Source organism: Chiloscyllium punctatum, unplaced genomic scaffold (genome assembly GCF_047496795.1).
Source record: "Chiloscyllium punctatum isolate Juve2018m unplaced genomic scaffold, sChiPun1.3 scaffold_84, whole genome shotgun sequence".
NCBI classification, from domain to species: domain Eukaryota; kingdom Metazoa; phylum Chordata; class Chondrichthyes; order Orectolobiformes; family Hemiscylliidae; genus Chiloscyllium; species Chiloscyllium punctatum.
This window is the reverse complement of record NW_027309818.1, coordinates 896,544-968,632: the sequence shown is the minus strand read 5'-3', so window position 1 is coordinate 968,632 and position 72,089 is coordinate 896,544. Positions and strand designations below refer to the sequence as shown.

The 72,089-nt window shown below is 45.3% G+C and overlaps 1 long non-coding RNA gene across 3 annotated transcripts; it reads left to right on the top strand.

The window, feature by feature from the left end:
- Nucleotides 1-41,191: 41,191 nt before the first annotated feature.
- Nucleotides 41,192-71,831, top strand: LOC140471428 (uncharacterized). 3 transcript variants are annotated; one of them, XR_011957036.1, is made up of 4 exons: nucleotides 41,192-41,276; nucleotides 46,710-46,792; nucleotides 53,204-53,284; nucleotides 71,089-71,831. It is a non-coding gene; the product is annotated as an uncharacterized lncRNA (long non-coding RNA). The 3 variants fall into 3 exon arrangements; XR_011957035.1 differs by lacking the exon at nucleotides 71,089-71,831 and adding an exon at nucleotides 56,156-56,297; XR_011957037.1 differs by lacking the exons at nucleotides 53,204-53,284; nucleotides 71,089-71,831 and adding an exon at nucleotides 49,615-50,935.
- The last annotated feature ends 258 nt before the right edge of the window (nucleotides 71,832-72,089 follow it).

Here is a 72,089-nt window from a genome sequence, read left to right as displayed (position 1 = left end):
GACACGCTCGCGCACAGCGAGGGAGGGACACGCTCGCACACAGCGAGGGAGGGACACGCTCACACACAGCGAGGGAGGGACACGCTCACACACAGCGAGGGAGGGACACGCTCACACACAGCGAGGGAGGGACACGCTCACACACAGCGAGGGAGGGACACGCTCACACACAGCGAGGGAGGGACACACACACACACAGTGAGGGGGGGGACACGCTCACACACAGCGAGCGGGGGGACACGCTCACACACAGCGAGGGAGGGACACGCTCACACACACAGCGAGGGGGGGACACGCTCACACACAGCGAGGGAGGGACACACGCACACACAGCGTGGGGGGGGACACGCTCACACACAGCGAGGGGGGGACACGCACACAGCGAGGGAGGGACACACGCACACAGCGAGGGAGGGACACGCGCACACACAGCGAGGGAGGGACACGCACGCACACAGCGAGGGAGGGACACACACGCACACAGCGAGGGAGGGACACACGCACACAGCGAGGGGGGGGACACACACACACACAGCGAGGGAGGGGACACGCACACACACAGCGAGGGAGGGGACACGCTCACACACAGCGAGGGAGGGACACGCTCACACACAGCGTGGGGGGGGGGGACACACGCACACAGCGAGGGGGGGACACGCACACACACAGCGAGGGGGGGGACACGCTCACACACAGCGAGGGAGGGACACGCTCACACACAGCGAGGGAGGGACACGCTCACAGACAGCGAGGGGGGACACACGCACACAGCGAGGGGGGGACACGCTCACACACAGCGAGGGAGGGACACGCTCGCACACAGCGAGGGGGGACACACGCACACAGCGAGGGGGGGACACGCTCACACACAGCGAGGGAGGGACACGCTCGCACACAGAGAGGGGGGGACACGCTCGCACACAGCGAGGGGGGGACACGCTCGCACACAGCGAGGGGGGGACACACGCACACAGCGAGGGGGGGACACGCTCGCACACAGCGAGGGAGGGACACGCTCACACACAGCGAGGGAGGGGGACACGCTCGCACACAGCGAGGGAGGGGGACACGCTCACACAGCGAGGGAGGGACACGCTCACACACAGCGAGGGTGGGACACGCTCACACACAGCGAGGGAGGGACACTCTCACACACAGCGAGGGGGGGGGACACGCTCACACACAGCGAGGGGGGGCACACGCACACAGCGAGGGGGGGACACGCTCGCACACAGCGAGGGAGGGACACGCTCACACACAGCGAGGGGGGTGGACACGCTCACACACAGCGAGGTGGGGGACACGCTCACACACAGCGAGGGGGGGGGACACGCTCGCACACAGCGAGGGAGGGGGACACGCTCACACACTGCGAGGGAGGGACACGCTCGCACACAGTAAGGGAGGGACACGCTCACACACAGCTAGGGAGGGACACACGCACACACAGCGAGGGAGGGACACGCACACACACAGCGAGGGAGGGACACGCACACACACAGCGAGGGAGGGACACGCACACACACAGCGAGGGGGGGGGACACGCTCGCACACAGCGAGGGAGGGACACGCTCACACACAGCGAGGGAGGGACACACGCACACACATCGAGGGAGGGACACGCTCGCACACAGCGAGGGAGGGGGACACGCTCACACACAGTGAGGGGGGGGACACGCTCACACACAGTGAGGGGGGACACACGCTCACACACAGTGAGGGGGGGGACACGCTCACACACAGTGGGGGGGGGACACGCTCACACACAGTGAGGGGGGGGACACACGCACACACAGCGAGGGAGGGACACACGCACACACAGCGAGGGAGGGACACACGCACACAGCGAAGGAGGGACACGCTCACACACAGCGAGGGGGGGACACGCTCACACACAGCGAGGGAGGGACACGCTCACACACAGCGAGGGAGGGACACGCTCACACACAGCGAGGGGGCGGGACACGCTCGCACACAGCGAGGGAGGGGGACACGCTCGCACACAGCGAGGTGGGTGGACACGCTCGCACACAGCGAGGGAGGGGGACATGCTCACACACAGCGAGGGAGGGACACGCTCACACACAGCGAGGGAGGGACACGCTCACACACAGCGAGGGAGGGACACGCTCACACACAGCGAGGGAGGGACACGCTCACACACAGCGAGGGGGGGGGACACGCTCGCACACAGCGAGGGAGGGGGACACGCTCACACACAGCGAGGGGGGGGGACACGCTCGCACACAGCGAGGGAGGGGGACACGCTCACACACAGCGAGGGAGGGGGACACGCTCACACACAGCGAGGGAGGGGGACACGCTCACACACAGCGAGGGAGGGACACACTCGCACACAGCGAGGGAGGGACACGCTCGCACACAGCGAGGGAGGGACACGCTCACACACAGCGAGGGAGGGACACGCTCACACACAGCGAGGGAGGGACACGCTCACACACAGCGAGGGAGGGACACGCTCACACACAGCGAGGGGGGGACACGCACACACACAGCGAGGGAGGGACACGCACGCACGCACACAGCGACGGGGGGACACACGTACACAGCGAGGGAGGGACATGCACACACAGCGAGGGAGGGACATGCACACACAGCGAGGGAGGGACTTGCACACACAGCGAGGGAGGGACTTGCACACACAGCGAGGGAGGGACTTGCACACACAGCGAGGGAGGGACATGCACACACAGCGAGGGAGGGACATGCACACACAGCGAGGGAGGGACATGCACACACAGCGAGGGAGGGACATGCACACACACACAGCGAGGGAGGGACACACAGTGAGTGAGTAATATGCATACACACACATACAGAGTGAGGGGAGGACACCATCACACACTGCAAGAGGGGCGCGCACACACACACACACACACACACACACACACACAGCGAGGGTGGGACACGCACCCACACAGCGAGGTTGAGACACGCAGACAGAGCAAGGGTGGGACATGTGCTCAGAAAGCGAGAGGGGATACACACACACACAATACACACACACACACAAAGTGAGGGAGGGACACGCACACACACAACGAGGGAGGTACAAAACACACACAGTGAGGAGAATTACACACACACAGCATGGGAAGGGGACACACACACGCATACACACACATATACACAGAACAATGGAGGGACACTTGCACACACAGTGATGTGTCTCCTCGGACATATCATCGTCCAGCTCTCACTCCAGTCTGCTCCCTCACAGGGTCACCGTCTCTGTGACTCCCAGGTACAACTAGGCCTCGATCCTCAGTGCGGATTTATATTCTCCCAGGTGTGAGTCAGCCTCAAACTCCTGCTCCAATTTGCTCCCTCACACGGTCCCTCCCTCTGTGACTCGGTGCTGATTTCGAGCCTCCTGCTCTGCTTTTTATCCAACTCCAAGTCCCAGTCGGCCTTGACCCTTGCTGCTGATTTATATTCTCCCGTTTTGTGCTGCTCTCTCTCAGGTTCTCTCCCCTTGTGACTCCCAGGTAATGGTAGGCATCAAGCCTCAGCTGAGATTTATAACATCCCATTCCGCACTGCTCTCTTACAGGATCGCCGTTGTGCCTGGAAGACAGTGGGGAAGAGGAGGATTAGACAGAGCAGAGGGTGTTACAGTGATTGAGGGAACTGTAGGGGATGAAACAGGTTATCGGGGGAGCTAGGCAGACCTGCAGTAACTAAAGAACGTTACTGGAAGATACAGCGAGATTTTCAGACACTGAAGAAGGCAAAGGAAATAGAGAGATGGTGGATTGTTCATGACGGAGCTTTGTAGAGTCTAAAGGGCTTCAAAGTTTGGGAGAAGATCTGGAGCTCGAGTGCTCATTATTGTGGTTCTGTTCGCCGAGCTGGGAATTTGTGTTGCAGATGTTTCGTCCCCTGTCTAGGTGACATCCTCAGTGCTTGGGAGCCTCCTGTGAAGCACTTCTGTGATCTTTCCTCCGGCATTTATAGTGGTTTGTATCTGCCGCTTCCGGTTGTCATATCCAGCTGTCCGCTGCAGTGGACCGTATATTGGGTCCAGCTCAATGTGCTTATTGATTGAATCTGTGGATGAGTGCCATGCCTCCAGGAATTCCCAGGATGTTCTCTGTTTGGCTTGTCCTATAATAGTAGTGTTGTCCCAGTCGAATTCATGTTGCTTGTCATCTGCATGTGTGGCTACTAAGGAGAGCTGGTCGTGTCGTTTCGTAGCTAGTTGGTGTTCATGGATGCGGATCGTTAGCTGTCTTCCTGTTTGTCCTATGTAGTGTTTTGTGCAGTCCTTGCATGGGATTTTGTACACTACGTTGGTTTTGCTCATGTTGGGTATCGGGTCCTTCCTCCTGGTGAGTTGTCTGAGAGTGGCTGATGGTTTGTGTGCTGTTATGAGTCCTAGTGATCGCAGTAGTCTGGCTGTCAGTTCCGAAATGTTCTTGATGTATGGTAGTGTGGCTAGTCCTTTGGGTCGTGGCATGTCTTCATTCCGTTGTCTTTCCCCGAGGCATCTATGGATGAAATTGTGTGGAGTTTGACCCCACCCCACCGCTCACCAATAGGAAAAACAACACACTGAGAAACCTACAAAAAAAAAACAGACAGATAACCAGGTTTGAACTAGAGAGAATGAAAACTGAAAGCAACAACACCCCCAGATTCTATGGACTACCCAAAGTGCACAAACCAGCCATCCCACTCAGACCCATAGTATCACTACCAGGGACACCATCACACAAACTGGCTCAAGAACTACAGCCGAAACTGAAACACCTGATCAGCGGATCCAGACACTCTGTACAGTCAACACAGGAATTCTTGGACATCATCAGAAATATACACAAAGACAAGGAAGAAACTATGGTCTCATTCGATGTCATGGCACTGTTCACCTCTATCGACAAAACCCTAGCCAGAGAAACAATAGCCAACCTGCTGGACAAACAGAACAGACAACAGGACGGTGAACCTATCAACAAAGACGGCATACTCAAACTACTGGACCTGGGCCTCACAACACACTTCACATTCAACAACCAAATATATAAACAAATCAACGGCACACCCATGGGCTCACCCATCTCTGGACTCATAGCACAAGCAGTAATGCAAAGGTTAGAACAAACAGTCTTACTGCAAATTCAACCCAAACTCTGGGTCAGATATGTAGATGACACCTTTGTAATCGTTAAAAACACAGAAATAGAGAACACACACCGGATCATCAACGCCACACTCACAGGAATCCGATTCACAAGAGAGAAAGAAAAGGACATCCAACTTCCATTCCTAGACGTGATGGTACAGAGAACACCGAATGAAAAATTCACCACAAAGGTATACAGGAAAGCCACACACACAGACCAAGTCCTGAACTATGAAAGAAACCACCCCAACACACACAAAAGAAGTTGCATCAAGACACTGTTCAAAAGGGCCACAACACACTGCAGTACACCAGAACTGCAAAAAGAGGAAGAAGAACACCTATACAATGTATTCGCCAAAAACGGATACCCCCGCAATTTCATTAGGGATTGTCTGTATGGATTTGCTCGACGACTGTCCTCTGATATTGATGAGGGCAGTGCAGATGATGTGGTTTATATGGAGTTCATTAAGGTCTTTGTCAAGGTCCCACATGGAAGGCTAGTCCAAAAGGGAAGATCCCATTGGATTTAAGGTAAGTTGGCAAATTGGCTCCACAATTGGTGGAGGGTTGGTTTTGTGATTGAAAGCCTTTGCCCAGCGGGTGTACCACAGGGATCTGTGCAGGAGCCATTGCTGGCTGTTACATACATTAATCACTCGGATGTGAAAGTAGAAGGAATCATTAGTAGGTTTGCAGATAACCTGAAAGGTGAGGGTGTTGTCCACAGTGAGGGGGATGGACTCAGGCTGCAGTCTGATATCGATCAGATGATAAACTGAGCAGAGTAATGGGAGACAGAGTTTACTTCTAATCACTGTGAGGTAATGCACTGTGGGAAGTCTAATAAATGAATGATATACATCATGAAGGGTAGGTCCTCCTCGAGTACTGAGGAATACAGGGACTTTGTTGGCAAGTCGCTGGATGTCTGAAAGGTGTCAGCACCGGTAGACAGGGTGGGGAATACACCTGAACTGGGAGCAGGAGGGGGACCCACATCCTGGTGGGGAACGTTGCTGGAGCTGCTCGAGAGGATTTAAACTCGTCTGGCAGGGCTGTGTGACCCCAAAGAGTCGTAAGGCCAGAAAGAAAGTTGAGGCTGGTACAAATGTTCAAGAGAAGAATATAAGTAGACAAGGCAGGCAAGAACATAGCAGACAATTAGGGCAAACTGGTGGATTAAACTGCAGTTATTTCAATACAAAAGGCCAAACAGATAAGGCAGATGAACCCAGAGCATGGATGGGAACATGGGATTGGGAGACCATAGATATTACAGAAACACAGCTGAGGGAGCAACAGGAGCAGCAGCTCAATATTCCAGAGACAGCTGCTACAGGAAGGATAGAACAGGAGGGAAAACAGGAGGAGAGCTGGTGGGTTTGATTGGGGGGAAACATCCCAGCAGTACCTCGAGGGAGGATTCATGTAGGATCGCCCAGTTAAACGATATTAGTGGAACTGAGAAATAAAAATTGGTCATTAGTTTTCTACGGTCGGACTACAGCGATAGGCAATGGGAGATGGAGGAGCAAATATGTCAGGAGATTTCAGATATCTCTTAGAATAATAGGGTTGTAATGATAGGGGATCTTAACCGTTCCAAACCTGGACTGGGATTGTTACTAAGTTAAGCATTTGGATGGAAGGTATTTGTTAAGTGTGTTCCGAAAACTCCCAGTCATTATGTAATTGGCCCAACTGGAGAATGGGACTAAACCTGACCTCCCCTTGGGAAACAAGGCAGGGAACGGGACTGAGGTGTTAGTGGGGGAGCACTTTGGAAAGTTACCACAATTGTATTAGATTGAAAATAGCGATGGAAAAGGACAGGCCTGGTCCACAAGTTAAAGTTATTCAATGGAGCAAGATAGTATTAGACATGAATTTTTAAAGCAGATTTGGGGAGGCTATTTGCAGATAAAGGGAAGTCTGGCAAGTAGGAATATTTTAAAACCGAGATAAAAGGAGTGTTCAGCGCCAGCGTGTTCCTGTTAGTGTGGAGCTCAATGCTGACTGAATTAGGAAACACTGGCTGAGTTTCGAGGCTGTGGTCAAGAAAAAAAGGGGGCACATGTCAGATATAACTGGCTGACTCAAGGGAATCCCTTCAGGAGCATCGGGGCTGTAGGAATACACTTAGGATGGAAATCAGGAATGTAAAAAGGGGATACGAGATCGCTTTGGCAGAGAATGTTAAGGAGAATCCAAAGAGACTCTACAAGTGTATTAAGAGCAAAAGAAGAGCTCGGGACAAACCCGGTCTCCTTAATGATCAATGAAGGCAACGATGTGTGAAACTACAAGATCCAAAACAAATATTTCACTTTGGAACTTACTGTGGATAAAGACTGGGGCGCTCAGGGAACTAAACAGTGTTTGGCCAGACCACTATTGGAATAATGTGTGCAATTCTGGTCTCAATGCCATCGGAAGGATATCGTGGAACATGAAAGGGTTCAGAAGAAATGACCAAAGATGGTGCCAGGGTTGGAGGGTTTGTGCTTCAGGGAAAAGCCTGAATAGGCTGGAGCTGTGTTCACTTGAACATGGGAGGCTGAGGAGTTAACTGATAAAAGGTGTTTAAAATCATGGTGGGCATCGACAGGGTCAATAGACAAGGTCATTTCCCCAGGCAAGGGAAACTTTTCAAAGGGGTCTAAAGGACAACTGACTCCAGCAGAGTGGATGGAATAAGCTGCCAGAGCAAATAGTGGAGGCTGATAGAAATACATTTAAAAGGCATGTGGATGGGTGTATGAATAGCAAAGGGTTCAGAGGGATATTGGCAAAATTGTGGCAAATGTGACTAGAAACGTCATGCAGGAGTTGGTCCGAAGGGCCTGTTTCTGTGCTGTACATCTCTATGACTCAATGTCTTGAAATGAGTCCACATTATAGAAAAGGAGGTGCTGGAGGTTTTAAAACACAAAGGTAGAACAATCCCCAGGACCTGATCAAATGGATCTCAGGACATTGTGGGAAGCTGGTGAAGAAATTGTAGGGCCCCTAGCAGAGATACTTGTACCATCGAGAGCTATGTGTGATAGGCTGTTAGACTGGAGGGTGGCATTGTGGACAGTGAAGAAGGTTTTCTGAGATTACAAAGGGATCCTGATGAAATGTGTGAATGAATGGCTGAAAAACTGTAGATGGAGTTCAACCTGAATAAATGCAAGGTAAAGCATTTGGTACAACAAACACGGGCAGGACTTATACAATTAATGGCAAGACCTTCAGTTGTGTTGTAGAACAGAGAGACCTCAGGGTTCAGCTACATAATTCTTTAAAGTTTGTAACATGGAGAGACAGGATAGTTTTAAAAAAAGGTGCTTGCATCACTTGCTTTCATTGCTCAGTCGTTTGGATATCGGAGTTGGGATGTCGCATTGAGATTATACAGGCCATTGGTGAGTCCTCTTCTGGAATACTGTGTCCAGTTTTGGTCGCCCAGTTATAGGTAGGATATTATTAAGCTGGAAAGGGTTGGAAGGAGATTTACTGGGATGTGGCTGGGTACGAAAGGCTTCAGTATAAAGAAAGGCTGAATAGGTTGGTATTTTTCACTGAAACCTGAATGTTGACAGATGACCTCAGAAGTTTATAAAATCATGAGGGGGATCGATAGAGTTAATGGGAGTTGTCTTTTCCCATGGACAGGGGAGTTTCAAGACAAGGCACTACATTTTTAAGTTTAGAGGAGAGACATATAAAAAAAGACATGAGGCACATTGTTAAAGAGGGTGGGTTGTGTGTGAAATGAACTTCCCAAGGAAGGGGTGAACATGAGGACAATTACAATGTTTAAAAGACATTTGCATTAGTACAGGAAGAGGAAAGGTTTGAAGGGATATGATCCAGGAACAGGCAGGTGGGACAAGATCAGTTTTAGTGTATGGTTAGCGTTAACCAAACAGTGCAGTATGACTCTGACTATGATTATAATGTTGTGTCATTAATTCAGAAAGGCTGCAAGAGAAAGCCAGGGAACTACAGACTGATGAGTGAGACATCAGGGTGGGTCAGTTGTTGGAGGTCATTCTGAGAGGTAGGTCTTACATGCATTTGGAAAGATAAGGCCTGATTACAGCCAGCATGGCTTTGTGCGTGGGAAAACATGTCCCACAATCTTGACTGGAGTTTGCTCAAGATGTGACCAAAAAGATAGACGAAGGCAGAGCAACAGACGTTGTTTCTGGCTTCCGCAAACCCTTGTTCAGGGTGTAGCATGATCCATTGGTTAGTAAGGGTAGATCACAAGGGATCAGGGAGAGCTACCCAACTGGATACAAAATGGGATGACAGTGGGAGACAGAGGGTGGTGGGAGAGGGTTGTTGTTCAGACTGGAGGCCTCTGACCAGCAGTGTGCTGTAAGGACTGGTGCTGGGACCACTGTTGTGCACCATTTACATAAACAATCTGAGTGAAAATATAGGAGTCCCTGTTATTATGTTTGTGGATACCAAGATTAGTGGAAGAGTGGGCAGGGAATATAGTTATCGAAGGGGATGGTAATCAACTGGGCCAGTGGGCCAAGGCATGAAAGATGGAGTTTAATTCAGGTGTTGGATTCAGTTCAGACAAACCAGAGAGGACTAACATAGTTAATGGTTGGGCCCTGGGCAGTGTTGTAGAAAAGAGAGAGACCAAGGGGTGCAGTTACATTGTTCCTTGGATTGGCATCACAGGGCGACAGGGTGTTGAAAGCAGCAATTGGCACACTTGTCTTCATTGGTCAGAGCATTGAGTACATGAGTTGGAGATATTGGTAACATTGTTGTCAATATTTCTTATAAAGGTTTATGAAACCATGTAGGGTCTAAGTAAGGTGAATTGCCAAGGGTAGGTGAGTCCAAAGCTAGAGGCATAAACGTGAGGTGAGAGAGCAAGGATTTAAAGAGGGAGCTGAGGGGCAACATTATCCACAGACGGAATGGACTGCCAGAGGAAATGGTAAAAACAAGTACAATTACACGATGGAAAAGACACTCGGGCAGGTACATGGAGAGGAGAAGGTTTGAAGGGATATGAGCCAAACACAGGCAAACCCGACTCATTCCATTTCGGAAACCTCGGCCGAAGAGTCATGCAGCACAGAAACAGAGCCGATGTCTCCAGTTATTGGAGGAGGAGACTATTGAGACAAGGCATGTTGTAGAGACTGAAGCACGTTACAGCGATACGGATGGTCATCTGGACTGGAGGTTTCAAATATGTGAAATAATTGGTGAGAGGGGAGGAGATGACAGAGATAGGAACTGTTATAGGAGTTAGAATGATTGAAGACACTGGTCCTCAATACAAGCCATAGATAGTGTTGGAGAAGGAATAGGGAACAGAAAGATCCCAGGCAGCATTACCACCCTCTCGCGGGAGGCCTGCTTTCCCCTCAGTTGTTCTGATGCTCTCTAAGAAAGCACAGGCCTGGACTAATAACTGGGAACTCCCGATGCTGTCTCATTACAACAAAACTTGCAACAGACGTGGTGATTGAGCCTGGGGTGTATCTGTACTGTGCTCCCCCTCCAGCACTTTCTCTGTCATGTCTTGTTAGCTGATGTTTGGATCCCCCTTATTAAAGTCTGCTCTGTGCACTGGAATGATCTTACCTGGCAGCAGGATTTATTGAAGACTCCCGACCTCCCTGACTTTGTCTTTCTGGCTAACCAACCATTGTCCCAACCAGCAGTTGGCAAGTCTATTGAGTCAGGATCTCCCTGATTACCTGTAGAAGACACAGAAATAGGCAGAATGGGAAATTAGGCTGATGCTGTGAGGGTTACACATGTAGAATGGCACTGAGCCCACAGAGATCTGGAAAATCCCAGTCTCCATTCCTGACCTATGCTGCCTCATCTCTCTGGAGTGGAGAATTCTGTTGGCTCATGATCTGGAGTAGCTTCAAAAGTGAGAGACGCTGACAGAGGCAGCAATTAGACCCACACAGTGAGGGGTACCACATGGAGAGGTACTGAGTCACATCACCAGAGTGCCGGGTCAAACAATTTATTTGTTTGTGCAGGAAGAAAGGGTTTTGATTCGTGTTGCACTGGGATATACAAACTGTGAGCAGGCAAAGTGATAGCCTAGTGTCATTACTGTGTGACAATTTATCCAGAAACTCAGCAAGTGTTCTCTGGACACAGGTTCAAATCCCAACATTGCAAATGATTGAATGTGAAGTAAATGCTTCAAAAACGATGTAACTAAAAACCTGTAAGTGAGTATTAAACAATTGCTGATGTTAAGAAAAATCCATCGGGTGCATTCCTGTCTTTAGTGAAGTAATCTAAGATGGGTCTGGGATATCACAGGTATTACAGAAACAACAGCTGAGGGAGGGACAGGACAGGCAGCTCAATGTTCCAGGGGACAGATGCTGCAGGAAGGACAGAAGGGGAGCTGAGAGAGGAGGAGAGCTGCTGGTTCTGATGGGGTGAAACATCCCAGCAGGACGGAGAGAGGATATTCCTGCAGGATCGCCCAGTGAAGCTGTGTTCGTGGAATTAATCAATAACAATGGGGCTTCCCTTTCCTCTGATTGTTCGACAGACCCCGAGAGCCCCGCCCCCCTGCACCTTGACCTTCTCAAGATGGCGGCACAGAGGCCCGCGCACCCTCTTCCCTCAAACAAATGGCGGCCGTGACCCTGGGCCCCTTCCCTGATCAGAGACCGCCGCCTCCTTATCCGGGCCTGGAGGTCTTTTCCGAGTTTTTTTTAACCTGTATCCTGGACTTGTGAATTCTCTCCGCTCCTTTCTCCCGGCGAGGCTCCCACACACCGGCTCAGAGCGCCGCTCTCTGGAGCCGATCGAAGCCGCTGCCGCAGAAAACAGCTCCATGTCGCGCTCTCTCTGTGTCCTGATCAATGTGACACTGCGCATGCTCTGCATTGAAACAAAACTGCGCGTGCGTCTGAGATTATCGGTGAGTTTGTAGAGAATATTCATACCTGCACAGACTGATGGGTAAAATATTAGTCATTAACAATTGCTTTGTCGAGTATAGTCATAGAGATTTCTAGCATGTGAACAGATTGTTTGGTCCAACTCGACCATACCGGCTAGGTATGTAAATTAGTAATCGTTCTGGGAGTTTGAAAAGAAGTTTCTTACTCGAGTTGTGCAAATCCTTTGGAAATATGTATGTTATCAGATTTACATCTCAACTATTTCTTAAAATCTCACATTGATTTGTGAGAGAGGTTTAATACTCCACTATGTGGTGGGAACGATCAATCCTGCAAAACAGTTTGCTCTCTGACCAATCCTGAAGCGTTCACTCCTGGAGAATGCTTTGGCCCCGCTCCTCACTCACTCTGGTTGGCAGACCGGCCGCTGCTCGGTCCTCCACTTCCACCCATTCCTCCCAATTGCAGAGTTGATTCAGGCGTGACTCAGCAGGCTGAGGGACAAGGGAAGTTCGAGTCGATTTCTTGTGATGCGGTGAAAATATCCCAAATCTTGGATCGAGAGGCTTGAGTTCAATTCATAGCTTGTGCAGGTGTGTGCAATAAAAACTTTGAACAGGTTCATTCCGAAAAATAAGGGAAGTCCGGAACAGAGTTAAAAACATAGAAAATGCATGCAATGTGGTGGGGCTGTCATAGCCCAGAAGATTTTCACCTTTACCAAGTGTTTCAGGACCCCAGTGGGTCCTAGTACAGACTGTTGCACTCCTAGTGCACAGCCAGATACCACGGTTGTGGGGAAAAGTGTCGTGGTGGGAGACAGAGGTGCTTTTCTGGAACGCGCTCGGTTTTGGAGGTGAAATAGATGAGAAGGAGTAGGGATTTTTATGGAGGTACCAGTTCCCCTCCTGTCGCAGCATCTTATTATTGTCCTGGCTTTGCCTCGTACATGTTTGGTAGAGATCAGTGACGTTTTGTAAGCCCACAATACAACATTCATCACTGTTTAAGATAGTAGAAATCTCTTGTAGCACTTTCGTCACAGAACAATACAGTGCAGAACAGGCCCTTTGGCCCTTGATGTTGCGCCGACCTGTGAACTATTCTCAGCTCATCACCCTACACTATCCCAAAATCACCCATGTGCTTATCTAAAGGATTGTTTAAACCTCTCTAATGTGGCTGAGTTAACTACATTACCAGGTAGCACATTCCACGCCCTAACCACTGAGTGAAGAATCTGCCTCTGACATCTGTCTTAAATCCATCACACCTCAATTTGTAGTTATACCCCCTCGAACACGCTGATGTCATCATCCTCGGAAAAAGACTTTCACTGTCGAACCTATCTAATCCTCTGATCATCTTGTAAGTCTCTGGCAACTCCCCTCTTAGCCGCCGCCTTGCCCCTGAGAACAGGTTCAAGTCTCTGAACATTTCCTCAAAAGACCTTCCCTCCAGACCAGGCAACATCCTGGTAAATCTCTTCTGCACCTTTTCCAATGCTTCCCCATCCTTCCCGAATTATGGGCACCAGAACTGCACACAATATTCCAAGTATGGTCGCACCAACATTTTGTATAGTTGCAGCATGAAATTGCGGCTCCGGAACTCAATCTCTCAACGAATGAAACCTAATACACTGCATGCTGCCTTAACAGTAATATCCACCTGAGTGACAACTTTCAGGAACCTATGGACATGGACTCCAACATCCCTCTTCACACCCACACCACCAAGAATCTTTCCATTGACCCAGCACTCTGCCATCCTGTTATTCTTCCTAAAGTGCATCACCTCACATTTAGCTGCATTGATGTCCATTTGCCACCTCTCAGCCCAATTCTGCAGTTTATCCAAGTCTGCATGAGTACCTGTAAAATTCTTCCACACTGTCCACTACTCCACCGACTTTAGTGTCGTCTGCAAATTTACTGATCAATCCACCTATGCCTATGTCTAAGTAATTTATAAAAATGACAAACAGCCGTGGTCCCAAAACAGGTCCTTGTGGCACACCACTAGTAACCAGACTCCAGGTTGAATATTTTCCATCAACCACCATTCGCTGTCTTCTTTCAAAAAGCCAGTTTCTAATCCAAACTGCTAAATCACCCTCAATTCCATGTCTCTGCATTTTCTCCAATAGCCTACCATGTGGAAACTTATTAAAGGCTTTATTGAAGTCCATGTATACCACGTCAACTGCCCTACCCTTATCTATATGCTTGTCTGCCTTCTCAAAAAACTCAGAGGTTTGTAAGACATGTCCTGCCCTTGACGAAACAATGTTGACTATCTAAATCAAATTGGTGTTCGCTAGATGATTATAAATCTTATCTCTTATAATCCTTTCCAAAACCTTTCCAACAACAGAAGTAAGGTACACTGGTTTATAATTACCTGGGTCATCTCCCCTGCCCTTCTTGATCAAGGGCACAACATTTGCAATCCTCCAGTCCTCTGGTACCAAACCTGTAGACAATGATGACTCAAATATCAAAGCCAAAGACTTTGCTATCTCCTCCCTAGCTTCCCAGAGAATCCTCGGATAAATCCCATCCAGCCCAGGGGACTTGTCTACTTTCACTCCTTGAATTGATAGCACCTGTTCGTAACTAACCTCAATCATTTCTAGTCTAATATCTCGTACCACATTCTTCTCCTCTATAATATTCTCCTTTTCCTGAGTGAAAACCGATGAGAAATGTTTGTTTAGCACCTTTCCGATCTCCACAGGGTCCACATTCAACTTCCCACTTCTGACTTTGACTGGCTCTATTCCTACCCTATGCTTTTGATCCTCACATATCTATAGAAAGCTTTAGGGTTCTCCTTTATTCTATTCACTAAAGACTGCTTGTGTGCTCTCTTTGCTCTTCTTAACTCTCTCATTAAATCCTTTCTAGCTGATCTGTAACACTCCATCGCCTCATATGTACCATCTTGCCTCATCAACACAGAAGCCTTCTTCTTCTCAACAAGAGATCCAATTTCTGTAGTAAACCACGATTCCCTTTCCATATCACTTCCTTCCTGCCTGACAGGAACATATCTGTCAAGGACACGCAATGTCTGTTCCTTAAACCAGCTCCACATTTCAATATTCTGCACCCCCTGCTTTTTGCTACCCCATTCTATGCATCCTAATTCTTGCTGAATCGCATTCTAATTGCCCCCAACCCATCAATAACTCTTGACCTGTGGCATGTATCTATCCCTTTTCATCGCTAAACTAAACATAACTGAATGTTGATCACTCTCTCCAAAGTGGTCACCGCCAACTAAATCAAACACCTAGTCTGGTTTATTACCAAGAACCAGATCCAATGTGGCATCCCCTCTTGTCGGCCCTTCAACATACTGTGTCAGGAAACCCTCCTGTACACATTGGATAAAAACCGATTCATCCAATGTATTAGAGTTATAGCATTTCCAGTCAATTTTGGGGAAGCTAAAGTCCCCCATAATGACCACTCTGTTACTTTCACTCTTATCCAGAATAATTTTGCTAATCCTCTCTTGCACCTCCTTGGCATTCTGCGGAGGCCTTTAAAATAAAACTCCAAGCAGTGTGACCTCTCCTCCACTGTTTCTAACCTCACACTACCTCAGGAGACGAGTCCTCATCAAAAGTTCTCTCAGCCACCATTATACTCTCCTCGACTTACATGATATGCATGGACCCATTGCAGTGCTTCAAACTCCATGAGGCATCCATACTCTCGATGACAGTCAGACTCAGTCTGGAACCTTCTCTGTCCTTAAGACCTTATCCACTGCCTGCGCTCCTCCATTTCCCCTTTGCACGTTCCCTTTCCAACCCACCTGCATCACTCCACAATTGGAGCTGTCACGGGCCGAAGTCTGTGGAGTAGCCTCCCTAACCTTCTCTATCCTCCTTTTAAGATGTATTTTAAAATCATTCTCCTTAATCAATGTTTTGATCATTCATGAAGCACCTTAGAAGATTTGCCATTGTGAAAGTTCCATACAATGCAAGTAGTTGTTTATATTGCTGTACATTAGGAGAAACAGGAATGATGCATTCAAAATTCTAACAAGAAAGTCACTGACAGGTTAGTGTGCAGGCCAGCAAATAATAACATCACATTGGGATGGGCAATAAACAAATAAATAACTGATGCCAGTAAAAATTGTACGGCGATTATCATGGGTGATTTTAATCTACATGTAGATTGGTCAAACCAGCTCAGTCAGGGTAGCCTTGAGTTTATTAAATGTATCCATGATAGTTTTCTTGAACAGTACGACATGGAACTGACAATGGAGCAATCTATCCAAGATCAGGCCCCTGTGCAATGAGACAGGAATAATTAATGACTTCAGGGTTAGGGATCCTCTTGGAAGAAGTGATCACTGTATGGTTGAATTTAGAATACATATGGAGAGTGTGAAAATAAAATCTAATATATGGGTCCTTTGCTTCAACACAGGGAACTACAATAGAATGAGGGAGAACCTGGATAAAGTAGATCGGAAACAAAGATTTTATGGAACAGTTGATGAGCAGTGGAAGATTTTCAAAGGCACTTTACGAAGTTTTCAGCAAAGGTATATTCCAGTGAAAAGGAAGGACTGTAAGAAAAGGCATACTCTGCGATGGGTATCTAAGAAAAACGATCAAATTGAAAGAGAAGGCATGCAAAGTGGCCAAAAACAGTATGAAACAAGAACTGGGAAAACTATTAAAGGTCAACAGAAAGCAACAGAAGAGCTACAAAGAAATGTAAGATAGAACATGAGAAAAATAAATGAGCACAGACTATAAAGACAGAGAGCAAAATTTTATATTGAACAAGAAAAGAGTGGCTAAAGTAAGTGTTGGTCCTTTGGAAAATGAGAAGGAGCATAAAGTTATGAGATATCACAGTGGAGAATACTAATCTCTTGCCAATAGTTAGTAAAGAGACAAAGGTAGATGAGGATTTGGAAACTATCATTATTACGGAACAGCTAGTGTTGGACTGTTGGAGGTAATTGAGTTAATGACAGAAAAGTCTTCTGACCCTGATGGAATGCATCCCAGGGTACGAAAAGAGATGCCAGGAGAAATAGCAAATGCACTGGCAGTAATTTTCCAAAATTCACTGGAAACTGTGGCAGTCCCAGCAGATTGTAAAGCAGCAAAAGTGACGCCACTGTTTTAAAAAGGAGGTGGAAAAAAGATGGGGAATTACCCAACAGTTACCTTATTCTCTGTAGTGGGAAAGATGCTTGGGTCTATTATCAAGGAAGAAATAGCAGGGAATCTCGACAGAAATTGTCCCATTGTACAGACACAGCATGGGTTCATGAAGGGCAGGTCATGCTTCACAAATCGGTTGGAATTCTATGAAGCCATTTCGAGCAAGGTGGACAACGGGGACCCAGTGGATGCGGTGTACCCGGATTTCCAAAAGTCCTTCAACAAGGTGCTATGCAAGAGGCTGTTACATAAGAGAAGGGCGCATGGCGTTAGATGTAAGGTATTAGCATGGATAGAAAATTGGTTGACTAACAGGAAGCAAACTGTGGGGATAAATGAGTACTATTCTGGTTGACAATCAGTGACTAGTAGTGTGTCTCAGGGATCAGTGTTGGGACTGCAATTATATCCAATTGATACAGATGATTTGGAGTTGGGGACCACATGTAGGGTGTCAAAGTTTGCATATGACACTAAGATGAGAAGCAGAACAAAGTGTGCAGAGGACTGGGAAACTTTGCAGAGGAACATAGATACATTGAGTGAGTGGGCAATGGGCTGGCATTTGGAATATAATGTGCATAAATGTAAAGTCATACTGTTTGGTTGAAGTAACATTAAAGAAGAGATTATGACTTGAATTTTAAAAAGTTGCATCATTTGCTATGCAGAGGTACCTGAGGAGCATTCTACATGAGGGTTGGTCACCAGGTACAACAATCAACTCAGAAAGCAAATGGAATTTTGTCCTTCATTGCTGAAGGGATTGTGTTTAAAAGCAAAGGGTTTGTTTGAGTAGTATTTGGGTGCTGGTGAGGCCACACCTGGATTACTGCATGCAGTTTCTGCCATCTTACTTGCTCAAGGATGTACTGGCACGAGAGGGGGTGCAGAGGAGGTTAACTAGGTTGATTCCAGAGTTGAGGGGGTTGGCTTAACAGAGACTGAGTCGATTGGGATTATATCCATTGGAATTCAGAAGAACGGAAACCTATAAAATAATGAGTGGAATGGATAAAATAGAAGTAAAGAGGATGTTTCCACGAGGTAAAAACAATGACTGCAGATGCTGGAAACCAGATTCTGGATTAGTGGTGCTGGAAGAGCACAGCAGTTCAGGCAGCATCCGAGGAGCAGTAAAATCGACGTTTCAGGCAAAAGCCCTTCATCAGCAATACAGGCAGACTGCCTGAAGCATGGATAGCTAAGTGAGAGGACGATGGGGGTGGGGAGAAAGTAGCATAGAGTACAATAGGTGTGTGGGGAGGGGATGAAGGTGATAGGTCGGGGGGAAGGGTGGAGTGGATAGGTGGAAAAGAAGATAGGCAGGTAGGACAAGTCATGGGGACAGTGCTGAGCTGGAAGTTTGGAACTGGGGTGAGGTGGAGGAAGGGGAAATGAGGAAACTGTTGAAGTCCACATTGATGCCCTGGGGTTGAAGTGTTCCGAGGCGGAAGAAGAGGCGTTCTTCCTCCAGGCTTCAGGTGGTGAGGGAGCGGCGGTGAAGGAGGCCCAGGGCCTCCATGTCCTCGGCAGAGTGGGAGAAAAAGTTGAAATGTTGGGCCACAGGGTGGTGTGGTTGATTGGTGCGGGTGTCCCGGAGTTGTTCCCTAAAGCACTCTGCTCGGAGACGTCCAGTCTCCCCAATGTAGAGGAGACCGCATCCACTGGCAGGTGAAGCCAGGATAAGAGGACATCCAGTCAAGATTAGAGACAGCAAATTTAGGACTGAATTGAGAAGGAACGTCTTGACCCCGATTGAATTCATTGCCCAGAGAAGTAGTTGATGCTAGTTCAGTAAACGTTTTTAAAGCTAAGGTAGATTTTATTAAAAAGAAATAATTAATTAAGGGATACGGTGAGAACATGGGTAAATGGTTCTGCATCCACAAAATGATCAGCCATGATCTTATTGAATGGAATTGCAAGCTCAAAGGGCAGGATGGCCTTCTCCTGTTCCTAGTTCTTTGGTTCTTATATTTTGCACTCCTCCCTCACTCTTGACTTGCAGGTGCTGGTGTTGGATTAGGATGAGGGCTGAAAAATGTGTTGTTGGAGAAGTGTAGCAGATCAGGCAGCCTTCAAGGAGCAGGAGAATCGATGTTTCCTGAAGAAGGGCTTATGCCCAAAATATCGATTCTCCTGCTCCTTGGATGCTGCCTGACCTGCTGCGCTTTTCCAGCAAGACATTTTTCAGCTCTGATCTCCAGCATCTGCAGTCCTCACTTTCTTCTAAATAGACTAGGTGTTTACCCTGGGGTGGTGGAGCCAAGAACTAGAGGATATAGGCTTAGGGTGAGAGGGGAAAATTCAAAAGGAGCCTAAAGGATAACTAAAATTGTTACACTTAAAAAGCATTTGAATAGGAAGGGTTCAGAGGGACGTTTGCCAAGTGTTGGCAAATGGGAATAGATTAGATTAGAATATCTGGTTGGCATAGATGGGATGGACCGAAGAGTCTGTTTCTGTGTTAGACATCTCTGACTGTGGGATCATAAAAGTGAACACTGCTCTGATTCACCTCTGGGCTCCTTGATATCCACTTGTTCGTTATCTAGCTTCTTCAGTCTCACGTGAGTTTATCTTTGCCATGTTTAGTATTTTACTATTACGTTCACAGACCTTTTCATAAATGCATTGTCCACTGCTGCCCAACTCCTGACCATATGCTGCTCCATTATCAGGTTATTTTTTCCTCAATATTTTTGACAATCAAGAATTCTTTTTTCCAATAAGTGAATGGATTTTCCTTCCATTTCTGACAGTCAAATTCCGAACCATTTTCAATCCCTATAATTCATATTGCACTTCCTGAAACATCATCTCCTTCCACAGATACCAGTGATCATTGGCAAAGCCCTGTTGCCTGTGGAGAGGGTGATGTTTGACTTCCTTGTATTGCTGCAGTTGGTATGATGAAGGTGCTCCCACAATGTGGTTGGGTAAGAGACATTACAGATTATTCACTCAGCGATAGTGAAGAGTAGAAGATATCTGTACATGTTTTTAATTTCACAAAAATATTGTGAACTTTTGACATAAGGCCACAGATGGAGAATATTATGTCCAGTGACCAAAACCATTGCCAAATAAGCATTTTTTCAGGAATGCTTAAAGGAAGAAAGCAGATCTTAGAGGGTGGGAATTGCAGACCATGTTGCCTTGGAATCTATAGAAACAGTCACACAGCTGAACTCAAAAATAAACCCATCATTGGGAATCTAAACTAAAATGAGTTATTGAGATATGAAAGGGTGTCTGGTGCAGGAAGATAGGAATGATTACAGCCAGGAATTAAACCAAGGGTGTGAAAGTAAATTGCTGTTGCTTATAAATGGGAGCCTTTTGATGGATCAGCAAGTTCTGGTACAAGTGAGCACTTGGGCGGTAGAGTTTTCAATATTCTGGAGATTATAGGGAGGATGATTGTTGGATCCTGGCCAGGAGTGGGTTTAGATAATGAAATCTAGAGTTAACAAAAGGAATGAATGAGAGTTTCAGCAAATGAGCTGAGACTGTGGTGAGGTCCGGTGATATCACTGAAGGCGAAATAGTGGTCTTGGAGTGGGACTGGGCTGTCACCCTCACCTCGAGGATTCAGCTGTTTGTCAGTTTGTGAATCAAGTCTGTAACAAGCTCAGGAGCTGATTGGCCCTGGCAGAACCCAGTCTGGGTGTCACTGAGCAGGTTATAGCTGAGTATGTGCTTGACAGTACTATTGATGACACCTACCAACACTTCACTGCGGAGCGAGTGTGGACTGATGGAGGGGAATTGGCTGGGTTGGATGTTTCCTGTGTTTTTGTGTTGAACAACACTGGGAAATGTTCCACAATGTCGGAAGGTGCCAGTGCTGGAGCAGTAATTATCTTGGTGTGTAGCAAGTTCTGGAGCACAGCCATCAGTCTTATTGCCACAATGTTGGCAGGGCCCATAGCCTTTACACGACTTGATCTGATTTGAAATGAGTTTTCAACCAATTCGATTCACATCTGTGATGTCAGGGACCAATGGAGAAGGCTCATCCACTTGGCACTGCTGGCTGAAGATTGCTGTAAATGCTGTTGTCTTATCTGTTGCATGAATGTGTGAGGCTCCTCCATCAGTAAGGGTGGGGATATTGTGATGCTGCCTCCAGTGAGTTGTTTAATTGTCCATCACCGTTCATGACGAGGTGTGGCAGAGCTCAGATCTGATCTATTGATTGTTGGATCACATAGTTCTATTTGGTGTTGCTTGCGCTGTGTGGCAGGCACATTGGTTAGCTTCACCAGGTTGGCACCTCATTTTTAGGTATGCCTGGAATTGCTCCTGGCATGCCCTCCTGCATTCTCCATTGAGCCAGGGTTGATCCCCAGCTTGATGTTAATGGTTGAGTGGAGGATATTCCAGGCTATGAGATTTCAGATTGGGCTGGAGTACAGTTCTGTTGCTGTTGTTGACCCACAGTGAGGCGGAAGTTGCAGGTTCAAGAGGGCTGTGTTGTTGTATTTTCCAGTGCATTAGTAGATGTAATGTGCTCCATCCAGTTTCATTCCTTTGTTGAGACTGTGCAGTGATTAATACAATGAGTGATTTGATGGGCCAGTGTCAGGAATGCAACTTTTAAAAACAGGTTTGGTGATTGACACATGAAAGAAGTGAAACTATCATGGTATTCGAACAGATGAAAGACTCAACAGACAATCAAGGTATTTTTCAATGGAGAATTTCAGTTACATCACACTGTAAATTTTTGCTATAAATTCCGTGCCTTTGAATTGTGCACTGCACAATCACCTGATGAAGGAGCGGCCCTCGGAAAGCTAGTGTGCTTCCAATTAAACCTATTGGACTATAACCTGGTGTTGTGTGATTCTTAACTTAGAATATTACAGCACTACTAACAGGACTGCATGTAAACAAGCTCAGTACAGTTGATCAATACATTCGGAAGGATTTTCTCCAAGTTTGATGATACCATAATAGTCAAAATCGTCAACTTCAACCTGCAATGTTGCTCTTAACAAAAACTTCAGGCTGACACAAATCTCCCCACCCCACTGCAATGTGGTACCCGGGCCCGGCCCAGGAATTGGAACTGGGACATGTGTGGACTGTGATCTCTAAGGAAGCGAGCAAACACAATTCTGACCGATTAGTCCTCAAAGATGAGTAGCAAGTTTGAGACACGGCAGGTGGTATGCCTTTTTGCATTTAGATTAATTGCATTTCTTATTTGCAGTAATGTTTTGCAAAGTATAAAGATATGTGTTTTTTTTCCATGGTTGGGGAGTTTTATCCGAATTGATTACAGTTGCTGCCTCTTGCTCCCCAAGTCAAATCATAGGATCGATTACAAAACAATAAACTGCAGGTGCTGGAGATCTGAACCTCAGAAACAAAGTGCTGGAGAAACTCAGCAGCTCTGAGGGTATCTGTGAAGAGAAAAAATGTTACATTTGAAGTTCACTGACTCTTTGTCTGAATGGACAAAAGATCACTGGACTTGGAACTTACAACGTTTTTCCCCTCAGAGGTGCTGCTGGACCTGCGGTTCTCCAGCTCTGTGCTTTCTATAGTGAACTTTATTTACAAAATAGATCGGAAAAATACTAATCTCCAAAAGTGAAAGGTTCATTGCAAACATGAGCATAGTTTCCACACTTGCATTACACAAGCACGCCTCAGTTTAAAAACAAGATTTAACTCTGTGACATTCCATCTCAAAATTAGCCAAGTTACACCAGTAATAAAGCTCATCCACCCAATGAGGCACTTCAGCACAACATCCTGCAGTGTTTCACACAGCCACCTTCATCAAAGTATGATCACATGTCACAAAATTGAAGGCCAAGAGCATGTCTCTTTAAAGGGGCTGAAATCAAACTCTCAATTTTGGGAAGGCTTTTTGATCAAACCTGATTGAACACTTAAATCTCAGAGCATAATCTTTGTTTTTTTAAACAAAGTGTGTGGGAAACATCCCACATCTTGTTAAAGGTTCAGTTCGGTCTGATACATAGAGCCAAAGGTCAAACAAACAAAACACTTTCCATTCACTTTTAGGAAGACTTGACATCACATTTCTTCAGGATTTAAAATATTTTATAAATTGTTTGTAAAATCAATTGTCACATTAAAGAACTGGACAATAAATGTCATTGTATGCAATAGGAGTGAAGCCTGTGACAGCAGATTTAGCTTTAGAGGGCACTGTATGTGCTTTCTAAATTCTGGGAGCACTTTGGGAGACTGCTCCCAGATAGTGATAGTGAGCATACCTGGAATGCACTGTTTAGATTTGGGAGTCCTTGGGAAACAATCTGTGGTTTCACTAATACTTGGCTTGCGTTGGTGTACAGTAAGCAATTCATAAAGTTATTTATGTATTGTTGTTAACTACCTGAATGGTATTCAAATTGACCAGATTGCCTTCAACAGTGTGAATGCATCTATTGTAAATATTTGGAACATTCCAGAACTGCCCAGTGCTTGGCAAATTCAGGGGGGGACAAAAAATCACATTGAGTAATTTGAAATTAAGAATCCAAGAGGACTTGAATACTTCAGTGATTAATTCAAATAGTTAAATGGAGTGATCACATTTAAAATACCTCTTATCCATTGGAATGAATGGACCGACAAAACTGGGACCAAATGTCTAGCTGGGGACTATGAAAGGTGCTTTGATAATGTCACCTACATTTACCAACAATAATTTGGCAAGCTCGGAAATTTAAAAAAAAAACTAGCTTCATTGCTGCTCCGATCAGGTCCCAAGCTCTGTGAAAAACTAACAATGTTCAGGTTTATTGCATATGCTCCGAAACACATGTTTCTTCTACAGATCCTGCAAGTTTCCCCAACGAGTACAGTCCATCCAAATGATGTTGCTAACTTTGGCCAACTCAATTATTTCCTCACCTCTAGAGCCTGAAGAGTGACCAGAAGCAATTACTCCACATATGTGGGAACGTTACCGATGAGGATTTTTTCCTTCAGAATTGACTTCCATTTATTCAGTGCCCAGAACAGATAAAAAGCTTGTTATCTTTTATAGAACAATGAATCAGTGGGATTAAAACGCCAACCTTTTCTTGCTTAACAATCAAGCTGCCTAAATTTTAAAAATGAACACTTCTTAACAGTTCACTAGATCCTAACGAAATATTTTGTGCAAAACAAATCACATGATACATAGTTATTCAGATAACAAAACAGGTTTGGTCATTGAAGAACCCAGAGTAAAAGGTAATGAAGTAATGTGAGTTTGATATACCTCAATCATCATTTCAGGTGTATTCTCTCCATAAATTCTCCTTTTCCTCCTCGAAGTATTCAACTGCTTGAATAATTGAGAGAATGAAGTCACAGTTGTACAACACTCAATCAAACCCTTCAGTCCAACTTGCCCATGCTGACTAGATATCCTAAATTAATCTAGTCCCATTTGCCAGCATTTGTTCCAAATCCCTCTAAACCCTTTCTACTGATTATCAGTTTATTTTACTTTATCAGCACTTGAAACACTGACATTTCTTTCTCCCAACATTGGTAAAGGGAATCCTAAATTCATCCATCCAAGTTAATTTTGTGAACTTTCACAAAGAAACAAGTGAGAACAATAAATGGCTGAGTGCAAAACAAAATACTGCAGCTCCGCGATATCTGGAAGCACGGTAAAGCTCAGGCAGTATTAATCTTTCTGGACAATGACCTTGTTCTCGCTAAATATAACATACAGGCAAAGCAGAAGGAAAGTAGAATTTGGAATGATTTGGAGATGTCAGTGTTGGATTGGGGTGTACAAAGTTACAAATCCCACAACACCAGGTTATAGTCTAACAAGTTTAATTGGAAGCACACGAGCTTTCGGAGCGTCACTCCTTCATCAGGTGGTAGTGGAGGGCTCAATCCAAACACACAGAATTTATCGTAAAAATTTACAATGTGATGTAACTGAAATTATACATTGAAAATTTGATTGTCTGTTAAGCCTTTCATCTGTTAGAATATCACGATAGTTTCACTTCTTGCTTGTGTAAATCACAAAACCATTTTTAAAAAGTTCCATTCTCAGGTTAGCTGTTAACAATGGTGAGAGGTAGACAATATGTTGAAGGTGTTACACCCCTGTGTTCCCTGTCTATGCCATGATGTTTAGATTGATTCTAATCTAAAAAGTGAGATAACAGAGTTTACATGAATTCTTGCAGTTTTTGAGTAAAGTACAATGTAACCCTGCAAGGACAAATTCATCCCACAAAATACGTGTTCATGTGGGCCTTTGTCTGTCTCTCTGTGTGTGTCTGTCTGGGTTGGGGGTTTTGTGTGTGTGTGTAGAGTGTCTTAAGTCTGTGAGGGGGGGCATGTGTGAGTGTGGGAGTGTGTGTGCGTGTCTGTGTATATGTGTGTCCGTGTGCATGTGTCAATAGGAGTGCTTTGTGAGAGTGTGTGTGTGTGTAGGTGTATCTGTGTGTGTGTATAGTGCAATGGTGGTCACCTACAATGTGACATGAACCCAAGGTCCCAATTGAGGCCCTCCCTATGGGTACCGAACTTAGCTTTCAGCCTCTGCTCAGCCATTTTTCGCTGCTGCCTGTCCCGAAGTCTGCCTTGGAGGATGGTCACCCGAAGGTCCGAGGTCGAATGTCCTGGACCACTGAAGTGTTCCCCAACTGGGAGGGAACACTCTTGTCTGTTGATTGTTGTGTGGTGCCCATTCATCCGTTGTCATAGCCTTTGCTCAGTTTCCCCAATGTACCATGACTCCGGGCATCCTTTCCTGCAACGTATAAGATAGACAACGTTGGCTGAGTCACATGAGTACCTGCCATGTCGAGCAAAACATCACCCGTTCACAAAGCAATGCCATCCAGGCTCTCAAAACCAATCACAGCATTGTTCATCAAACCAGCAGATAAAGGAGGAGCCATTGTCATTCAGAATAGAACAGATTACTGCAAGGAAGTGTACCGACAACTGCACAACCAGGAACACTACAGGCAACTACCAGGTGATCCGACCAAAGAACAAGTTTGAGATTGGGGTTAGTGTATTTCAATGGACAGGGAGCTAGTTGACAGACAGGAAACAAAGAGCTGGAACAAACAGGTAATTTTCTGAGTGTCAGCCAGTAACCAGTGAGGCACTACAGAGATCAATGGTCAAACCCAGTTACTTACAATATATACGGATGATTTAGATGGGGGATCGATTACTATTTCTATTCGTGGACGACACAAAGCTGGGTGGAAGGGTGAACTGAGAGGAGGATGGACTGTGAGGATGATACAGAGATGTTTCAGTGTGATTTAGATAAGTTGAGTGATTTTTTTTGTTGCAAAAACAGAAAGGGAAATTATCTGAATATAATGGGAAAAGGGGAGGTGTAACTAAAGGTGTCTTTGTCCACCAGTCCCTGAGAGTGAGCATGTAGGTGCAGCAGGCAGTGAAGGCAAATGGTCTGTTGGCCTTCATGGTGGGGTAGGCCTGAACCAGTGGGTATCGTCTAAAGGATATAAGATTAGGGTATTCAGAAGGGAGAGAAGGAGACATTTCTTCATCCAGATAGTGGGGAACTAACAAAATAGTCTGCCACAGAATGTATTTCAGGACAAAACATTGAAGATTTTTAATGGTTAGATATAGTTCTTAGGGCTAAAGAGATCAAATGGTATGAGGTGAAAATGGGAACAAATTCTGCATTTGGATGATCAGCCATGATCATATTGATTGACAGAGCAGGCTTACTACAACACTTGCTATTTATGTTTCAAACAGGAAAAAAAGTCAAATATTTCTAAAGCATGTCAATTTCTTATCTGGATCACAAAAGAAAATCCTCATTTTTTTTTAAACAGCCTCTTTAAAGATTGATATAAACACAATCATTACAAAGTTCCACTGGTATTTAATTCACCCTGGGAGAGGGTGCTAGTTTCTATTAGTTTTCCAATATTACAGCATTCACACAACAAACATAATTCATACTTAAAATTCTGCATTATTTTTCAATAATTCCAGTAATTCTGGGTGAATTTTATTCAGAAATGTAGTACAGCCTACCATATAATCAAGGCCATTATATCGAAACTTTCACATCACACTGTATAAGACAAAGAGGTCTTCAATTAAACTGGATTATCATGAAATACCATGACATTGCTTCAAAATGACAAAGCTGTTTCCCCTCTCATGATTGATTTAATGAATAAATTTTCAGTTAAATGTAGCGTTCTAACAAGAATACTATTAAAACAGGTGAGGTTCATAGCACAGTGTCTGCAGATTGTATGCACAGCTGCACTGTAACCACAGGATATATTTACATGACTTGTTTTTATTGAAGATGGTTTCATGGAATAAGAGGGTTGCCAATGAAACCAGCATTTGATGCTCATTCCCAATTGCCCTTAAGTGGTGGTATGCTGCCCTCTTGAAGGTACACCCACAGTGCAGTCAGGATGTGGTACATGTTTGATGATGTTATTCCAATTCAAAACGTTACGGAGCTTGGAGGGGAACTGGGTGGTGGTAGCATTAGTAAGGAAGCAGTAGCTACTATTGTCTTCAGATGGCACAGATCATGGCTTTAAAAGGTGCTGTCAAAACAGCCTTGGTTAGTTGTTGTAGTGCATCGTATGTATTGTACACACTGCTGCAAATGTGTGCCATTGAGAAAGAAGTCAATGGGTGGGGTGTCAACCAAGTGGGCTGCTTTGCTCAGGACAATGTTAAGCTTTTTCCTTGCTGTTGGAGCAGTATTCATCCAAGCACATAGAGACTGTTCCATCACACTCCCAAAAAGTGCCTCTCAGGCTTTGGACAGTTATTCATTGCAGAATGTCCAGAGTGCAGCCAGAGTATTTGTGTCACTCATCCAGTTACAATCCCAGTTAAGTTATCCTTCCATCAATGCCATGTCTTTTTCTCTGAAGAGGAAGAAAATGGTAGATTAACAACCCAGTTACATATAGAAATGCCAACAGTCAACTTGCAAAAATACTACTCCCAAAGCAAAAAAGAGGGAGATGGAATTGTCTTTTCTGTGGGAATCTACAAAGAGCTTCAGAAAAGCATTAACGTAATAAACTTCATTTTGAATGCAGTTTTAAAAGAAAAGATAAAAAAAGGGGAAATTAAATAGCTCTGAATCAAGATGAAATTCAAATTAGAAATCAACACAGATTTCCTGCCATTGCTAAAATCATCCAAAATGCTTTTGAGCTTGTCCAACATGCCACTAAATGCAGCACTAAGCCCTGAATTATATTTGATATCTGTAATTTCAATTCTAAATAAAAATCTAAAACCTGAAAGGACTATTAAACTGACACATGTTAAACAAAAATTCCAAGTATTCCACACAACAATTTATATCCAACCTCCCGACACCTTCTGGCTCAACACAACTCCTTCTGCTAAGATTCGTTAACTTCAAATAGCAACAGAGCTCAGTAACGCCAACACCAGCTCCATTTCTCATTCTGACTTGGATAGGAGGAGAATCTCAAGCACAACCTTCCGAATGGTCCAACCACCCTCTGAAAAAGGGTGAGCATGTCAGCACCATTGGGATACAGAATAAAGAAACGTTCCTCGATGATACACTCACAAGCAAAGTTAAATTCTGTTTGTCTGTTGACAAATCTTTTGGAATGAGGCAAAGAAAATGGAAGAGGGTGAATTACATCAATATTCCAAATTCACACCACTGTGATTTACAATCCAATTTCACACCCAACCTCACAAACACACTAATCAGTCAGGTGAATAAGGACAGAGTACTTCATCTCCAACCAACCAGCATGTTTGACAAAGAGGGAAACATTTAGTCTTTCATCTGTATTACTGAACTTTCCTGAAATGTCCCAGAGATTCTGATCTTTGCTGATCTGGCTGCAGAGACTTGACAAGGCAGATGTAAGACTGCAGCTCACTGAGCAACCAGAGAATTGCCATCTTTCACTCTTTCAATGTTTGAACTGTGACATTCAGTTCACATAGTAAGGTTTGCATAAACATGACTCTCATTTTACAAAACTAAAACAGGGCCTGAAACGAGTGGGAGGTCATGCAATTAAAGGATACCACAGTACTTTCAAGTCTAAAAGGATTAAAAACAATGAAGAATTTGATATAAACTCCAACACAACTCAATGTCAATTATTTAAAAGATGTAGTAGGTCAGAGTTTTTCAAACCTGTTCCCACTGTGACACCATTTTAAGGCTTGTAAATTGTTAAAACTCAGACTGTCTGAGTGGTGAAGGGTTTGACCATTGCTACCTTGGAGCTCATGACACCAAAACATCATGTTGTGACCTCAAGTAGGGACTCACCCCACATTCTGTAAAGTCCTGGGGAAAATCATAACTGAAACCTTCTGATCCACTTGACACAATGGATTTCCCCGCCCCTTCATGTCATAAATTAATCTCTAATTTAAGAGAAAGTTTTATAGTAATACACCTCGAGTGTTTTCAGTTTAAGTTAACCAATTTGATTTAGGGCTTCGGATTTTTATCTTTCCATGTTAAGTACAGATCTTCAAATATCACTTGACTATCATAAATTCCCAGTTCTCAGGTGAGGAATTATAGGTGTGGTCTCAACCCTCCATTACACTCTTTCGCAGTGGGGTGTGAAACAATCAATTCAAAATCCATCACTGAATATTTTGGAAATTGATATTTAGGATTTCTAGTCTAGATTTTATAGTATCATTGCACATACACCATCTGTTAACATTTATTGTGCCAGATACAAGTTGAAAACAGATGTTTTAGGGTTAGATAAGGCAGGTTCCAGACATATGCATGTTATTTCAGCAAGGGGGCAACGCTGCAGAAATATCACAATGGTCCACTCGTTATCTAAAGGTACTTTATTTGAATTAGTAACACTGAATTTTGCCAATTATTAGTTAATTATATACTGTCTTAAATGCAACTAATTCCTGTTATGGGATTACCAGATGAGCAAAACTGCTATGGATCTGCTGGCCTTGTCCTTTGAGATCTAAGTGGTTGTAGGTTTATAAGTTGCTGCCTAAGAATTTTTGGTGAATCTCTGCAATGCATCTTTAGATCGTACATACTGCTGTTACTGAGCTTTAGCGGTGGAGGGAGTGAGTGCATGTGGATGTCATGCCAATCAAACAGCTAGCATGCTCTGGATGGTGTCAAGCTTCTTGTGTTGTTGGAACCCCACCATTCCAGCCAAGGGGTGAGCGTACCATCGCCATTTTCGCGTGTGTCTTGGAGATGGTGAACAGAGTTTGGAGGTGAGTTGCTCGCCACAGTATTCCTAGTCTCTGACCTGCTCTTGTAGCCACTCTGTGTTGGTGTGGTATGTCCTGTTGAGTTTCTGGTCAATGGTAACCCTCAGGGTTTTAATAGAGGGAAATTCAGTGATGGACATTTATGTCAAGGGATGGTTGTTAGATTGTCTCTTATTGCAGATGGTCTTTAACTGGGGTTGTACAAATATTTCTTGCCACAAACCTGTGTATTAGTCAGCCCTTGCTGCATTTAAACATAGTTTGCTTCAGTATCTGAAGAGTTCCAAATAGTGCTGAACATTGGGGATGTTCAGCAGTGAGTACACTTTCTGACTTTATAATGGAGGGAAGGTCATTGATGAAATGGCTGAAGATTAGTGGAACCAGGACAGTACCCTTTAGGAACTTCTGCAGAGATGTCCTGGAGCTGAAATGACTGACCTACTACAACCACACCCAGCTTCCTGCTTCCCAGGTATGACGCCAGAGGAGAATTTGCCCCCAATAACCAATGATTCCAATTTTGCTCAGCCTCCTTGGTGCCACAAATGCGGCTCTGAAGACAAGACATGTTACCTCACCTCCCCTCTGGAATTCAGCTCTTTTGTCTGCGTTTGAACCAAGGCTGTAATGACCTCAAGAGCTGAGTGGCCCTGGCAGAGCCCAAACTCTGCATCACTGAGCAGGTTATTGCTGAGCAGATGCTGCTTGTTAGAATTGTTGATGACCATTTCCATCACTTTAATAGGGCAGGAAATAGCCAGGTTGGATCGGTTCTGCTTTGTGTACACGACATATCTGAGCAATTTTCTGTATTGTCGGGTTGGTGCAAGAATATTGTCAGGCCCATAATCTTTGCAGTATCCAGTGCTTCTAACCGTTCCTTGGTATCGTGTGGAATGAATCAAATTAATTAAAGACTTGTATTTACAATGTTGGGGACCGCTGGAGAATGCCAAAATGGATCATCCACGCCTGACTGAAGATTTCTGCAATTGGTTCAGCCTGAATTTTTGCACTAATGTGTTGGGCTCTTCCATTACTGATGATAGGGATACATGAGAGTGTTCTCCTGCAGCAAGCGTTTTTTTAAATAAAAGATTTTCCACCATCATTTACGACTGGATGTGACAGGACTACAGAATGTAGATCTCATTCACTGGTTGTGGGATCGCTTAGCTCTGCCTATCACTTGCTGTTTATGTTGTTTGGTCCACAAGTAGTCCCGTTTGATAGCTTCACCAGGTTGGCACTTCACTTTTAGGTCCACCTGATGCTGCTTCAGGGATGCCCTCCTGCACTCTCCATTGAACCCGGGCTGGTCTCCTGGTTTGATGCTAATGGTTGAATGTGTGATATGACAAACCATGAGATTACCAATTGAGGAGTACAATTCTGCTGCTGATGATGGCCCACGGTGCCTCATTGATGCCCGGTCTCAAGTTCTTAAATTGGCTCAAACATTTGTCCCATTTTGCATCGTGACCTTTAAGTGCTATTTTTCCTGTAAGAACTGTTCACCTTAAGGGCTGTTATCATTGGTGGAGTAGCCCAAATTTCTCAATTAACAAAATCAATTCCACAATTATCTATGAAACTGACAGTTAACTCGTAGCATTTAGCTGTGAAGGCAAGTGCCATGAGTATAATACTGGAAAAGCACAGCAGGTCAGGCAGCATCTGAGGAGCAGGAGATTCGATGTTTTGTGCCTAAGCCCTTCATCAGCAATGAGGCTTGTGGGTCGAGGGGCTGAGCGATAAATGGGAGGGGCTGGGGTTGGAGTACAGTAGCTGGGAAAGCGATAGGTGGAGGAAAGTTGGGGAGAAGGTTATAAGTCAGAGGGGGAGTTATGGACCGGTCTGGAGGGCAGTGCCAAGTTGGAGGCTTGGGACTGGGATAATGTGGGGTAAGGTGAAATGAGGAAGCTGTGGAAATCCACATTTATCCCGTGTGGTTTCAGGGTCCCAAGGCAGAATATGAGGCGTTCCTCTTCCAGGCGTCGGTTGGCAACAGTTTGGAGGTGGATGAGGTGCAGGACGTGCATGTCTTTGATGGATTAGATGGGAGTGTTGAAGTGTTCAGCCACGGGGCAGTGGGGTTGGGTGCGGGTGTCCCAGAGACCTTCTCTGAAATGATTCGCAAGAAGGCGTCCCGTCTATCTGATGTTGAGGAGACCACATCGGATGCAACGGATGCAATAGATGACATTGATAGAGGTGCAGGTAAATTTCTGATGGATGTGGAAGGATCTATTGGGGCCTTGGACGGAGGTGCGGGGAGTGGTGTGGACACGGGTTTTGCACTTCCTGCTGTAGGAACTCGACACCGCCCTCAGGACCCGTCCCTCACTCCCCACTCTGACTGATCACCTTCTCCCTTACTTTCATCAACCTATTGCTTTCCCAGCTACCTTCCCCCAGACTTCACCCCTTCCCATTTATCTCTCAGCCCCGACCCACAAACATCATTCCTGATGAAGGGCTTATACCCGAAACGTCAATTCTCCTGCTCTTCAGATGCTGCCTGACCTGCTGTGTTTTCCAGCACTCCATTCTTGACTCTGATCTCCAGCATGTGCGGTCCTTATTTTCTCCTCCCTGCAAGTCTACTTTATCCACACTTTTCATGATCAGACATTTTCCTTTCCTGTCGCTGGGTTTCATAACAAAAGTCACCAAAAGGAAATACACCAAACAATAAAGAGTATAAAATTTCTAATCACTTGTAACTGAGTAAAAGTAAAGTCACCATAGCCCTGGAAGGCAGTAGGGCTGCTCTGTCATGACAGAAAAAGTGGTGGTTTAACCTGAGGGTCACCGCACCTCAGGTGAGGGACAAGTTTGAAAAGATGGAGCCTCAGCCGATGCAGGAATTGAGCCTGCGCTGTTGGCATCACAGCATTGCAAACCAGCAATCCAGCCAACCGAGCTAAACAACCTTTATTATAGCATGTGCAACAACATGGGAGAGAAAAAGGGTTTCACCAAGCAAGGGTATGGAGCATCAACCAACAATAAAAGAAAATGATGATTCTCAAAAAACAGATAGCCAGTTAGACTCAGATGTACAAATTGGAGACAGGCCCTTTGGTCCAATTTATCCTTGCTGACCAGATATTCTAAATTAATCTAGTCTCATTTGGCCCATATCCCTTTAAACCCTTCCTTGTTTTAGGCTGAGTAACTCGTGGGTTAATTTGCCCAATTATCTTACTCATCCAGAAGATACTGCTACCATCCTAAAGATGGGAAATAAGCAAGGTATTAATGGGAGCAAAGATGTTATAACAGTCTCTCTGACAAGGGACAAATTGTTTTGTTCATCCTTCGATAGTTTGAAATTTTTAAACCTTCTGGTCTACCATCATCTTTGCAGTTTTGTGCATCTTTTCTTTCAATTTGATGTACCTCATAATTCCCTCACCTATGCACCACTGTTCATCCTGCATTTCTTTTACAAGTCTATAGATATTGTTGAGAATTATAAAATAACTGAATATATTCTTCTGCTTTAACATTCTAACTGTAGTCCCATTCCAGTTTAGCTAACTGCTACTTTATACCCTTGTGACTGCCTTTAAATTTGGATACTAGTTGAAGAAGCAAATTCCTCACCCTAAAACTAAATTCTATCACGCTGCATTGAATCTTACCAAAAGGGTCGCTTATTTTGAGCTCATTAATCAATCACATTATCAGAATATCCCTGATTGGTTCCAGAGCATCTGTTCTGAGAAATTATAGAGAGCAGTCAACCTCAAATTGCTTCAGAAGGTAACATAAGCTGAGTGTACAATACTATTTTAACTAACAGAGAACCCTCTGCATACCAGGATTCTGTTAGATCCCCAAAATTACTCAGAGCATTGAATCCCTATGTTGTGGAAACAGGCCCTTCAGCCCAACAAATCCGCACCAACCCTCCGAAGCGTATTCCAATCAAACCTATTCCTCAACATTTACCCCTGATTAATGCACGGAAGCTGTGCATCGCTGGACACTATGAGCAAATTAGCATGATCAATTCACCGAACCTGCACTTCTTTGGATTGTAGGAGGAAACCACTTGGATCACATTTTGCTTTTGAAATCAGAGGCCCCTATTCAACCCATCACAACTGTGCCACCTTTTTAAAATAGCTACTTGGCTAGCCCCCCACTTTCACAGTGTTGCAAATAATTTCTATTTGCAAGTATTCAAATTAATTTTGGAAATTAACAGTGAATCAGCTGCCACCTCCTTTCCAGATGATCTCAGCTCTTCTTTGAAACAGCAAAACCCAATCAGAACATTGAAGCATCACATGCTCGGTCACTGTAATATGATGTGTTTTTTAAACATAACGCTGAGCAAAAGTTAATTTAGGGCAAAATGGAGAACTCGAAGAGAAAGGTGAACCACCCGTGGGTAAGAAAGGCAGTCAAGGGCAGTACCCACAAGGAAAAAATGACATAGCAGCGGATGACTAAAAAGGGAGAAAACTGACCATGTAATTAAATTGACAAGAAACAAAAACGAATGGCAAGAGTTGTCCAGGTGTATTAAAAATGGAGTATCTAAAGTCAGCATCGAACCCTTGGAGGTTCTGACTCTGGAATTGATAATGGGTGCAGGGAAACAGCAGATAATTTAAACCGATATTTTACATAGGTCTTCATGAAGGAGGATACCGTTATCATCCTAAAGGTAGCAAATAAGCAAGTTACTCATGGGAAGTAAAATGTTCTAACAGTCTTTGTCACAAGGGACAAAGTATTGACCAACTAATAGGACTAAAGGCAGACAGGACCTAATGGCCTGGATCAAACATTTTTAAGGCAACTGGCTGCAGAGACATTTAAGGCATCGATTGGAATATTCCAGAATCAAGGAATACAGGGAACATCCAGTGGATTGATGAGCCTGTTCAAGAAGGAAAGGAAGACAGAACTCAGGAAACTATAGACTAGATTAGATTATTTACAGTGTGGCCCAATACGTCCCTACCGACCCGCCGAAGCACAACCCTCCCAGACCCATTCCCCTATATTCACCCCTTCACCTAACACTACGGGCAATTTAGCATGGCCAATTCACCTAACCTGCATGTTTTTGGATTGTGGGAGGAAACCGGAGCAAACCCACGCAGTCACGGGGAGAATGTGCAAATTCTACACACGCCTGAGGCGGGAATTGAAGCTGGGTCTCTGGCGCTGTGAGGCAGCAGTGCTAACCACTGTGCCACCGTGCCACCCAGTTAGTTAGTTTAATATGTTTTGGTAATATGACAGAGTTGAATATAATAGTCAGAAATAGCAGGACATTTTGAAAAGCTTATCCTGAAACATGGTAGACTGGGTTTTGTGAAAGAGAAATGGTATTTGACAAATTTGCGAAGTTCATTGAGGAGATAACAGACAGAGCTGATAAAGGGCAAGCAAATGATGTTCTGCATTTGGATTCAAAAATGCAGATGATAAGGTGCTCTTTAAAAGTTAATTGCACAATATAGGAGCTCACCGTATTGGGGTAATGTATTAGTATGGACTGAGGATTGGTTAACCACAATGGCTGTTGCTGAGACCTCACTTGGAGTACTGTATACAATGTTAGCTCCCATATTTAATAAAGGATAAACCAGCATTCGAGACCATTCAATAAAGATTCACTTAGCTGCTTCAAGGATGAAAAGGTGGACCTATCAAGAATAGCTAAACAGGTTAGGTCATTATTCAATAGAATCTCAACAAATAAGGGGTGACCTTGTGGAAACAAGATTCTGAGGAGCTTGACGGGGTAGATATTGACTAGATCTTCTAGCACCAGTGAAGTCTCAAATCAGGGGACATTACAGAAGGGAACATTCATTTTAAAACAAAATGTAAAGATTTTTTTTTCTCTCAGTGAATTGCAAGAATTTTCCAGCCCAAGGAATTGTGAAAGCTAAATGTGGTAGGCGAATGGGTCTTGGTTTACTCTTTGGAGGGTCAGTGTGGCTTGTTGGGCTGAAGGGCCTGTTTCCACAGAGTAGGGAATCTGTGATTCTAGACAATAGACAATAGGTGCAGGAGCAGGCCATTCTGCCCTTTAAGCCTGCACCGCCATTCAATATGATCATGGCTGATCATTCCTAATCAGTATCCTCTTCTTGCCTTATCTCCATAACCCTTGATTCCACTATCCTTGAGAGCTCTATCCAACACTTTCTTAAATGAATCCAGAGACTGGGCCTCCACTACCCTCTGGGGCAGAGCATTCCACACAGCCACCACTTTCGAGGAGAAACGTCTTCATCCAATCTCTGTCCTAAATGGTCTACCCCGTATTTTTAAGCTGTGTCCTCTGGTTCGGCACTCACCCATCAGCAGAAACATGTTTCCTGCTGCCAGAGTGTCCAATCCTTTCATAATCTTATATGTCTTAATCAGATCCCTTCTCAGTCTTCTAAACTCAAGGGTATACAAGTCCAGTCGCTTCAGTCTTTCAGTGTAAGGTAATCCCGCCATTCCAGGAATTGACCTTGTGAATCTACGCTGCACTCCCTCAATAGCCAGAAGGTCTTTCCTCAAATTTGGAGACCAGAACTGCACACAGTACTGCAGGTGTGGTATCACCAGGGCCCTGTACAGCTGCAGAAGCACCTCTTTGCTTCTACACTCAATTCCTCTTGTTATGAAGGCCAGCATGCTATTAGGTTCTTCACTACCTGCTGTACCTGCATGCTTGCTTTCATTGACTGGTGTACAAGAACACCCAGATCTCTCTGTACTGCCCCTTTACCTAAATTGATTCCATTTAGGTAGTAGTCTGCCTTCCTGTTCTTGCCACCAAAGTGGATAACCATACATTTATCCACATTAAACTGCATCTGCCATGCATCTGTCCACTCACCTAACTTGTCCAGGTCACCCTGTAATCTCCTAACATCCTCATCACATTTAACCCTGCCACCCAGTTTTGTATCATCAGCAAATTTGCTAATATTATTGCTGATGCCATCTTCTATATCATTAACAAATATTGTAAAAAGCTGCGGTCCCAGCATGGATCCCTACGGTACCCCACTGGTCACTGCCTGCCATTCCGAAATGGAGCCGTTTATCACCTTGGTTATGGAGAGAGATAGGTGCGCACAACAAGGTAGATTTTACAATTGGGGAAGGGAAATTATGATGCTGTAAAACAGGATTTGAGGAGCATACGTTGGGAGCATAGGCTGTCAGGGAAGGATGTGGTGGAAATGTGGAACTTTTTCAAAGAGCAGATACGACGTGTCCTTGATATGTATGTACCGATCAGGCAGGAAAGAAATGGTCGTGTGAGGGAGCCTTGGTTGACGAGGGAGGTTGAATGTCTAGTAAAGAAGAAGAAGGAGGCTTACATAAGGTTGAGGAAACAGGGTTCAGACAGAGCAGTGGAGGGATACAGGATAGCCAGAAGGGACCTGAAGAAAGGGATTAGGAGAGCTAAGAGAGGGCATGAAAAATCCTTGGCGGATAGGATCAAGGATAACCCCAAGGCATTTTATGCGTATGTGAGAAACCTGAGAATGACGAAAACGAGGGTAGATCCGATCAAGGACAGTAGTGGGAGACTGTGTATTGAGTCGGAAGAGACAGGAGAGGTCTTGAACAAGTACTTCTCATCAGTATTTACGAACGAGAGGGACCGTATTGTTGAAGAGGAGAGTGTGAAATGGACTGTTAAGCTAAAAGAGATACCTGTTAGGAAGGAAGATGTGTTGGACATTTTGAACAACTTGAGGATAGACAAGTCCCCCTGGCCTGACGGGATATATCCTAGAATTATGTGGGAAGCAAGAGAGGAAATTGCAGTACCGTTGGCAATGATCTTCTCGTCTTCACTGGCAACGGGGGTGGTACCAGGGGACTGGAGAGTAGCGAATGTTGTGCCCCTGTTCAAAAAAGGGAATAGGGATAACCCCAATTACAGGCCAGTTAGTCTTACTTCTGTGGTAGGCAAAGTAATGGAAAGGGTACTGAGGGATAGGATTTATGAGTATCTGGAAAGACACTGCTTGATTAGGGACAGCCAGCACGGATTTGTGAAGGGTAGGTCTTGCCTTACAAGTCTTATTGAATTCTTCGAGGAGATGACCAAGCATGTGGATGAGGGTAGAGCAGTCGATGTAGTGTACATGGATTTTAGTAAGGCATTTGATAAGGTTCCCCATGGTAGGCTTATGCGGAAAGTCAGGAGGCATGGGATAGAGGGAAATTTGGCCAATTGGATAGAAAACTGGCTAACCGGTAGAAGGCAGAGAGTGGTGGTAGATGGTAAATATTCAGCCTGGAGCCCAGTTACAAGTGGAGTTCCACAGGGATCAGTTCTGGGTCCTCTGCTGTTTGTAATTTTTATTAATGACTTAGATGAGGGAGTCGAAGGGTGGGTCAGTAAATTTGCAGATGATACGAAGATAGGTGGAGTTGTGGACAGTGAGGAGGGCATTTGTCATTTGCAAAGGGACTTAGATATGATGCAGAGCTGGGCTGAGGATTGGCAGATGGAGTTCAACCCTGCCAAGCGTGAGGTTGTCCATTTTGGAAGAACAAATAAGAATGCGGAATACAGGGTTAATGGTAGGGTTCTTAGTCAGGTGGAGGAACAGAGGGATCTTGGGGTCTATGTACATAGATCTTTGAAAGTTGCCACTCAAGTGGATAGAGTTTGTAAGAAGGCCTATGGAGTATTATCGTTCATTAGCAGAGGGATTGAATTCAAGAGTCGTGAAGTGATGTTGCAGCTGTACAGGACTTTGGTTAGGCCACAGTTGGAGTACTGTGTGCAGTTCTGGTCGCCTCACTTTAGGAAAGATGTGGAAGCTTTGGAGAGGGTGCAGAGAAGATTTACCAGGATGTTGCCTGGAATGGAGAGTAGGTCGTACGAGGATAGGTTGAGAGTTCTCGGCCTTTTCTCGTTGGAACGGCGAAGGATGAGGATGAGGGGTGACTTGATCGAGGTTTATAAGATGATCAGAGGAATAGATAGAGTAGACAGTCAGATACTTTTTCCCCGGGTACAACAGAGTGTTACAAGGGGACATAAATTTAAGGTGAAGGGTGGAAGGTATAGGGGAGATGTCAGGGGTGGGTTCTTTACCCAGAGAGTGGTGGTGGCATGGAATGCGCTGCCCGTGGGAGTGGTAGAGTCAGAATCATTGGTGACCTTTAAGCGGCATTTGGATAGGTACATGGATGGGTGCTTAATCTAGGTTAGAAGTTCAGCACAACATGGTGGGCCAAAGGGCCGGTTCTGTGCTGTATTGTTCTATGTTCTATGTTCTATGTACCCTTGTTTCCTATCAGCCAACCAATTTTCAATCCAGTCTAGTACTTTGCCCCCAATACCATGCACCCTAACTTTGCTCACTAACCTCCGATGTGGGACTTTATCAAAAGCTTTCTGAAAGTCCAGGTATACTACATCTACTGGATCTCCCTCGTCCATCTTCAGAGTTACATCCTCAAAAAATTCAAGAAGATTAGTCAAGCATGATTTCCCCTTCATAAATCCATGCTGACTCTGTCCTATCCTTTTACTACTATCCAGATCTGCCGTAATTTCATCCTTTATCATAGACTGCAGCATCTTTCCCACCACTAAGGTCAGATTCTATCTCAAATTATTTTAAAAGAGGGCAGATACATTTTTGAAACATTGAGCAGTTGAGGGCCATGCGAATCAAGCATAAAAGAGGTGTTGAGGCCTGGGTTGGCCCAGCCATGATCTGACAGAATGGGGGAAACAAGCTGAAGGGGATGAATGCCGTACTCATGCTCTGATTCCTTGAGCCTCCATTTCATGCTTTTTGTCTCCAAAGAAGAGCATGATACAATGTGCTAAAGATCTCAGATGTTGTGAAAATGGGGTGTTTATGCACTGATTCAGATGGCATTGATTCATCAATCACAGCGATACAGACATGAGTAGGAAGGGAATTCCCTCCATGAATAAAGGAAATCTACTGCAGAGCTCACACAAAGGGAATTCTTCCCTTCAGAGCAGAAAAGTGTGTTGCTGCAAAAGCACAGCAGGTCAAGCAGCATCCAAGGAGCAGGAGAATCGACGTTTTGGGCATAAGCCCTTCTTCAGGAATGAGGCTGGTGGGCCAAGTAGGCTAAGATAAAGGGTAGGGAGGAGGTACTTGGGGGAGGGGCATTGGGAGTGCGATAGGTGGAAGGAGGTCAAGGTGAGTGTGATAGGCTGGTGAGGGGGTGGGCGTGGAGAGGTCAGCAAGAAGATTGTAGGTCAAGAAGGCGGTGCTGAGTCTGAGGGTTGGGACTGAGATAAGGTGCGTGCGGGGAAATGGTTGGGGCTGATATAAGGTGGGGGGAGGGGAAATGCACGAAACGTTGATTCTCCCGCTCCTTGGATGCTGCCTGACCTGCTGCGCTTTTCCAGCAACACATTTTTCAGCTCTGATCTCCAGCATCTGCAGTCCTCACTTTCTCCAATTGTTCCCCTCAGTAAACTCTCCCATCACATTACCCAACATATCAGCTCAAGCAGGATGCACTGCGCATGCTCTTGCCAACAAAGGGACCCCGGGTGATTGATGTCAGCACGGGACCAATGGAAGGACGGTGGGCGGAGCTGGAGGTCCTGGCTGGGCGGTTGGTCCTCCAACCAATCAAAGTGAATGATGGGCGGAACTGGACTAAACCACGTGATCACCCTTACGCGCGGCGCAGAGTCGATGTAATGAATACTCGGGAAGTTATGGAGCGAAAGGATACGGTAAGGAAAGAAATAAACTGTGTTCCTATGAGAGGCGAAGTTTTATAAACAAATTGTGCACGTCGGAAAACACAAATTTGAACGTCCCAGTCCCGTGTTTGCAGTCAACGGGGAATTGCCTCAGCGCAGCTTCAGGGCTGAGTGAGCGCCGCCATCTTTATTCGGGGCAACGATTCACTGGACACGTGCGGAGCCGCCATCTTTGTAGGGGGCAAAGGGGCAGCGTTTCTCTGGTAAAAGTCATAGGGCAGGATTTACACAGAGCATAATCAAACCTAGAGAGATGGGTGTTTATTTCTGGATTTGTTTCGTCATTCAATTAAATGATTTGGATGTCAACATAGGAGGTATAGTAAATAAGTTTGCAGGTCATACAAAATTGGAGGTATTGTGGACAGGGAAGAAGGTTACCTCAGAGTGCAATGGGATATTGATCAGATGGGGTTTAATTTAGATAAATGTGAGGTGCTGCATTTTGGAAAAGCAAATCAGGGCAGGACTTATACACTAAATGGCAAGGCCCTGGAGAATCTTGCAGAACAAAGAGACCTTGGACTGCAGGTTCATAGTGTTAAAAACAAAATCAATAAAATTTAGACGAGACCACCAAAACTGGAAACGAGACCCATTTATTCTACGATCTTGCAAGAATCTGACTCCAGTTGTACAGAACAATTGAAGTGAGGAAAAATTCAAATTACTACACCAGTTGTATCTTTGAGTTGCGTGAGGTCATCTCTACCGACTATGACTGGCTCCTATACTACCCAATCTTTTTTTATTGATTTCTATTAATGCCTAGCTATGCTCCACCCTTATTGCCCCCTTCTCTCCAAGTTGGCAACTTTCCCCTCTGTAAGTGCTGACACAAGGCTAAACCGCTATCTTGATGTTCCTTCTCACTTGTCCATTGACCATTATCCATAGGTACATCATGATCTGGTTCAACATTTTGTATCAACTCTCCTGGCACATTCCATCCCTGCATATTTCATTGTCTTGTATAGCTCAAGCATTTTGGTTATGTCAGCGTTTTGCTGAAAACACAAGTTTTAAACAAAACTGATTTGAACTTTATTTTAAACATTGAACTTATTTGAAACTTATAATAATTACACACAAAAATTAGTATTTAATTAACCATAATTATAGATTCTCTTCCCTAAATACTTATAGAGTTAATAGTTCTCTTGCTGTACCCCTTTTTCTATATCTGCAAAAACAACACTTTTCCCCATTTCTAACAATAGTTCATTGCCAGTCAAGTTGCACATGGATAGGATAGTGAAGGAGGTTTTTAGATTAGATTAGATTACTTACAGTGTGGAAACAGGCCCTTCGGCCCAACAAGTCCACACCGCCCCGCCGAAGCGCAACCCACCCATACCCCTACATCTACCCCTTACCTAACACTACGGGCAATTTAGCATAGCCAATTCACCTAACCTGCACATCTTTGGACTATGGGAGGAAGCCGGAGCACCCGGAGGAAACCCACGCAGACACGGGGAGAACGTGCAAACTCCACACAGTCAGTCGCCTGAGGCGGGAATTGAACCCGGATCTCTGGCGCTGTGAGGCAGCAGTGCTAACCACTCTGCCACCGTGCCACCCACTGAGGTGTTCAGTATATTTTCCTTTATTGGTTACAGCATCGAATATAGGATGTGGGAGGTCATGTTGCTGTACAGGACATTGGTTAGGCCACTTTGGAATATTGTGTGCAACTCTGGCCTGCCTCCTATCAGAAGGGTGCTGTTAAAGTTGAAAGGTTTCAAAAAAAGATTTACAAGGATGTTGCGAGGTTTGGAGGATGTGCTACAGGGTGAGGCATGAAAGGCTGAGGCTGTTTTTCCGGACTACCATAGGCTGAGCGGTAATGTTATGGAGGTTTATACAATCATGAGGGGCATGGATAGGGTAAATGAACAAGGTGTTTTTCCTCGGGTAGTGGTGTCCAGATGTAGAGGGCATTGCTTTAGGGTGAACGGGGAAAAATTTCAAAGGGGCCTAAAGGCCAACTCTTTAATGCAGTGGGTGGAATGAGCTGCCAGAGGAAGTAGTGAAGGCTGGTACAATTAAAACATGTTAAAGGCCTCTAAATAGATACATGATATGATTAGGAAGCGTTTACAGGGATATGGGCCAAGTGTTGGCAAATGGGAATAGATTAGGTTAGGCTATCTGGTTGGTATGGATGAGTTAAACCGAAGGGTATGTGTCGGTGCGAGACAGCTCTATGACTGTGGGATCATAACAGCTAATATTGCTCTGATTCACCCCTGGGCTCCCTCATGGCCACTTTGTCAAAACTAGCTTCCTCAGTCTTGAACAATAAGTGTATTTTTGGTCTGTTTAGTATTTTACTATTACTTTATCAGAGATTCTTGTAAGTTAATTTTTCACTGCTGCCCAGCCCCTGACCATGTGCTGCTCTATTATCAGATTATTTTTTTCTAGAAAAACTTTGACAGTCAAGAATTCTTTTTTTCAATAAGCACGTGTATTTTCCTTCCGTTTCTGACTATCAAATTCTGCACCATTTTCATTCCCTGTAATCTGTTTTGCACTCCCTGAAACATCAACTGTGTTCCTCCTTCCACAGATACCAGTGATTAATGCCAAAGCCCTGTTGCCTGTGGAGAGGGTGATGTTTGGCTTTCTTGTACAGCTGCAGTTTGTGTGGTGAAGGTGCTCCCACAATGTGGTTGGGTCAGAGACATTACAGAGTATTCATTACAGCAACAGTGATGATTTGAAGATAATGTCCAAATCAAGAACATGCTTATAATTTCACAAAAATATTATTGGGAACTTTAGACATGAGGCCAGAGAAGGATGATATTAGGTCAGGTGACCAAAACCATTGCCAAATAAGCAGGTTTTGAGGAAAGTCTGAAAGGAGGAAAACAGATCTGTGAGGTTTGGACTGCGAATTTCAGACCTTGTTGCTTTAGCAACTGTAGAAACAGCCACACAGGTGAAATAATGATTTAACAAATCGTTGGGAGTCTCGAACAGAATGGGTTGTCGAGGTCTCAAAGGGTGTGTGATGCAGCGAGCTAGGAATTAAATCAAGGGTGAGAATTTTAAATTGGAGGATGTGGGCCGGGTGCTGACAGGTGAGACTAGATTGGGATATCTGGTTGGCATGGATGGGTTGGATTGAAGGGTCTGTTTCCATGCTGTACATCGCGGTAGCTCTATGTTGTTGATTATGAATAGGAGCCTTTTTATTGATCAACAATTTTTGGTACAAGGGAGTACTTGGGCAGCAGAGATTTAGGTTTTCTTGCGATTACAGGGAGGTTGAATGTGGGAAGCTGGCCAGGAGTGTGGTTGGATAATGAAGTCTGGAGATAATACAAGGCAGATGAGAGTTTATGAGCTGAGATGAGGGTGGAGTCAGCTAGTAATAGTGGTCTTGGACTTGGGACTGAGCTATCACACTCTCCTCACCTCTGGGATTCAGCTGGTTGTCAGGTTGTGAATCAGGGCAGTATCACAATTGGGAGCTGAGTGGCCCTGGTGGAGCCTAAAATGAGTGCCGCTCAGCTGCTGGTTGATAGCCCTGTTGATGACGTCTTCCATCACTTTACTGCTGATCGAGTATGGACTGATAGAAAGAAATTGTCTGGGTTGGATTGCCCTTTGTTTTTTGTGTTGAACATCCCTGTTCTACATTGTTGGTCGATGTCAGTGCTGGAGGGGTACTTGGCTTGGTGGGTGGCAAGTTCTGGAGCACAAGCCATCAGTATTATTGCCAGAATATTGGCAGGGCCCATAGCCTTTGCACTACTTAACCATTTCTTGATGTTATTCAAACTGAATCGAACTGGCTTAAAACTCACATCTGTGATGTTGGAAACCACTGGAGAAGGCTAAGATGGATCATCCACTTGACACGTCTGGCTGCAGATTGCTGCAAATGCTGTCGTCTTATCTGGTGAATGGATGTATGAGGCCCCTCCATCAGTAAGGGTGGAGATATCTGTGATGCTTCCTCCAGTGAGTTGTTTAATTGTCCATCACCGTTCACAACTGGGTATGGCAGAACTGCAGAGCTCCGATTTGTTCCATTGGATGTAGGATCACTTAGCTCTGTTGCTTGCTGCTGATGCTGTTTGAAATGCAGATAGTCCTGTTTGGTAGATTCACCAGGTTGGCACTTCATTTTTAGGTATGCCTGGTGCTGCTCTTGGCATGCCCTCCTTTACTGTACATTGTGATGGGTGAGAGCGGGATTTACAAACCCATGAGATTATAGATTGTGCTGGAGTACAGTTCTGCTGCTGTTGATGTCCCACAGTGCCTCAGAGATACCCAGTTTGAGATCCTACATCTCTTCAAAGTCTATCCCGTTTAGAACGGTGATAGTGTCACTCAACACAATGGAGGTTTTTCTCAACTTTAAGGCAAGACTTCTGTCTCCAAAAGGAATGTGTGATGGTCGCTCTTACCAATACTGTCATGGACAGATATATCTGCAGCTGGTCAATTCATAACAATGAGATCAAGTATGTTTTCCCCTATTGTTGGTTCCCTCAGCACCCGCTGCAGACTCAGTTGAGCAGCTATATTCTTTAGGACCTGACCAGCTCAGTCAGTAATTCTGTTGCAGAGTTAGTCTCGATTGTGGACATTGAAATCCTGTACCCAGAGTACATTTGACGCCATTTTATTGCCTCAGTGCTTCCTCCAAATGTTGTTGAACATGAAGGAGAAGTGATTCATCCTCCAAGGGAGGACGGTACGTGGTAATCAGCAGGAGCCATGATACTTCCTGGTCACCGGAGTCAATGCTGAGTACTCCCAGGGCAAATCCTCCCTGTCTGTACACCACTGTGCCACCACCTCTGCCTGGTCTGTCCTGCCGGTGGGACAGGACATATCCAGAGATTTTAGGAGAAAGTGAAGACTGCAGATGCTGGAGATCAGAGTCGAGAGTGTGGTGCTGGAAAAGCACAGCAGATCAGGGTGATGAAGGGCTTAGGCTCGAAACGTCGATTCTCCTTCTCCTCGGATGCTGCCTGACCTGTTGTGCTTTTCCATCACCCCACACTCTATCTAGGGATGGTGATGGTGGTGTCTGGTCATTGTCTGTAAGGGGTTACTCTGTGAGTATGACTATGTCAGGCTATCCCTTGATTGGTCTGTGAGACAGCTCTGCACATTTTGGCCCCAAAATCCAGATGTTAGTGAGGAGGACGTTGCACCATCGAGAGGGCTGATTCTGTGGTTGTATTAAATGGTGCCTTGATAGATACCAAGCGGTCTATCCAGTTTCATTCCTTTGTTGAGACTTTGCAGTGATTAATACAGTGAGTAGCTTGTTGGGCGACTGTCGGGTTGGCAGGGCTTTTTTCGCCATTGACAATGGTTCCATGGAGATCAGGAAATTCCTAATTCCAGTTATTTTTTTCTTGAATTCAGACTCCACCATCTGCCAAGATGGGATTCGAACCAGGACTTCAGTCGTTTGTTTTAATATTCTGGATAAAAGTTAAATACATCAGGTTTGTTCACTCACTTCAAATATCACTTACCCAGGTTTTGTTTCTTTGTGAAACACTGTCCATCGTCCTGTCTCCTCCAACATTCTCTCCAATAACAAGAGTTTGGAGCACATGTAGTTTCTCTGTCACTAAGACTGAGATAATCCGATCTGCTGCTTCCCTCCCTCCCACTAACCCACTGAGTCAAAGTGCATCACGTAGTGTTCCTGGTTTTTGTCCTAAACTTACATCTTTGTCCAATCTCATGTCAAGCCTTATCAGAGCTCATCTTGACCCTTTACTCTAATCTAACTAAACTACAGACTTTCCAACTCTCTTTCCTCCTCCTCCTTATCAGTCCCCCTCACCGATTCACAGATATTGTTCCTTGTTCTGTCTTTTCTGGTTTTGCCCTTCTCTTCCAAAATCCTGCTCCATCTCCACTCTCCAACTCCTTTCTGAATTTCTTGCATTTGGTGTCCTTGGTCCCTCCTGTATCTCACATACAATACCAGGAAGTGTCATTGTGCAAAAGCACCGTGTTAGGTTTCACATGTACACTGACGATGCCCAGCTCTCCCTCCCCATCATCCCTCTCCATTACTCCAATGTTACTCAGTTATCAAACTGCTTACCACATTCCCACTACTTGATTAGCTGCAGTTTCCTCCAATGAAACATTGTACTGGTTAAACCCATTGCCTTACAAATTCCTTTCCCTTATTGCTGAGCTCCTCCCTCTCACTGGGAACTGTCTGAGGTAGAACTACACTCTTCACAATATTCCTCTCATATCTGACCCCAAGCTGACCTTCTGATCAGACATCTACACAATCAAAAACATCAGGAATTCCAATCTCTTGAACGTTGTTTGTCGCCTCACCCCAGCTCCATTGCTACTGAAACCCCTTACCCGCGTCGGTGTCGCCTTAAACTTGATGAATCTGAAACGGAACCCTTGATTCCGTGATGGGAAATATCCTCTCACTATTTATCCTGTCAAACCCCTGAAGAATCTGGTGGTGGAGTTTGATTGTAGGTGGTGGAAATGGCAGAGGATGATGTGTTTTATCTGGGTGGATGGTAAGGATTTGGGGAGGGTTCTATCCTTGCAGTTGGAAGTGTGGATTTCAAAGACAGAGGTGCGGGAAGTGGAGGAAACACATTCGATTGTATTGACTACGTGGGAGGGGAAATTGCAGTCCTTGAAAAACGGGGCAATTTGGTATGTTCAGGCTTTACTGGAACACAGCAGTAAGCGTTAGACAGAGATGTTGGCCAGGGAACAGGCTCGTGTGTTAAAGTGGCAGGCAGCTGGAAGTTCGGGGTTTGTTTTTGCAGCAGAACGTAGATCATCAGTCGCCATTTCCGCCACCTCCACTGAGATGCTGCCAGACACAGGTTCCTGTCCCCTCCATTAACAGCTATGCACCCCCCCAGCCAGAACGTAATCCACTCCTTTGTCTTTCCAAATGTTCAAGTCTCTCTTTGGGTTCTGTCCCTGGCTGTTATTTACTCTTTAACCCCTATCTCCTGCAATACAAAGATCTGCAGGTTAGTTGAATTGGCCAAGCTACATTTCCCATAATATTCAGGGATGTGTAGGTTAGGTGCATTAGTCAGGAGAAATGTAGAGTAATAGGGTAGGGGAATGGGTCTGGGTGGGATACTCTTCGGAGGAACGCTGTGGACCTTTTGGGCCAAATGGCCTGTTTCCACACTGTCAGGATTCCAGTTTTCCCAGCTCCCATCGGTTCTGAGGAAGGGCCACTGGACAGATTTCTGTTCCCAGATGCTGCCAGACCTGCTGAGCTTTCCCAGCACCATCTGCTTGTTGTTCATGATTGACCCCATCCATACACCTTCTGGGTTTAATTCAGACAGGGGGAGGATCCCACCACTGACCTCACAATGGGGTCCAGCTGATTGATGGCAGCTTCAGACCAATAGGAAAAGGTCGAGGGACTGGTGGACCAAGTGGAACCAGCTGGTCATCCAAACAATGGGAGTGATTGAGGGGCGTGGCCAATGGGATGACACGTCACTAGTAATTCTGCTGATGCAGTGCCACGTGACACGGCCGTTGGTGAATGTGGGAGTCGCAAACAGGGAAGGGGAGAGTGGCCTCGGAGACGGAGATAATGAGTCACTTTAGACTGGGAAGTTTTAATTACTCTGTGCGGTTCGTTAGTCTGAATTAGAAACTCTGGGTCCCGTGTTTGCAGCAGATGGGAAAACGGCTGCGGCCCTCAGGCGGTGATAGGACCTGGGTTATGGTCGCCATCTTTATTCGGGGCAAGGTACAGGTGAGGCGCATGTGCATGTCCCCTTCCTAGTAGTGGGGTGCGATTTGAAGAGAGGCATTTACACATCAAGCACATACCAAGAGAAAAGTATGTCTTTACTATTGTTCCTGCACTGACTGTGAGTTTTGTTTTGTGAATTCATTTCATAGGATATTAAATCAGAATAATTGAGGCTGGGATGTCAAAGCAAATTTTTGCAGTCAATGGAGTCATCAGGATCTGAACATCATTGGCATTTAACTGTGGAAGGAGAAGGGTTTGTTCTGTTTGCGGGAAAATATTTTTGTTAAGCAGAAAGATGCACAAATTCGTGGTTGGATCACCCTTTGGGTATGCGCTGCCTCCTGGGCCCTGCAGCTGAGGAAGGAGATATTGGCCTGAGAGGGAGCACGTATTTATCCAAGCTACACCTCGTCTCTTTTTAAGAACTGTCAGATTTCGATCCAATCACCCACTTCATGATGTTAACCTATAAACTCTTTATTTTCAATCACCTGCAAACTTCTCATTAAAACTCCTTTTGGACTCAAATTCCAGCACCTTTCCAGGTGGAATGTTCCAGATTCTACCAACTGTCCATTCATCCAGAAACTGCTGAGGTCCATGTTGACTCTGGGGTTACAAAGGGCTGAATTGAAAGATGAGGTGCTGTCCCTGAGCTCCCATTGAGATGCATTGGAACAGGACAGGAGGCTGAGGGCAGTGTAGGTGTGAACAGACAATGAAAATGACAGGGCTGCACTGTGAGGGCTGCTTGGCTCAATGAGTGTGTTTTAGAGTTGGGTGAAAACAGAGGGAGATGAGACAGGGAGAAGGTGATGCTGAAACTCAGTTTTGGTTCAGGCCATTCAGAAACTCACATGATCCCAATGGGAACAGCCAATTTTTAAGTGATACCTGCGGAGTATTTCTTAACAGTTTTTAAAGTAAAGCATAACAGGCTAAGTAAAGATTGGTGCTTTTGATTTTAATAGAAATGTTTGTGTGAAGGAAGGTTGCTAGTTCATTTAAATTCTCTTAATGGGAGTAACTAAATGAATAAAGAGAGACATTGAGATAGGAGCCCTCAGATCCGTGGTGTGCTACTCTTGCACAATGTGGGAAATAAGGGCCGCTTCCAGTATCCCTGACGGCTATGTATGCAGGAAGTGGACCCAAATGCAGCTACTGGGAAAGTGCTTTTCAGAGCTGGAGCTGTGAGTGGAGTCACTGTGGAGCATCTGCAATACTGAGAATGTTATGGTCAGCACGTTTAGTGAGCTAGTCACACTGCAGGTGAGGGTTACACAGGCAGAAAGGGAATGGGTGACCATCAGATCAATAAAATAGATAGGAAGGGTGTGCAGGAGTGCAGGAGTCCCCAGTGGTTATCCCCTTCTCAAACAGGTACACATATACCACTTGGGATTCTGTTGGGAGGTTACGGGTGGAGTAGCCTCTCAGGAAATCAGCAACAGTCAGGTTCGTGACACCACAGAAAGGTCTGCTGCACAGAGTGGGAGGAAAGAGAGTGGCAGGGCTAGAGTGACAGGGGATTCAATAGTCGATGCACAGACAGGCACTTCTATGGCCACAGACATGAATCCAGGATGGTATGTTACCTCCCTGGTTCTAGGATCCGCAATAGCTTGGATAGGCTATCGGACATTGTGGAGCTGGTGGGTAAACAGCCCATGGTGGTGGAATCTTCTCACTATGAAGACCATGGATCATTTACATTCTCCACTGCTTCCCACTCCTATCTGCTTCGAAAAGAGAATCGCAGAGAAACACGGAATAAAATGGGGTCAGAGTCTCTGATATAAAACTGTTTAACACAGTGCCCCCATCTTATCCATATTGGTCATCAAGCACACATACCCTGTATGATCACCTAATACCTTTTGATATTAGAATAGATGATACATGATTAGTTAATGTTTTGATGAGGAAAATGAGCAGAGAGGTTTAGTAATTTCTGGAGCTCAGGGTGCATGAATCTGAATTAAAAATGGGCTATCCTCAAGGCTGGAATTAGAGAAAGGCACTTAGCACAGAGATTTGTGAGACTCGAGGAGATTACAAATACAAGGAGGATTGTGAGAATGGATGATGTTACAGAGACAGATGTTTTGTGATACCAGAGATAGTGAGGGTTCTGAGGCTGGAGAGGAATTACAGAGATAAGGAAGAGATGTGAAGCTGATGAAGTGACAGTGATAGAGAGAGTTATGAGCATGGAGCAATTTACAGAGACACCGAGAGTTAGAGTCTTAAAGTTATTCAGCATGGAGACACACCCTGTGGTCTAACCAATCCATGTCGACTCTAATTCCAAATGAAAGTAACTGCACCTGCCTCCAAATATTTCCTATTTATGAACTTTTGCCCATGGTCTTTTAAAGATTGTAATTGTATTCACAGCTACCATTTCCCCTTGCAGTTCATTCCACAAATGTAAAAATATCCTAATATCTGTTAGGATATCTATAAAACATCCTAAAATCTATTTAAAACCTTTCTCATCTCTCTTCAAAATGTATGCACCTGAGTCTTCAATCCCCCTGCGACCCCCCGGGCATTCATCTTATCTACACTCTCTGTGATTTTATAAACCTCTAATAAGTTCACCCCTCAACCTCCTATACTCCAGTGACAGAAATCTCAGCCTATCCAGCCACTCCTTCAACACGACCCCTCCATTCATGGCAACATCCTGGGAAATATCTTCTGAACCTTCTCTAATAACATCCTTCCTGTAACGGGGAACCAGAACTGGACGCAGTATTGCAGAAAAGGCCTCACCAGCATCCTGTACAGCCTCAATATTATGTCCCAACTCCTCTACCTAAAGGTCTGAGCAATGAAGGTATGTGTGCTAAATACCTTCTGAACCACCCTGTCTACATATGACAAGACCTGAAACACTCGGTCTGTTTGTTCTTTGTCACTACTCAAGGCCTTACTTTTAATTAGTGAAATTAATTAATGAGGCTAAAGGTGATGTCTGTTTTATCAAAATGTAATAGCTTACATTTATTCAAATTAAACTCTGTCTGCCCCTCTTCAGCCCATTCACCCAATTGATCAAGGTCCCTTTGTAATCATAAATAACCTTTGTTACTGTCCACTTTAACAGTTTTGATGGCACCCACAAACAAACCATACTTTGTATATTCTTACCCAAAACATCTACACGTATGGCAAACAAAAATGGACCCAGCACCAATTCCTGTAGAACACTACTGGTTACAGGCCTCCAGTCTGAAAAGCAACCCTCCACTATTACACTCTGTTTCCTACTGTTAAGCTAGTTTTGTATCCAGTTGGCAAGCTCTTCCTGAATCCCATGTGATCAAACTTTACAAATCAGTCTCCCATGCAGAACCTTGTGAAAGGCTTTACTAAAGTCCAAATAAACAATGTCTAACGCTCTGCCCTCGTCGATCTTCTTGGTTACTACCTTAAAAAGCTCAATCAAGTCTGTGAGACACCCTCTTGTGTAACCATGTTGACTGTCCCTAATCATTCCTTAAATCTCCAAATAGATGTAAACCCTATCCTTCTGAATGAGCTCCTACAGGTCACCCACCACTGAAGTCAGACTCCGAGGTCTACAGTTCCTGGGCTTCTCCTTCTATCCCTTCACAAACAAAGGTACAACATTATCCACTCTCCAGTCATCAGGTAGCTCACCCGTAGTTATCGATTATCCAAATATTTCTCCATGGTGCCCACAATTTCCTCCCACCCAAACTGTTCCCATCCTATCACTTCAGTCACTTGCCCTGTCTGATCAGCCAAGAAAAGCTCAGGTGTTGCTTGCTTTCTGATAGGAACATTTACATATTGATAAAGAACATTTTCTTGGACTCGTTTAACAAATTCTTTCCCAACCAAACCTTTCACACTATGGTCGTCCCAGTCAATGTTTGCAAAATTGATTCGTCTACTATTACCACCTTATTATTCTGACTTTATATCTGAGATCTCTCTGTATGTTCCTTTAGTTCACTCTGATTATTGCGGCATCTGTAGTGCCATCCGACCAAGGTGATCATTTTTTAAATTTTGAAAACACAATTTTATTTTTAAAAAGCTCTCCTCCGCGATTTAAAAATAAATCTCTTTTTGTTTATTCACTCAGTTGATGTGGGTGCTTACCTTGAGGGCAGTTGAGAGTTAACTCCATTGCTGTGGGTCTGGAGTCACTTGTCGGCCAGACCAGGTGAGGAAGACAGTTTCTTTCCCTAAAGGACATTAATGAATCAGATGGGTGTTTTCTAACAATCGACAATAGTTTCATGGTCATCATTAGCCTTTTCATTCGCGATTGTATTGAATTCAGATGCCACCATCAGCCATGTTGGGATTCTAACCCTAATCCTCAGAACATTACATATATTACTCGTCTAGCAAGAATACCATCTGGCCATTACCTCCCTTTTTAGCAGAGTTTTTAAAAAAAAGTTCCCTCATTCTACATGTATAATTTGTGATAAAATACTCAAATGTCCATGTGTCGGCCTCTCCAAAAGGTCACTCAACAGAAATCTGTTTGGGTGGAAAATATTTCACTCTTTTTTTTTTGTCGGGGGGGGGGTTTATTTTTCATTTTTGAGGTAAAAGAAACAGCAATGAATCCAAATAAAAATCTTACATCAAGGACATGTAATTTCTGAAGCTGGAGGGGGATTACAGAGACAGGGAGGGTGGTGAGGCTGGAGGGGGATTACAGAGACAGGGAGGGTGGTGAGGCTGGAGGGGGATTACAGAGACAGGGAGGGCGGTGAGGCTGGAGGGGGATTACCGAGACAGGGAGGGCGGTGAGGCTGGAGGGGGATTACCGAGACAGGGAGGGCGGTGAGGCTGGAGGGGGATTACAGAGACAGGGAGGGTGGTGAGGCTGGAGGGGGATTACAGAGACAGGGAGGGTGGTGAGGCTGGAGGGGGATTACAGAGACAGGGAGGGTGGTGAGGGTGGATGGGGGATTACAGAGACAGGGAGGGTGGTGAGGCTGGAGGGGGATTACCGAGACAGGGAGGGTGGTGAGGCTGGAGGGGGATTACAGAGACAGGGAGGGCAGTGAGGCTGGAGGGGGATTACAGAGACAGGGAGGGTGGTGAGGCTGGAGGGGGATTACCGAGACAGGGAGGGTGGTGAGGCTGGAGGGGGATTACCGAGACAGGGAGGGTGGTGAGGCTGGAGGGGGATTACAGAGACAGGGAGGATTGTGGGGCTAGAGGGTGATTGTTGTCCAAATATCACTGTGGTGTACATGGACTGCAGCATTTCAGGAAGACAGTCTACCACCACTTTCTCCAACACGAAGGTGGTCAATCAATACTGGTCTGGGCAGCAAAGGCAACCCCCAGTGAATAAAACCAAGCAGTGACCTCTCTGAGCTGACTGGCTGTGAAGTTATAAACATCTCTGGAAATGGAGTGGACAGAGAAGAGAAACAGTGACATTTCACAGCTGCCCTCAGAGAGTCCTCACCCTTGGAAGTACTCAGAGCCGGGTATCAGCTCAGTGGGTTTCAGTATCTTCAAACATCAATCTTAGTCTGCTATACTTTATTTAATCTACAATAGTGAGTAAGGTGAGGGTTTCTTTTTAAGGTCTTACAGTCTCTTGATTAAATGTTTAAAATATAAAACATAAGCATTGTTATTCTCGGGCAGTATTTTTAGAGCAGTAAGACTGTGCCTTTTTCTTGGTCTGTAGATTCTTAAGGCCGAGAGGTGGCCTGTTGTAGAGTGGCGTGCTGTTCCTGTCGGATGTGGGCGATTAGGGAGAATCTCCATGATCCTGTGGTTATGTCTGCAGGAAGTGTGATTGTAAATCCAATTGGATCGCATGTATTGGTGGAGGAGTGATTAAAGGCAGTGAGGAATTGACAGGAGCTGGGGGGGGGGGGGGGGGTGTGATAAGGGGCAGTCTCAGGATTGCAGGATACTGCAGATACAGTCAGGTAGGTGGGTTACCTCCAGGAAAGCTAGGAGGGGTAGGCAGGTAGTACAGCAGTCTTCTATGGCTATCACCCCTCTCAAACAAGTATACTGTTTTGGAAAATGTAGTTGGTAATAGACTTTCAGGGGAATGTAACACTGACAGTCAAGTTACTGTGACTGAGACTGGCTCTACTGTAATGTGAGGTATATCCAGCTCCACATGATCAATGGTGATAGGGGACTCTCTAGTCAGGGGCACAGTCTGCTGTTTCTACAGCTGACCGTGAGACATCAGAATGGGGTGGTGCCTGGGTCAAGGATGACTCAGAGATTTTTCAGAATCTTCTCAAAGGGGAGGATAACCAGTGGGAGGTCATTGTACATTGGTACCAATGGCATGGGAAGGGGAAAGCCTGGGGTCCTGACGAGCAGGGAGATTTGCTCGTGCCACTCGGGAGGCATTAAACGAGTGAGGGATTCAGGGTAATCCTAAAGAGATAGTGAGAAAAGAGGCGAGTCTGAGACTGGTACTGTTCACAGGTCAGACTGTCAAGGCAGGCAAGAGCAAGTCACAGAATGAGATGGGACGGACCAGTTACACTGCATTTATTTCAGTGCAAGAGACCTGACAAATCAGGCAGATGGGCTCAGGCTATGGTTTTGAACAACATGGCACTGGAATATTATAGCAATTACAGAGGCAATATTCAGAGATGGATAGGACTAACAGCTTAATTTTCCAGGGTATAGATGCTATAGCAAGGTTGGAAGGGGGCAACAGAGCAGGGGGAGTGGCATCTTTGGATATTCCTTGGAGTACATCCAGGCAGTTATTTGGGTGGTACTGAGAAATGAGAAAGGGATGATCATCTTATTGGGATTGTATTATAGACCCTCTCCCAATAGTCAGCAGGGAATTGAGACAAAATTTTACCGAGAGATCTCAGTTATCTGTAAGAATAATGTAGTTGCAATGATAAGGGGTTTTAACTTTACCAACATGGCCTCGGAGTGCTGTAGTGTTAAGGGCTTGGATGGAAAGGTATTTGTTCAGTATGTACGAGAACATTTCTGATTCAGTTTGTAGGATGTACCTACTAGAGAAGGGACAAAGCCTGACCTGTTTTCTTTATTCATTCACAAGATGAGGCTGTCACTGGCTCGGCCAGCATTTATTGCTGCGTTTACCCAGAGGGCAGTTAAGAGTCAACCACGTTTCTATAGGTCTGGAGTCCCATGCAGACCAAACCAGGTTAGAATGGCACTTTCCTTCCCTAAAGGTCATGAGTGAACCACATTGGTTTTTCCAACAATTGACAGTGGATTCCTTGTCGTCACTAGATGATTTTTTTTCCAGATATTTATTGAATTCACGTTCCACCATCTGCCGTGATGGGATTCAAACCCAGATCCCCAGATCATTATCTGGGTCTCTGGATTAACTGTCTAAGGATAATTTCACTCCGTCATCAGGACATGAGGCAGGGTGAGTGACTGAGGTATCAGTGGGGCAGCACATCAGCACCAAAGATCCCACAGTATTGTGGCTCAGTGGTGAGCTCTGCTGCCTCAGCACCAGGGACCTGGGTTTGATTCCAGCCTCAGGTGACTGCCTGTGTTCAAGTTGGCACATTCTCCCCAGTATCTGTAAGGGTTTCCTTCAGGTGTTCCAGTTTGCTCCCACAGTCCAAAGATGTGTAGGTTAGTTGGATGAACCACGTTAAATTTCCCATAGTGTCTAGATGCAGTATATGAGGTTTTGGGATGTGCAGGCAAATCTCTGCCTGATGTGAAAAGATCCTTTTGGGGTCTTGGACATAGGTCAGAAGGAGGTGTGGCCGCACGTTTTACATTCCCGTGGCGGCAAGGGAGGGTCAAGGGTGTGGAGCATGGGTTGGTGGGAGGGTATGGACCGAACATGCGAGGTGCAGAGGGAATGGTCTCTGCAGAACACAGATAGGGGTTGGAGAGGGAAATTTGTGTCTGGTGGTGGGGTCTGACTTTATGTAGCAGAAATAAGAGGTTAATGCGCTGTATCTGGAGATTAGTGGGGTGGAAGGTGAAGACTGCAGGGTTATATTCTTTATTGTGGCTGGAGGGGTGGGGTAAAGGTGAAGGTGAGGGAAGTGGAGGGTATGTGTTGGAGGGCATTGTTGATCAAGTCAGAGGAAAATTACGGTCCGTGAAGTAGGCCTTTCTGGGATGTCCTGGAATAGAATCCAAAGAGATTAAACAAATATATCACAGACAAAAGATTAACTGGACCAGAGAATAGGACCCCTTAAAGGTCAACAAGGCTGTCTATGGAACCACAGCGGGTGCGAACGATATGCAAATATTTCACGTCATTTTTACTGGAGAAGTATATGGAAACTCTAGAGTTTTTTTTTTAGAAATAAACAGTGATAACTTGAAAAGTGTCCATGTTACAGAGGAGGTGGTACTGGATGTCTTAAATCGCATCAAGGTGGATAAAGCCCTGGAACCTGATCAGGTGTATCCTGGAACTTTCTGGAAATCTAGGGAAGTGATTGTTGGGCCTCTCCTGGGGTATTTGTATCGTTGATAGCGACAGGTGAGGTGCCATTATTTTTAAAAGGTGGTAAGGAGAGGCCATGGAACAAGAAAACAGTGAGCCTGAAGTCAGTGGCAGGCAAGTTGTTGGAAGGGATTCTGAGGGACAGGATATCCATCTGTTTGGAAAGGTAAGGAATGATCAGGGAGAGTCAATGTGGCTTTGTACATGCACAATTGGGTCTCACTAACTTGAGTGAGTGTTTTGAAGTGACAAAGAAAATTGATTACGCCAGGCGGTGAATGTTGTTAATATGGACATTCAACAAGGTTCCACAAAGCAGACTGGTTAGCAGGGTTAGATAACATGGAATGCAGGGAGAGCAAGCCATTACAAAACTACCTTGAAGGGAGGAGACAGAGGATTTGGAGGGTTGCTTTGCGGACTGGAGGCTTGCAAGGGTGGATATAGGGCCCTTAAATAAATGACTTGGATGTGAATATATGAGGTATGGTCAGTAGGTTTACAAAAGACACCAAAATTGGAGATGTCGTGGATAGTGAATATGGTTAGTTCAGAATACAACAGGATCTTGATCAGATGAGCCATTGGAGCAAGGAATGGCAGTAGGAGTCCAATTTATATCAATGTGAGCTGTTGTATTTTGGAAAGGCAAATCAGGGCAGGACTTATACACTTAATGGTAAAGTCCTGGGGAACATTGCTGAACAAAGGGACCTTGGAGTGCAAGTTCATAGTTCCTTGAAAGTAGAGTCACAGGTAAGCAAGGGAGTGAATGCAGCATTTGGTACGCTCCCCGTTATTGGTCAATGCATTGAATGCAGCTGTTGTGATGTCATATTGTGGCTGGACAGGGAACTGATTAAGGCCCTTCTGGAATTCTGTTTTCAGTTCCAATCTCCCTGTTCTTGGAATAATGTTGAGAAACTTGAAAGGGTTCAGAAAACATTTGCAAGGATTTTGCCAGGGTTGGACGGTTTGAGCTATTGGGAAAGGCTGAATAGGGTGGGACTATTTTCCCTGGAGAGTTGGAGGCTGAGAGGTGATCTTATAAAATCATGAAGGGCATAGATAAGGTGAGCAGTCAGGGACTTTTTCCCAAGTTTGGTGGGTCCAGAACGAGAGGGTACAGGCATAAGGTGAGAGGGAAAAGATTTAAAAGGGATCTAAGGGGCATCTTATTCATGTTGAGGGCATTGCAAGTATGGAATGAACTGCCAGAGGAAGGCTAGTACAATTGCAGCATTTAAAAGGCATTTGATTGGGTACATGAAGAGGAAGGGTTTAGACGGATAAGGGTGAACTGCTGGCAAATGGGACTCCATTAACGCTCTCCGTTATTGGTCAATGCATTGAATACAGGAGCTGGGATGTCATATTGTGACTAGACAGGACATTGATTAAGCCACTTCTGGAATTCTGTTTTCAGTTTGAATTTCCCTGTTCTGGGAAGGATGTTGTGAAACTTGAAAAGGTTTGGACAAGATTTACAAAAACGTTGCCAGGATTGGAGGATTTGGGCTACTGGGAGAGGCTGAATAGGCTGGGGCTATTTTCTCTGGAGAGTCAAAGACTGAGAGGTGACTTCATGGAGATTTATAAAATCACGAGGGGTGTGAATAAGGTGAGCAGCTGGCATCCTTTTTCCTCAGGTTAGGTGGGTCCAAAACTAGAGCACCTGGGTTTAAGTTGAGAGGGGAAAGATTTAAAAGGGATCTAAATGGCAACGTTTTCAAGCTGAGTGTGGTGTGTGTATGGGAGGGGCTACCAGATGAAGTAGTGGAGGCTGATAAAATCACAACATTTAAAAGGCTTCCAACTGGGTACATGAATAGGAAGGGTTTTGATGGATACAGGCCAATAGCTGGTAAATGGGAATCCATTAGTTTAGGATTCCTCGTTGGCACGGACGAATTGGACGGAAGGTCTGTTTCTTTGATCTTAATAAATTAAGATGCATTCCTCTATTTTGCGGAGAGCTAGCTGAAGCACAGATAATTATCCTTGGAGCTGAGAAGGTGAAGCAGTGATTTCGATCTGGTGCAGATTTGGTTCCAAGATCTTGAATTTGCAGAGAGAGAGAGGAATTGTTCACACTGTCACAATTTTTAGTAACTACTTTCAAGTAATTGGCAAATAATACAAGGTGAAAATGTGAACACTATTTTACTCAGTAAGTTCTGAGCATCTGGAACAGTCTGAACGACACAGATTCAGCAGGTATTCTGAAACAGACTTGGAATTTTACTTTTTAAGGAAAGATTTGGGGGGCTATGGGCACATGGGAGGGGACTTGGGACGGATTTGCAGCATCTCCAGAGGGAGAGAGTACAGCCCCAATGGGCTGAATAGCCCCCAGGCCCTGTGCTCTGTGATACTGCCCCATTCACTGTGAATGATGAAGCTCATCCCAGGGCAGAAAGAGGGATTAGCCCTCCACTCTCATCACAATGGGGCCCGGCTGATTGATGGCAGCTCCAGACCAATGGGAGGAGAGGCTGTGTGGTCCTGCAGCCAATGGGAGTGAATGAGGGGTGTGGCCAGCAAGACAACACCTGTCCATGAGCTGTGCAGGTGCAGTGTCACTGTTTGGGGTTGGGAGAGACAGCAGAGACTGGGACAGAGGCTGTGGGACCTGAATTACAAACTCCCGGTAAATTAAAACCAAAAGAACTGAGGAAGATGTAAATCAGAAACAACAACCAGGAGGTTCTGGAAAAGCTCAGCAGGTCTGGTAGCATCTGTGAAGAGAAATCAGAGTTAACGTTTCAGACCCAGTGTCCCTTCCTCAGGACAGATGTTACTGAGAAAAAAAGTCAGTTTATGTGCAGAAGTTCGTGTGGGGGGGAAGATAAAAGGAGTAAAGGATAGGTGGGGATAGAGTGAGAAGAACGGTTGGATAAAGGAGGGGATAACCGTCTGGCTGGGGGAAGGTGATTAGCTGTTAATGGAGACTGTTAGTGGCTAACCATAGGTAGGGTGTAATGGCAGGCTGTGAGAACAAGTCCTGGTGTGTGGGGTAGGGGGGGCTATGACGTGAGGTGGTTAACCTATGGTTAGCCACTAACTGTCTCCAGTATAAGCTGTTCCCCCCCTATATCACTCCACGATTGGAGTTGCCGAGGACACAAACCTTTCGAATATCCTCCCTAACTCCCTCTCTCCACCTTAAAGATGTATCTAAAAATCGTTCTCTTTAATCAACATTTCTATCATTTATGAAGCATTTTAGGAAATTTGTCATTGTGAAAGGCTCCATATAATGCAGGTAGTTGTTGTTGTTGTCTGACATCAGGAGAAACAGGGATGAGCCCTCTCTCTCTCATACCTGAGGAACAGCAGCAAAAGCAGGAAGCACTGAGCATGCTCCAGCCCACAATGAGCCTCGGATTATTGATGTCAGCGCAGCACCAATAAGAGTTGGGGAAAGGGGGCTAGAGGTGCTAGTTGGTCCTTCAACCAATCGGAGTGAATGAGGGGCGGGGCAATACTCAACCACGTGATAAACATCACTGACAGCACACTGTTGTGCCCAAGGCATTGGAAATGTGTGAAGGTGAAGGGCAGGGGAAAGGAAAGACATATTGACCAGGAAGAGAAGGAAATTTTCATGGTATGGGATGAGAGGCTTTACAGAACTTAGTGCACATTGTAAAACACAAATTTCAAAATCCAAATTCTGCACCATTTTCCCTCCCTATAATGCATTTTGCACTCCCTGAAATATCAACTGTGTAGTTCTCCCTCCACAGATACCAGTGATTAATGCCAAAGCCCCATTGCCTGTGGAGAAGGTGATGTTTGACTTCCTTGTAGAGCTGCAGTTCGTGTGGTGAAGGTGCACCCACAATGTCGTTGAGTAAGAGCTGTTATAGATTATTCACTCAGCGACAGTGAAGAGTTGACAATGTATGTGCAAATCAACAACAGTTTTTTTTTATCATGGTTATAATTCCACAGAAATACTATTGAGAACTTCTGACATAAGGCCATATTAGTTCAGGTGATCAAAAGAAATGCCTAATAAGCAGGTTTTCAGGAATACCTTAAAGGAGGAAAGCAAGTCTGAGGGCGTTAGGGTGGGAGTTCCAGACCGTGTTGCCTTGGCAACAGTTGAGACAGCTAGACAGGTGAAGCAATGAATAATCATCGTTGAGAGTCTGAAAGAAAATGAGTTGTCGGGATCTCACAGGTTGTGTGGTGCAGGGAGACAGGGATGTTGACAACCAGGAATTACATCAAGGGTGAGAATTTTAAATTGTTGCTTGTTAATAGGAGCCTTTTGATGAATCAACAAGTTTTGGTACAAGTGAGCACTTGGGCAGTAGGGTTTTAGATACTCTTGAGATTACATGTAAGTTGAATGTGGGAGGCTGGCCAGGAGTGTGTTTGGATAATGAAGTCTGGAGATAACACAGGGATGGACGAGTATTTCAGTAAATGGGCTGAGACTAGGGTGGAGTTGGGTGATGTCACTGATGGAGGAATAGTGCTTTTGGAGTTGGGCTGCTCCTCCTCCTCATCACCCCCCCTCCCCAATTCACAGATATTGTTCCTTGTTCTACCTGTCTGTATTTTCTGGTTATGTCCTTCTCTCCCATTCTGCTACAAACTAATATTTGACCCCACCGTTTATGCAAAAACCTACTCCATCCCGACTCTCCCTTTCCTTTCTGAATTCCTTGTATTTGGTGTCCCTTAAGGATCTATCCTCGGTCCCTCCTGTTTCCCACCTACATACTGCCAGGAGGTGACATTGTCCAAGAGCACCGTGTTAGGTTTCACATGTACACTGACGATGCCCAGCTCTCCCTCCCCATCATCCCTCTCCATTACTCAGTTATCAAACTGCTCATCACACTCCCACTACGGGATTGGCTGCAATTTCCTGCAACAGAACATTGCAATGGTTAAACCCATTGCCTTCAGTTGCTATTACAAATTACTTTCCCTTACTGCTGAGCCCCTCTCTCTCCCTGGGAACTGTCTGAGGCAGAACCACACTCTTCACAATATTGCTCTCATATCTGACCCCAAGGTGACCTTCTGATCAGACATTTACACAATCACAAACACCAGGAATTACAATCTCTTAAAATCTTTCTTGTCTCCACCTCACCCCAGCTCCATTGCAACTGAAACCCCTGACCTGTGTCGGTGTTGCCTCAAACTTGACGAATCCAAAACAGAATCCGTGATTCCGTGACTGACCCAGAATCTGGTTCCAGACTCCCTCATGATGGGCAACATCCTCTCCGTATTTACCCTGTCAAACTCCTTAAGAATCCTACATGTTACAATGAGATCCCCTCTCATTCTTCCCAAATCCAGTGAGTGGAGTCCCAACTTCTTCAGCCTTTTCTTAAAAGATAATCCCTGTAAACCAGGGATCATCCCAGTCAATCTTCTGTGAAATGCCTCTGATGGAATGATGTATTTCCTTAAATAAAGGGACCAAACCTTCTGTCATTACTCCAGATGTGGTCTGACTCGCACTTTATAAAGTTCCTCTCAGGTATATACTCCAAACAACTCCCTTTAAACTTGCACAGATGTTGTTGGAAATGCTCAGCTGGTCATGCAGCATCTGTGAAGAAAAATCAGTTAAAGTTTTGGGTCTGGTCACCCTTCCTCAGATACCTTAAGTCTAATTTCTTTTCACAGATGCTGCTAGACCTGCTGAGCTTTTCCAGAAACTTCTGTTTCTCTGCCTGGTTTCCACCATCTTCAGTTGGTTTCGGTTTTCACATCCTTTAAACTTGCCATCTCTCCTCTAGAATTTGTCATTTCCACCTTGGAAAAAAGATTCGCATTTGTTTGGTCTCCCCTACTCTGGGGGAAAAAAAAGAAACCATTGCTATCATTGCTCCTCATAATTTTATAAAGTTCAATAAAGCCACCTAAAGTGTCCAGTGCTGCAGGGAAATAGCCTCAGCCTATTCAGCCTCTCCCTATGGTTCAAATGTTCCAATACTGGCAACACCCTGGAAAAACTTTTCAGAACTCTTGCAAGTTTCCCAACGTCTTTCCTATAGCAGGGAGACTGGAATTGAAAGCAGTCTGGGGATTCCAAATTTGGCTGAGCCAATAAACTGTACAACCGAAACATGATCTCCCAACTCCTATACTTAATGCACTGCCCAATAACAGCTAGCATACCAAACACCACTTTGACCGACCTGTCTACCTTCAACCACACTTTCAAGGAACTATCAACCCACACTGCATGGTCTGTTTGTCTGTCAACACTTCCCAGGAACTTGTCATTAAGACGTTGAGTCCTATTCTGGTAACATCTTTCTGAAATCAGGGAGACCACAATTGAATACAGTATTCTAAAACTGGCCTCAGCAATGCCCTACTCAGTCACAACGTGACCTCCTAATCCCTATACTCAGTGACAGAATCCCTACAGTGTGGAAACAGGCCTTTCGGCCCATGAAACCATACCAACCATCGGAACAGCATTCCACCCTAACTCTGTAACCTGCCATTACCCATAGCTAATCCGGCTAACCTGCATGTCTTTGGATTTGTGGGAGGAAATTAAGAGCACCCAGAGAAAGCCCACGCAGACACACAGGGAGAATGTGCAAACACCACACAGACAGTGGAATCGAACCAGAGTACATTTATTGATCAGCACATTCCATTCAATGGTAGTGTCCCAAATGCCACGTTGAGCACCTGATCTCCCTGAAACTCTACTTTCCAAGAACTACACAGTTGTTCTGAGACTTTCAGAGGGAATTAAGGTGAGGAGGAGAAAACAGGAACATGGTTGAGTTTTAGATCTATAAAATAACTCTCCATCTTCTCCGCATCTTCCCCTGCTCTGTCTGCTGTCCCACCCCCCCCATCGGCCTGTCTCTCCCCCCTCAACTCGTCGGCCTGTTCCCTCTGCCCCCCCACTTCCCTCCTTTGTTGGTTGTCTCTCCACCCCCCCCCCCGGTCGGCCTGTCCACATTCCCCTCAACCCGTCGGCCTGTTTTTCCCCCTCTGTCGGCCTGTTCCTCCTGCCATCTCCCCCCACCCCCGGGTCTGTTTCACCTTTCTGTCATTCGCCCCCCCCCTTTGTCCCTTTGTTCCCCCTGTCTGTTCCCCTCCCTTCTAATCCCACTTTCTGTCCTCATCTGTCTCTATGCCACCCCTCTCTGTCCCCCCTCTCTTTCCCCACCCATTTCAGTCCCACCCCTCTCCACCCACCCACCCCCTGTCTACCTGCCTATCCTCCCTCCCAGTCCCCTAGTTCTGTACTCCCCCACTGCAGGGCAAATATCTTGTCTATTTACCCTATCCACGCCCAGCCTGATTTTAAAAATCTCTTTCAGGTCACCATTCAGCCTCTGCCGCTCCTGGGAAAACAGCCTATCCAACCCTGGCAACATGCTATACTTCATTTCTGATCTCTTTAAAGTTTAAGAACATCCATCTGATAGGAAGGAGAACAGAATTCTATGGTATATTGATTCGGCACCTTTTGCAATGTCCGGTACAGCCGCAATATGACCTCCCAACCCCTATACTCAATGCTCTGACCAATAAAGACAAGCAGACCAACTGCCGCCTTCACTATCCTATCTACTTGCTACTCTACTGTCAAGGAACTATGAACCTGCACTCCAAGGACTCTTTGTTTAGCAGGACTCCCCTGGAACTTACTATTAACTGTATAAGTCCTGCTAAAGTTTGCTTTTCCAAAATGCAGCAGCTTACATTTTTCTAAACTGATCTCCTCAGCCCATTCACCCATCTGATCCAGATCCTCTTGTACTCTGAGGTAATCTTTTTCACTGTCTACGACACCTCCCATTTTGGTGTCATCTGCAAACCTACTTACAATACCTCTTATGTTCACATCCAAATCATGGATATAAATGATGAAAAGTAGTGGATCCAGCACCAATCCTTGTGAGACTCCACTGGTCACAGGCCTCCAGCCTGAAAAGCTCCCTCTGCCTTCTACCTTCGGGCCAGTTCTGTACTCCATGCGATCTAACCTTGCTGACCAGTCTCCCATGAGGAACCTTGTCAAACACGTTACTGAAGTCCATGTAGATCATGTCCATGCTCTGACCTCAGCAATCCTCTTTGGTACTTCTTCAAAAAAACTGAGTCAAATTCATGAGATATGATTTCCCATGCACAAAGCTGTTATTGGTATCCAGGATTTAACTCTGTACATTGGGGTCTGCGTTGCCCAGTTATAGGTGTTAATATTCTGGATGAAGTTCAAGGACGCCAGCATTTTCTCAGTGAGTCTGTATTGAGTCTTGTTCATGTCACCAACACAGGGGAGTTCCTTTTGAAAGGCAGTCTCTTTATCCCTTGCCCACCAGGAAATGGTGGTGTCCTTACCTCTGGACTAGGAGGATCAGTCTCAGAGTTGAGAAACAGCATCTTTGAAGAGGCTGATTAGTAAACCTGCCCAAGCCCTCAGGCCATACAGTCTCCCAGCTGTCCCTGCCTGAGTCTCCAAACAGAACCTTCCTGTAGTTTCTCTCCTGTCAGACTCTCCCATTGCTCAGTTTGTCCAGGATCCCCTCCTGCTGCTGCACTGATCCTGTCCCTCACTGACCTGTCCATCGCCCAGTGTCCTCCACTTTCATTCACTGTTCACAATCCCATTCACCCAGTCCTCCCGCCCCGCCCCCTCCACTCTATAGAGACTGCTCAGTGGTTAGCACTGCTGCCTCACAGCACCAGGTACCCGGGTTCGATTCCGGCCACGGGCGACTGTCTGTGTGGAGTTTGCGCAATCTCCCCGTGTCTGAGCGGATTTCCTCCCACAATCCAAAGATGTGCAGGGCAGGTGAATTGGCCATTTGAAATTGCCCATAGTATTAGTTACATTATTAGGGGGAATGGGTCTGTGTAAGTTACTGTTTGGAGGGTCGGTATGGACTTGTTTGGCCGAAGGGCCTGTTTCCATACTGTAGGGATTCTGATATATTGGGCAGCAGCTGCTGTCAATCACCCAGACTCCTGTATGATCGGGAGCACGTGCTGTAGGAGGGGAGACCAGTGCACGGGCGCAGTGCTGACCAATTGTGGGAGTATGCGCAATATGGGTCAGTGCCTGGGAAGGAGGCTGTGGGTGTGAGGGATTAATCTATCATTAGCAGCTTCATCCCTCTGGGAGCAGGACCCAGGGGAATGGCCCTTCTCTTGCTACCCTGACATGTGATCAGACTATCAGTGGGGCAGCGTTTTGCAGAAAGTTATCAGAACTGTTTTGTGAAGATTCAGGGTTGTTATGGAAAGAGACAAGGATGGGCCTGCAATTAAAATTCTAATTTGACTCATTTTAGTAAGATGGGTCTTGGCCAGAGTGAGCAGGAAGCAGTGTATGCAGGATGGTTCTCATCAGGAGCTAGGAAACTGAGTTCGAAGAAAGTGTGTGTGAGAACTGGGTGTGGAGGAAAGGAGTGGGGGGATTGGTTTGGATTTCAGTTCACAGAAGAGAGAAATTGTGAGACTGAGGTTTAAAGCTTTGGGGGAACAAGGAAACTACAGTTTAATACTACGATTGTCTTATGAATTTCCATCCTGTATTAACAGTGGTAACTTGTGTGCTCTGTTGTATGGTACTGAAAGGGTTGATTTGCGGATGAGAAATACAAATTGAACTTCATGTTCAGATCTGATGGTTACTTGATCTGTGCCGATCTGAATATCATTGGCCTTTTCATCTGGAAGGAAAGGTGTGCATTCTGTCCGTGGGCAAATATTTCAAATCTCAGTGTGACTGGAAAAGTACTGAGACACTGCCAAGTCCATGTCAGCATGGTGAGTGTGGAGAGAGATTTCATTTGCTTTTGAAAGTCTGGAAAATCATGCCACATTTCCCAGGAACAATTAAGCCACAACTTTGCTTTGTAGAAGGACAAGTCTTTCTGGCTGCATGGTTCATTAAAGACACAAGGATACCTACACCATGGGAAGCACTATGAAAGCAGGATTGTTGTCAAGGAGTTCATTCTCGAGCATGGATTGTAATCCATTGGCATTGTCACGTTGGTTCCAGCGCTGTGGGGAAACACTGGAAATATGATGAATGTAATGTAGGTTTCAGTTATTAAACTGTAAAAAGTGCAGAACAATTTACAAGGATGTTGCCAGAGCTCAGCGGTCTGAGTTATAGGGAGAGGTTGGAGAAGTGAGGATTTTATGTTTAGAGCAGAGGAAACTGAGGGGGTTCTTTTCTAGAAGTGTATAAGACCATGAGAGGCATGGATAAGGCGAATGCACTCAGTCTTTTTCCCAGGAACTCAAGGATTGGACGGCTTGATTGGATCAGTTTAAGGTTAGAGTAGAAAGAATAAAAGGGAAGCTGAGGGGCAACTGTTTTACACAGAGGGTTGTATGAATATAGAATGAGCTGCCAGTGGAAGTGGTTGAGGTGGGTACACTCACAACAGGTAAAAGACATTTGGACAAATACATGGATAGGAAAGGTTCATAAGCAGATGGGTCAAGTGCAGGGAAATGGGGTTAGTGTGGATGGACATTCTGGTCAGCATGGGCCAGTTTGGGCCAAAGGGCCTTTCTCTGCTGCAGGATGCTATGACTCTAAGTGCATCTGCTATTTCTCCCACTAACTCTGTTGGTATCCTGGGATGTATTCCATCAGGGCAATGAGACTTGTCTACCTTTAACTCCATTAGCTTGTCCAGCTCTAACTCTTTCACGATCATGGTTATTATCTAGGTCCTCACCTTCCTCAGTCTCCTTATCAATTACTGGCATGTTCTTCATATCCTCCACTGTGAAGACTGACTGCTGTGTCCTCATCTTCCTGAACCCTACTGGATAGGAATAACTAGGCACAGAACTCTGAGAGGTCTTCTTTGAGTCTTTATTGATGAGACACGGCAGTTACATGGATAGTGTACATGCAAAACGCCTCCAGGCAGCATCAGGTAACTCCCCGCCTGTCCGATGTACGGCTCCCATTCTTATACCTTGGTGGTTTGGGACTTTGAATAGAGACTGTCTCTCAGTATTATCTCCATGGCAACGGCAATTAGAAAGTGCAGTTCAGTTCAGCACTTTGTGGTTAAAACACACACCCCTCCCCCCACACCCCTGTGGCTCCCTCAAGTATCTGACAGACGCTTCAGCTTCAGTGGGGTATCTATCAGGATTCTGATGTGGAGGAGCCGGTGGTGGGGTGGACAAAGTTAAAAACCACACATCACCAGGTTATAGTCCAACAGGTTTATTTGGAAGTACAAGCCTTTGGAGTGTGGTGTGATTTTTAATTTGATCAGGATTATCTCTATGGTAACAGTTAAGTGCTTCAGCAATTACAGAGGCCATATGTTCCACACACAATAGGTTCCCCTCTAGCAGGGTAAACTGCTATTCTGGCCCTGGGGATAGCTACTCATCACTTTTTTCTCCCCCAATCCCATTTCGCTTTCTGTTGATCTTTAAAGTTTTTCTAATCTCCTAGTTTCTCCTTGGTCTTTGCCAATTTGTATGCCTTCTATTTCAATTTGATAGACTCCCTTATTTCCTCAGAAACCCACGGCAGATTACGCCTTTTCCTACAGTCCTTCCTTTTCACTGATATATACTTTTGCTGAGCACTTTGAAAAATTGCTTTGATATTCCCCCACTGTCCGACAACTTTCCCATACATAAAGCCTTTGCTTCCAGTCTACATTAGCCAACTCCTGCCTCATCCTATTGTAGTCTCCTTTGTTTAAGCACTGGATCTTGGGATTGGATCTAATCTTCCGGCATTCCAGCTGTATTCTAAATTCAACCAGATTTATCAGAAGTCTTTTATCAGATTACGAGGTGCGACAATGTTATCTGGGAGTTTTGCATTTCATTCTCAAAGACCTTGGCTTTGTAGTAAAGTATAGGATAGATATTCACAACAGAGTATTCTGGACGGTGTGAATGTACTGCACAGTCGAAAACTATAAATCACTGTCCCCCTCAGTTTAAAATTGCAAAATCATTATCTCCTATATGCTTCCTCACTACCTAAATTTGGAACGCTAATCCACCTGACTATCCTGCATTTTCCCAAATCTCCTTTGGTGAAGATGGTGAGTTTTAATTCAGCATTCCAGTTATTACCGTAAGAAGATAAGCCCTGGGCACAGGAGAGGCAATGCAGCCCTTTGAACCAGCTCCACCATTTAATACCATGATGATTGAGCTCACCTCGGTCTCAGCTGGATTTTCCCACCTGCTCTCTCTCACCCTTCATCTCATTGCAAAATAAACATCTGCTTCGCTTCATTAAATCTACTCATTGTCCTGGCATCCACCGCATTTTGAATAGGGAATTCCACAGATTTGCAACACATTGAGACAAGTACATTCTTCTTCATGAGAATATAATAGAGTCCCTGTAGTGCAGAAACAGGGTATTCATCCATGGAGTCCACACCAACCCTATGATGAGCATCCCATTCAGACCCACTCTATCCCTGTAACCCTGCATTTCCCATGGCTAATGGCCTACCGACACATACATGGACACTGTGGACAGTTTAGCATAGGCAATCCACCTAACCTACACATCTTTGGACTGTAGGAGGAAGCTCGAGCACCCGAGGAAACCCACCCAGACATGCTGAGAACGTGTAAACTCCACACAGTCGACTCTGGCTGAAATAAAAGCCGGGTCCCTGACGCTGTGAGGCAGCAGTGCTAACCACTGAGCTACATCTGCTTAAAATCTGCTACCCCTTATTAACCTCCCCACTCCGCAATTGGCTAAATCAATGTTCCTTATGTCAGAAATCAGGTTGTGGAAGCAGATGTCTCAGTAAAATCCAGTACCAGCCCGTGTCTGAATGGGGATCCTATACACAAGACCCTCCATCCCTCACTTTTCATTCACTATCAATAAACATGTCTCCAGTGGCTTCATGGGGGCTACAACTCCCACAATCCCTGAGGCAGGGACCACGCGTGTGTGGGGAAGCCTAGCACTGCACATGTACAGAATATGGGCGGATTTTGGAGCATGTGCTTTGGGGTAATTAGCGGAAAGCATTTGACGTTGTGATTTCCTGGAGAAGGAACGTATCAGCTTGTAGTATTGATGGGTTGGGGGGGGTCAAAGTGTCACCACACCCACATGGGCCCAAGTTCCATCCCCAACTTGTCATAATGCTGGGAATCGACCAATGGGAAACAAAGAAGGGTCTTACCCATTCTCCGAGACTGAAGGTTCCTCTTCTGTACAGGATCTGCTACCACCCTTTCTGTTTCCTTTTGATTTATTCTCCTGTTACATTATTGACTTGCAGTAACTGAAGGGAAATGGAGTGAACCCAGAAAGGGTGCAGAGTCTATCCAGGGACGGGAAGTGGTGGCATGGGTCTGTTTACCAGTCACTCCATGAGAATGGGGAGGGTGTACATTAGGGACAGCAGAGGCAGAATGGTGGGAGAGAGTAATAAGTGGGCTGGAGCATTACAGCTTTGGGGGGAGAAAGGGGGAAAGGATATTCCAGAGAAGCTAGAATTGTCTGTTCTGAATTTCTAACCTGTACATATTCCTTTATACAGGGTGCTAGATGGTGAAGATTTGCTGACTGAAATCTCAAACTCATGTGCCGATCATGATAAAGTTAACCAGCATTTGAAGAACCAAAGATAGAGAATCACTTGACCAAAATCCTGCAACACTCTCCCTCACAGGATTGTCGGTCTATCTGCGCCAAATGGACTGTGAATGGTTCAAGACAGCAGCTCACTACCATCTTCTCAAGGGTAACGAGAGATGGGGAATAAATGCTGGCTGAGACAGTGATGCCCACATCCTGGAAATGGGTTCTATCTCTAGTTGCTGAAATCCAGTTGTTGTTACTGCAGGATGATGAGGGAGGCTGAGTGCGTCTTCCAGGAGGCAGCACCATCACATTACCCTTGCCTACACCCACACAGTAACACAGCAACGTCACTGGAACAAAAGCAGTGAAGCCAAAGGAGAACATAGATATAGTTCTTAGAGATAAAGTCATAAAAGGGGATTGGAACGCAGCAAGAAAAGGAGACTGAGCTGGATGGTCACCTGTTTCCCCTTGAATGGTGGAGCATAATTGAAAGGCCGAATGGCCTCCTGCTATCTCCAGGTCTGTATATAGCCATGGAGCCCGCGTAGGAATAAGTAGGCAGGGATTCTCCAGGAGATTGCACCTCGACATCAGTTTTCTGTGAGGGTTGGTTTGATGGATTTTATTTCACATTTGTCTTTAACAGAAGGTTTGTGAATATGATATTAAAATATTGTAGCTATTTAATCCACAATAAATAAAACTAAAAGAAAAGAAATGAAACTATCTGAACATAGCAGTTTTTAAAATTTTCAAACGCCGTGTGAAACAAAATCCTGTCTATTCCCGGACGCCATCACTTTCCAGTTATTCCAGCTGCAGGGAAATATTCCCTCCCTGTCTGAACCTTTGGTTTGATTTAACTTCTTTTCAGTTCTCCTTTGAGCTGTGAAGCGTTCTTTCTCCGCCCCCCCCCAGAGGTTATCTCACACAGCTGAGCAACCTTCCCACGTT